The sequence below is a fragment of the Gracilinanus agilis genome, chromosome 2 (assembly GCF_016433145.1).
Source record: "Gracilinanus agilis isolate LMUSP501 chromosome 2, AgileGrace, whole genome shotgun sequence".
In the NCBI taxonomy this organism is placed as follows: domain Eukaryota; kingdom Metazoa; phylum Chordata; class Mammalia; order Didelphimorphia; family Didelphidae; genus Gracilinanus; species Gracilinanus agilis.
In genome coordinates this window covers 601,556,758-601,628,495 of record NC_058131.1, presented here as the reverse complement: position 1 = coordinate 601,628,495, position 71,738 = coordinate 601,556,758, and the positions used below count along the sequence as shown (strand labels likewise).

Below are 71,738 nucleotides of genomic sequence, written 5' to 3'. Positions count from 1 at the left end.
ATAATATATACTTGAATTTGTGTGAGTTCACATAAAACAAGTTCCTACTGTACTTCCATATCACCCAATCAATAGGCTTTTAGTTGTTTTTCATTTTTATTTTAAATTACAATTTTATTTATTTTTGATTAATTTAAAAACCCTTACCTTCCAGATAATTGGGGTTAAATGACTTTTCCAGGGTCACACTGCTGAGAAGTATCTGATTTAAACCCAGGTCCTCTTGGCTCTCTATCCACCATGCTTGAATCAGCTTTTTAAAATTTTTTGTTAACCTCACTTTAATTGGTTTCCTTTATAATTCTGTATATTTTATTATTTAAAAGAAAAAAACAACTTTATTCTTAGAAGAAATTCACAGGGAGCAGCCAGGTGGCTCGGGGGGTTAGAGATGGGAGGTCCTAGGTTCAAATATGACTGACCTCAGATACTTTCTAGCCGTGTGACCCTGAAACCCCAAATGTCTAGGAAGGAAGGATAAGTTCACAGGCTTCCTCACGGGGCCAGAGGATGGATCCCCAACTCAAGAAAGGTGCAGAGCCTCTCGTGCAGGGAATAAAAGGCGCGGGGAAGCTAGTCTGAATGGGAGCTTCAGAAAAATACTCAGCTGCCTCTCAGGAGCCGTGTGTTGTTATCCTCTCCAGATCCAGCCCCGTCGGCATCTGAAGAAGCTGCCACTGCAGGCCAATTTCTACCCCATGCCAACCATGGCCTACATCCAGGATGGCCAGAGCCGCCTCACCCTGCACACCGGCCAAGCGCTCGGTGTGTCCAGCTTGAGCAGCGGTGAGTAGACACGCTTCAGGATGCCCTGGAGGGCCCTGCGGCCGCTCTGGCAGAAGGAGCCTCCGGGAGCAGCGGCTCTCGCTAGTGTGTGACCTGGCCCAACTGAATAAGAAGCCTCCCCTCGTTTGCTTCTGAGCACGTCTTTGGCCCGTCGTGACTTTTTTGCTTAGAGGGTCGGGAGAAAAGAGCCTGGTATTTGTCTGGTGGTGTCATCCCCCATCCAGCTGTGTTGACCGGAAGCAGATCCGTGAGGGGTGGAAGAAGGAGGCTAGGATGCATTATTTTTTTTTTTTTATCTGCAAGTCAGGAGGTCTAGGCTCTATGCTTGTCTCTGCTAATAATGACTGTTGTGTGATTGCAGTTAATCACTTAACTTCTCTGGGTCTCATATTAAAAATTAGGGGCAGCGAGGTGACTCGGGGGATAGAGAGCCAGGACTAGAGATCAGAGGTCTTGCCTTTAAATCTGGCCTCAGACACTTCCTAGCTGTGTGACCCTGCACAAATCACTTAACCCCCATTGCCTAGCCCTTACAGCTCTTCTGCCTTGGAACCAATACACAGTATTAATTCTAAACCAGAAGGTAAGAATTTAACAACAACAACAAAAAAAAAATTAGCTCTTCTGCCTTGAAACCAATATACAATATTAATTCTAAGCCAGAAGGTAAACGTTTAAAAAAAAATTAAGAGTTGCCCTCGATGCCTTTGGAGGGTCCAGTTCTAAAATTGTGTTTTCTGAGATTTAAGTGAAGGGTTAGACATTCAGGTTGCAGATAGGAGATAACCCCAAACCTCAATATTAAGGGACTTTCGGGGCAGCAAGTGAGCTGTGCTGTTCATCTGCCCTTTATTGGCTTCTGTCCCTTTATGACTTTGTAAAGATATCTCAAGCCCGGTGAACAGCTACCCTTCTCCAAATTCACATCACTCTGCCTGCCTCGCATGGCTGTTTGGGAGCTTATTTTACTCTAACAAACTCAGCGGACTCATCATTTATAATGGGCGTGCTCCACTTCTCTGCTCCCTCTGGGATGCAACTATAAATGTTAATTAATTATCTTGAACTTTATATAGGAAAATCTATTTGTTGAATCTTCTTTTCTCCTTCAGTGATGTTAACAGGAGAAAAGAAAAAAAAAAGAATAAGGATTAGGTCCATAAAAGCTGGAACATGCATGTAGATGCTGAAATTAAGGGAGGAAAATTCAAGAGGATCCTGTGTGTAAAGGTTAGGGAGGCTGCATTAAGTTACTAAGATGGCTGTGAAGATTAGCAGAAAACTTGACTTCTTTTATTGAAGAGCTATGAGAAAATAGGGAGATATCGATTCTAGGCATATGTCTATCATGCAGACATAGGTTAGTTTTGCAAGGACATCTTTTATTAAAAAAGAAAAAAAAGAAAAACCCTTACCTTCCATTTTAGAATCAATACTTTGTATTGGTTTAAAGGCAAAAGAATGGTAAGGGCTAGGCAGCTGGGGCTAAGTGATTTGCCCAGGTTCACCCAGGGAAGTATCTGAGGCCAGATCTGAACCCAGGATCTCCCGTCTCTGAGTCTAGCTCTAACCACTGAGTCATCTAGCTGCCCCAGATATCTTTTGTTTCTATATCATCTCAGATTTCTTTGCATCAGTCTCTTTCTCCCCCTTTCAAAAAGCCATGACCTTTTTTTTTTAAAACTCTTACTCTCCGTTTTAGAATTCATACTATGTATTGGTTCTAAGGCAGAAGAGTGGGGAAGAGAAGACAATGGGGATGAAGTGACTTGCCCAGGGTCACACAGCTAGGAAGTGTCTGAGGCCATATTTGAACCCAGGACCTCCCATCTCTAGGCCTGGCTCTCCAGAGTTACTGAGCCACCCAGCTACCCCCAAAGCCATTATCTTATAACAAAGAATTAACCTAAAAAATAGGGAAGGAAAAAAATTCAACAACTCACAGTGGAAAAATTCTGATGTCATACGCAATGTTTAACATGATCTCGTAAAGGAGATCGGGGTGGTAGGAGAGATTCTTCTCTTACCTCTTCTTTGGAGCTAAGCTTGTTCTTTATAATTCTGTGACTTTCAGCTTACCTTTCCATTTCCATGATTATAGTCATTGTGCAGATTATTTTCCTGGCTCTGCTGACTTCCCTTTGTAGCCTCTTATATAAGACCATATTTCCCTGTCTTTGGTCTGTTTCTTAGCGCACCTTAATAATCTGTTCCTTTCCAGTACCATGATATATTTTAGCCTTTCTTCATTTGACAGGCATTTACTCTCCAGGTCTTTGCTCCCATCATTCTTTTTATAAATGACCTCCTAAGAGCATATGCCTAGTAGTTTAGCCTCAGGGTCAAAAGGTATGGATATTTTCATCCTTTAATTTACATCACACCCTCTCGCTTTCCAAAATATTTGTACTAGTTGTAGACCGGAGCTCCACCAACAATATTGTAGGCATTTTCACTAACAATGCAGTTATTAAGAATAAATAGGAAAGAATATATATTAATTAAGAACAAATAGGAAAGAATATATATTAAGAATAAACAGGAAAGAATATATATTACTTAAGAATAAATAGGAAAGAATATATATTAAGAATAAACAGGAAAGAATATATATTACTTAAGAATAAATAGGAAAGAATATATAAGAAGAAGAATAAATAGGAAAGAATACTGGATTGTGGGAGAGTAGCTCTGCGTTCTAATCCCATTGTCCTGGGCATCCCCTTGTGAAAAGGGAAGGAGGGAGGGAATGCCAATTGGAGAAAGAAGGAAAGGCTTTTTTGAAGATCTTTGGAGGCTGCTGTGAGCCTGGAGTTCTAAAAGGCAGAGGCATTTTAGGCATGAGGAACACTCTGTGCAAAAGAGACGGCAGGTCGGGGTGGAGGAACAGCCCGTAGTAAGCAGAGGGCATGAGAGACATCTCCGGGAAGGTAGGTGGAGCCAGATGGTGTGGGGCATCAAATACCAGGCTGAAGAGTTTGAATTCTATGATAATACTTGGATAATACAGATCAAATTATTTACTATCTCCAGAAGGTGGGAGGGAGGGAAACGATTTGGATCTGATAACTTCAGAAAAACTTGTGTGGGAAATTGTTATGATATGTAATTGGGGAGATAATTTTTTTTTTTAAAGAAAAGTTTGCCTTTTACCCTAGAGGTAGTATGATGCCACTGAAGATTTCTGAATAGGGAAGTGACGTTAAGATCACAAAAAAGACCTCAGGGACCATTTAGTCCAGCCTCTTCATGTTGCAACTGAAGAAACCGAAGCCCAGGGAGGTCGAAGTGGTGATTTCTGACCCAGGAGAACATGGAATATCATGGCTTTGAAGTGGTGATTACTATTCAGGTTGTAAACATCCGAGGGGGATTTGAACACAGGTCCTCAGGCTCCAGGACGGGGACTCTTTCAACTGTAATAATAACACTTTCTATGTGCTAAGTTTCTTACAATTAATTATCATCTCATTTTTTCTTCATAACCCTGGGAAACAGGTGCTATTATCCCCATTTTACAGATGAGGAGACGGAGGCAAACAAGTGACTTGCCCAAGGTTACCCATCTAGTACAGGTCTGAGGTCAGGATAGAATTCGGGTCTTCCTGACTTTAGGCTCCAGGTTCTATCCACCACACCATACTTGCTGTATTTTAGTAATGTTAATTTGGCAGTCATGTAGAAGATGGATCAGAGAGGCCAGAGACTGGATGAACACACAGCTAGGAAGTATCTGAGGGCAGATTTGAACCCAAGTCTTATTGATTCCAGGCCTGGCACTCTATCCACTCTGCTGCAGAGCTACCCTGGCAACTGCTTTCTAAAAGGAAGGGAGACGCAAAGGATGTTTCCCAGGTGGTGAAGAGAGATGGGATAATGGAGGCAAAGAGCAGGCTGAGTAGGTTTTAGGGGAAATAATGCTTTTGAACCTAGGATCAACATCTGCCTCTGACACACGCTAGCCACGCAACCCTGGGCAATCTTACAGAACAGCTACCACTGTGCATTGCTCACTAGGCTCTCCCTACGCTGCTGCAATCACAGGTTAGAAACAAAAGTGAAAGGCTTTGTAACTATTGAGCCCAAGACGACATTTGGACATCCTGGCAGAGATGTTCAGAGCCGAAATTCAAGAGAGATTGAAGGTTGGAAAAATATTGAGGGGTCAGCTGCAGAGAGATGAAAATAGAATGCTGGGGAGCAGAACAGAGCAGAGAGAAGGCTGAAGACTCCAATTTCAGAGTCATCAGAGTGAAAAAAAAGCAGCAAAGCCATGATATTCCATGTTCTCCTGGGTCAGAAATACATGATGAGCAAATTAGGCTAAAAAGGAAGTCATTGGAATGGGAACCGAGAAAAGAGCATCTAAAAGGAGGGTCACGGTCTCAGCAGCCCCAAAAGCTGCAAAGAAGACTGAGCGAAGGTCATTGGATTTAGCAGTTACAAGATCTTTGGCATTCTTCTAGAAACCAGAAGCAGCTCTAATCTTCAGCCAATAAAACAAGTGATTCTTGAAAGAGATCTACTGGGTTATTGGGAACTCAGAGAGGGTAGTTTACTTGCATGGAGCAAGAATTCCTGAGTGTCTGCTCAGTCCTCTGACTCTTCTATGGTCCCAAAACAAGCCATGGAAAAAGAAGCTTGTGACTTTGTAAATGCAAAAGTTCTCCCACTTTGCTTATTTTCAAAAATAGTTGTTTCCCCCACCCACCCCCCCAATCAAGAAACTTGGGACAAAAGTTCCCAAACAATAAGTATTAAATATTTATTAAATAAGCATAAATAACAATTATTAAATATAATACAATAAGTATAAACAAATAAAATATTATTATTAAATATAATATGCACTATTTATTAAATAAGTATAAATAAAATATTAAATCCAATAAAGTATTAAATATTTATTAAATAAGTATAAATAAAATATTGTTAAATCCAATAGAAGTATTTATTAAATAAGTATAAATAAAAATATTAAATCCAAAAGAAGTAGTAAATAAAATATAAATAAATTAAAATATTATTAAGTCCAATTCCATAAGTATTAAAACACTTTTCAGGCATGTCAACTTTAGTAATTCATGATAGAGTGGAAAGAAAGGACACTAGACTTAGCAGGAGTATGGAATCTTGGTTGTGCCATTGAATAACAGTTTCAATGGGCCTCAGTTTCCTCATCTGTAAGATGAGGTTATTAGNGAGAGAGAGAGAGAGAGAGAGAGAGAGAGAGAGACAGAGAGACAGAGAGAGAGAGACAGAGAGAGAGAGACAGAGAGACAGAGACAGAGAGAGACAGAGACAGAGAGAGACAGAGACAGAGAGAGAGAGACAGAGAGAGAGAAGATGCAGTGGAATTGCTTATCAACTCTGGGAGGGGAGGGAGACAATAAGAATCATGTAACCATGGTAAAAAGAAAGATGGAGGAAGAAGAGTATCCCAGTGTTAAGTCCCTCTTCTCTAACTCCCAAAATGTACTGATCTCAAAAAAGAAGCCCTTATAGGCCAGATAAATGGAACATAGACTCATTGTCCACAGCTACTTTTATATAAGATCTTTGACAAACTTAGCAAAACTGAAACAACAAAAACCTTGTGGCTTATTGGGTAGATAGAGAGAGGGATATATTCAGAAATAAAGGTAATATAAAAACAAAAGATATTCATAAAAAGATTTAAAAGATCCATAAACAAAAGAAAGTTTATATTTTATGATGTCTGTATGCTAAGATTTCTTTCATGGGTATATCTAGTACTGATCCTAAGAGCTATCACTGGAAAGGATCTTAGAAACCATCTAGTACAAGCTCTTCCTTTTCCAGAAGACAAAACTGAGGCCCAAAGATTAAGTAACTTGTGCCCAAGGTCTCAAAGTGGCGGAGCCAGGAGTTTTCTGGCTCCCAATTCAACATTCTGTCTGGTATCTGATGCTCTCATTCTGGTGCTTGGCTCATGCCTCCTCTTTCTACAGGTGGCCCTGGGGAGCCTTTTCCAAGGGTTGGACATGAGCTTCCTGCAGCCCACTTCACTGACATTACTTTATGCACTGGGCTCACCTTCTAACAGCATGGACATCCAGTTGGAGCCCATGGAGATTTCCACCTTTCGCCTCCGCCTGGGCTAGGACCCTTCACAGCCAAGTGAGGAAGTACATCCATACAGACCACCTTTCAAGATAAAGCTGGGATGGACAGCTGCACTGGGTGCCCCAACCTACTCCACCTTCCCCAACCGTGACAGACTGAGCTCTGCCCCGTTGTTCTCTATTTATTGTTGCTCCTGTGCTTGGGGGGCTGCCCAGAAGCCCAGGATTAGACAGACGGGGCAAAATACAGGTAGGCTCAGGAGAGGCGGTCCCTGTGTGCCGGTGCCAGTGATGCTGGGCAGTGCCAGGAGGTGCATGAGTGGCTGCCCACTTGGACATGAGGTTCTTGCCCTCAGTTCCTATCCTGTCTCCCTCCCATTAGCTTTGGGGATTTGGGAGACCAAGAGCAAGCATGGAGAAAACTGAGGGAGGCAACAAGGAACGAGATCTAGGCCGCTGCCCGGATGGAGGCAGGTATGCGAGGAGAAGGGAATCACAATCCCTCCGTCGGTCAGAGCTGGCTCTGAAATGAAGTACAGATATTTACTGTGATGATCTAAGAATGGAGTGTATAAGAAGGAATCTGCATTGAGAATGGTTTTAACTTGGGAGAAAAGGAAGCATAACGGGGATAAAGGGAAGATTTCTCTCTCCTGGGAAGCAGAATCCTAGGTGAGCTGCCAATAGCGAGGCCAGGCAGTGCTGCCCTGGCTAAGGGGATATGCATCAAGCGGGTGATTTTGTAGCGGTTGATAAGAACTCTTTGTATGGAACTAGAGACTGTGACTTTGCCAGAGTTCACAGGACACTTCAGGTAACAAAACTCATTTCAAACTAGTGACCTGGTCTGTGTGTTGCTTTGAGATCTTTGGGGGGGCGGGGGATGGCCTTCGGTCTGTCCTGCTTGCATTTCCGTGGCATTCCATATTGTTTGTTGTGTTTCTTAGCAGCTGGATGGGCCACAGCTTCTTCCTAGGGTCAGCAGCCAAACTGCTCCAATGCAAAGGGGCGGCAGAACCTTCTTCTAACAGAAAGGATCATGAGAAAGGCGACATCTTTTTCCAGGGAAGAAACTTGAAGCTATTACATCTCTTCCTCACCAAATCCCTAGAAATGCTTTTAGCTATTATTCCAGAACTTACCTGGTTGGGGGGGTGGAAATAGATCTGATCTGGAAGCAGTCAGGCTTTGGGGACAGACTGGGGATGGAAATAAAGCCCTGTGCGCCTTCACACCGGGTAGGACACCAGCAAAAAATTCTTACCCTTTTCCTCCCTAGTGATGGTTACATTTCACCCAGGCAAATCCTTTCATCTGATACACATTCCGTAGAACCAGTAATAACAGGAGATCCAGAAAATAATTCTAGCTTCTGTCATAAATCTTGTTGGGGGGCTTATTCCCTCTAAATTCTAGGTTGAAGCAGGTTTGAGCAGTAGAAAAGATACTTTTGAAGCCCTGGTCTATGTCCTGAATTAGGGTACTCTTTTTGGATATGGAAATCACCAGCAAACTCACTATTTGTATAGCTGTTCTCAGCCCAACAGGAATTCTTCAAAATATGGCAACACAATTTCTCCAGAATCCCTAGAATGGTTACTGACTCAGAACTACCTAACTCACATCAGATCTTTGTTGAATTAAACCTAAGGTATTTAATCATCCCCTTTTCCAAGTGTCACAATTCAATTAAATAATTATAAGCACCGGGGGCAGCTGGGTAGCTCAGTGGATTGAGAGCCAGGCCTAGAGACGGGAGGTCCTAGGTTCAAATCTGACCTCAGACACTTCCCGGCTGTGTGACCCTGGGCAAGTCACTTGACCCCTATTGCCTACCCTTACCACTCTTCCACCTATAAGTCAATTCACAGAAGTTAAGGGTTTAAAATTTAAAAAAAAAAAAAATTAAAAAAAAAATTAATTATAAGCACCTACTGTGTGCCAGGCACTGATAAAGGCAAATATATAATATAAAGGCAAAAAGAAAACAGTCTCTGCCCTGAAAAGTCTACATTCTATTGAGGGAAATGTTTACAGAAAAGTGGTGCAGTAGAGAAAGCATGAATTCCTCAGGATATGGCAACACAATTTCTCCAGAATGTCCAGAACAGTTACTGACTCAGAACTGCCCAACTTGCATCAAGTCTTTGTTGAATTAAATCTAAGGTATTTAATCTCCTTTTCCAACTGTCACAGTTCAATTTAATATTAAAATTACTATAAATTATTACATATTAAAAATTAAATAATTTATTATGAGCACCCTACTATGTGCCATATAAAGGGGGAAAAAAAAACCAGTCTGCTTTCAAGTTTATATTCTATTGGGGGAAATAACATGTAAACAGTAAAGCAACTAGGTGGTATAGTAGAGAGAGCAAAGAGCTTTGAGTCAGTGAAGACCTGAGTTTATGGTTGGCCTCAGACACTAAATGTGTGTCCCTGGGCAAGTCATTTAGCCTCAGTTTCCTCATCTATAGGATAGGGATAATAATAGCACTTACTGAGTTGTTGAGAAAAATCAAATGAGCAATGTGCTTTACAAACTTTAAAGCACTATATCAATGTTACTAAATACAATGTTATTTTAGGCAGCAAAGCATGAATAATTAGGGATGGAGTAGCCAAGGAAGGTCTTACAGAGGAGGTGGGACAAAGGTCAGGCTGAAAGAAATTAGGAATTCGAAGAGACAATGAAGAAGGCTCTGACAACGACAGCAAGAAACAGTAAGCTTTTGAGGTTTATTTAATGTGCTGAGGACAGCAACATCTGTTCAGGGCCTCAACCAAAAAAATTTCCCAAGTGAAGAACCTTGCCACAGAACACATACCTGTTTTGGAGAGCGCCTAATAGTCTAAGATGGTAAGGAACAAAACAGCGAGCTCCCCAACCCCAGAAACACACAAGAAGCCTATGTGGATCCAACTTCCCCATTCCACCTCACTGTGCTCCCATCTGCTCCGGGGCACATCCAACTCCATTGCAAAGGTAAGGATTCCACAGCTAATAGCTAGCATCTTTGATAACTCCCTAAAGTGGGCTGCTGGGGTCCACTTTGCCCACTGCTGCTATTACCAACAGGAGGCTCCCCTAGTTCCCTAACAGACTTTCTGAGCACAAATCCAAATTTAAAATATATATATATATATATATATATATATTTTTTTTTTTCCTTTTTAAAAAGTTTTTTTTTTTAATTAGCCTTACTTAACAAGGGCCTTTTTTAAAACTTCTCTTCCATCTTAGAATCAATACTAGTACTGGTTCTGAGGCACAAGAGAGATAACAGACAATTGGGGTTAAGTGAAGTGTCTAAGGTCATATTTGAACCCAGTACCTTCCATCTCCAAGTCTAGCTTCATCCACAGAGTCACCTGGCTGCCCCCAATAAGAGACTCTTTACATGAAGCCATTTCAGTACTTGCTATTTCTTAATTATTTATTTGTCCTTATTTTCGTCATTTATTTATTGCTATTTCTTAAGACTTGGCTTTTAAGAAAATTGTTCCTGGGTAAGACATTGGGGGGGGGGCCAAGAAAGAGCCCTGGCCCCAGTGTCTGAAGACCCAGGCGGGAGCTCTCCTGGGAGCTGTGCCCATCATCAAAGCTTTGTGACTGGTCAGGACAAGACACATCTCTCTCTCATGAGATGTCGGGTCCTCCAGAAGCAGAGTTCTATGACCATCAGGGAGGCATTTGTTGTTCAACATTTTGCAATTGCTTTAATTATGACAGGAAATACCAGTTAATATTAGAAAACAAAATAATCTATCCCCATCCCTATTTTACCTTCAAAAAGATGAACTGAAAATGGACAGCCCAATCCAGAACACCCACTGATTTATATGAAGGTCTGTCACCTTTTGCCTCCAATAAGCAAAATACCTCTGCCTTCCTAGTGTATATATAAAGGGCACAAATGGCTCATTACTAATATATCTCATTTCCAAAACCCACAATACCACACTATCTCCCAAGGAAGCAATTCTAATGGCCCTTAGGGCTAGTCCCTTCCTCTCTCCCCTTCAGCCTATTTTCCAATATATTATTTCTAGAATCTTCATTTTTCCAAAAACTATTCCCCACCATTTCCTTCCAGACTCATATCTCCAATTTGTTGGGCCCTTCCCCATCACTAGGTCAGGGAGAACTAAGTAGCACAATGGTTAGAACATGGGCTCTACAGCCAGGAAAGCCAGAAATTAAAATCTAGCCTCAAACACCGATTAGCTGTGACCCTGAACACAATCACTAACCTCTCTCTGTTTCTTTTGTAAAATGAGGGTACTGATAGCATCTATCTTCCAAGGTTGCTCTGAGGAGCAAATGAAAATTTTGGTGTTTTGTTTTTTTTTTAGTTTGTTGGTTTGTTTTTTTTCCCATGATTACATGGTTCTTTATTGTCTCCCTGCCCTCTACCCTCCCTGCTCCCAAAGCTGACAAGCAATTCCACAGGGTTATACAGATATCACTCGAAACCTCAAATGACGATTGTTGTAAAGGACTTTCTAAGCCTGAAAGCATTATATAAATGCCACCCTAGGAAGAGTCCCACTTCATCACCATCTGCCTCTCTACTGAAATCTTGCCCCTGGGCACTTTAGGAGCTCTGCTCTGTTAGAAACAAACATCTCTAGCCCCCAAACGTTTCCTTGATTGCTTCTTCCATCTCTTAGCGCACTAGGTAAAACCTGGCTCTCTGTCAAGGGCATCCTCTATTCCTGGCACCTACCAAATGAAAACTCATTTTTCCCACTGCTCTCGACTCCAGGGCTGAGGCAGAAGAATTGGCACACTCCTTACTTCCCTCTGCCATTTCCAGACCATTGTTTCATTCGGTCAACTCTCTCTCCTTTGCAGTTAATGCCATCACGTTCTAGTTTTCTTTGGCATCTTCCAAGATACTCTCCCTGCTAAATGATTTGAGCCCCGGGCTCTGGCTTCCTTTCTTTTTTATCCTGGGCATCATCTTCCGCAATATTAATAGCTGTATCAATGGCCTAAAGTCTTCAAATCCAATAATGGGGCACTGACTCCACGCAGAGGCAAGGGATAAGAAAAGAAAGGAATAAGTAGTGGAACATTTGAGTTCTCACGGACAGCAGACTCTGTTTATATTGGAGATTTGGTAGGAATCTGGGAATTGCCAACTAATTGTAGGTGAGCAATTAAAAAAAAAGTCACATTCTAAGAGATGTAAAAAAGCCCAAAATAGGTTACATCCTCCCTCAGGAGTCTCAAGTGATGGCATCGTCACTACAATGAACAGATAAGGTAAACTGGCACTGAGCCACCAGCGTGCCAGACAATCGAGGAGCTCTATTCTAGCAAATGTGAAGGGAAGAGGAATCTTACATTAATTTGAAGAGAGGGACCTATATGCGTATCTCTGCCCGTGGTAAGTGACAGCTGTATGTGCAAAGAATGTAATTTGGTATCCTTCTGGCTGGAGAATTCTAATTCTACTTCCTGGATGAAGAGGAAGAATGAAGAGAGTTGTTTTAAAAAGCTGCGAAAATAAATAAGAAAAAGCATGCGAAGAGGGCAAGGAAAATCTTAGCTTGTATCGGGAGGCTGGAAGAATGTAACAGGAGGAAAGGCTGAAGGAGGACTACTAAACCTTGAAACTATGTAATATCTACGAGGCTACATGAGGGGAGAAGCTGAACCCTCTGAAAAGAAATCCTCTTCCTGAGGACGGACGACCTTGTGAATGCACAAACGACATTAGGAGGGAGGTCCTCCAGGGACGGTCGGAGGAAGAAGAGACATGGCGGAGTGGTTGATGGCTCCACTGGGAGATACCAAGGTCGCCACGTTTGACTTGACAGGTCTGTTAGAGGATACCATCTTCCTAGATCATTTATCTGAGACATTAAAGACGGTCTCTCAAGACTGGTCAAACCCAGCAACCACAATGTTTCTGAAAGTGGCCTAGTGACAAATAATGCCACCAGATGAAATCTAGAAAACATTGATAAGGAGTACAAAGTCCTATGCATGTAAATGAAGACTTTAGGGACATTGGTGATATTTTTATCACTGCTTAAATTAAAAGGTAGGGGCTTCAGAAGACAAAAGGAAACTTGTGAAGTGAACATTTATTAAAAATGATCTCTAAAAACAAGGCTCTGACTTCCAATAATAAATTCTTGGCAGAGATGGGAGAGGTCCTGGGTTCAAATCTGACCTCAGACATTTCCTAGCTGTGTGACCCTTGGCAAGTCACTTAACTTCCATTGCCTAGTCCTTACCACTCTTCTGCCTTAGAACCAATATACAGTATTGACTCTAAGACAGAAGGTAAGGGGCAGGTTTTAAGTTCTTGGCTAGAGAAGAAATATATCTAATTAGGTTTTTTTTTTTAATTCAGAATCATAAAGCTAGAAAGCATCTTAGTGGCCATCTACTCCAACCCCCAAATTTTTCAGATGAGGAAACAGAGGCCCAAGGACTTAAGTGACTTGCCCAAGGTCACACAGAATGTGACAGTGACAGGATTTGAAGCCGCATCCTCTGACTTCAGAGACAGTGAGTGCTCTTTCCACTGTACCACAGTGCTTCAAGAGGACTTTAAATGACAAGATCAAGCCAGATACCAGAGTTGAAACAAGTATAACCAGGAAGAATATCGTCTCAAAAAAAAAAAAAAAGAAAAAGAATATCGTCTCTATTGCACTCCCTAGTCTTCTCCGCTTCTAAGAGACCTTTTCTTTATTCAAAGCTCAGCACAGGTGCTAGGTCTTTTATGTAGCCCCTACCCCAAACCCCACAAGTTTAAAGTGCCCTTTCCCAACCTTTCCTTTGATCTTTCCCATGCCCCTACCACTCCTCCTCAATTTTATGTTTATTTGTGTACAAGACACACCTCCCTCCCATCCCATAAGCTACTAGATGACAGACTGTCCTTTTCTCTCTTTGGATCCCCAATGCCCATCAAAGAACCTTGAACAGAAAAGACACTTAATACACTTTTATTAAAGGAACTGAAACCAAAGAATACAGACTGCACTTAACTGAGCAGGTTCTGCCACAGCTTCTGCAGCAAAAGGGTGGCAAACCAAGGCAGAACTATCACAATCTGAAAAATGGGTCTCCTACCTCCATCAGGTCTTAGCTTAGCCTCCTCTTCTCTTACTAAAAATGAAAACAAATCAGCAGGTCTTGGGAAAAATCTACCATCCAGCACCAGGGAACAGAGAAAGTGACTGAACTACATCTCTCAGCCATTCCCTGTTTTCACTTAGGAACATGAAATGCTTTATGCTTGTGGCCCACTGGAAAGATGCTAGAGCTCTCATAGTTGGGGAGGAGGAAAAGGGAGAAGTCGCAAAAATGAGATGCTAAAGCAGAAGTTCTCAAGGTTTTCTTTGTCACAGGCCCCCTTTAGTAAGCTGGTGATGTCTACTGAACCCCTCCAGAATGTTTTTAAATAGACAAAATACATTGTTCCAAAGAAAACTAATTCTAATGCAGTGAACAAATTTGTAGCTGGATTCAGGAAGATATGAGTTCAAATCCTTCCCAGTCATTTACTATCTGTGTGTCCCTGAGCAATTCACTTAACCTCTCATCCTCAGTTTCCTCATCTATAAAATGGGAATAATAATAGCACCTATATCACAGAGTTGTTGTAAGGGTCAAATGTGATCATGTATTTAAAGCATTTTGTAAACTTCAAAGTGCTATATATAATATGCTATTATGATTATTCTTATTAATTTTTTCAAAATATTTTCAACCTCAGGTTAAGGACTAAAGAAAAAGCAAACAAATTGTTATTAATCTATGAATTAAAAATCAACACTTCCCACCTTAAAGACATTTATTTACACTATATTCAAAGACAAATCCTACAGAAAAATACCAACATTTTCTCTTTCACCAATATGTTAACTAGTTTTATTTTATTTTTTTAAAAACTCATCATTTCAACAACAAATGCTTATAAGGCACTTTATAACTTTCTTCCACAGAGCCTTGGAAAGTAGACAGATGTAAGTTATTCCCATTGAACAAATAAAAGGCCTAAGGTGCAGAGGAGTTAAATAACTTCCCCCACGTCACAAAGCTGGTACGTGGCAAAGGTAGGATTTGAACGCAGGTCTTCACACTCTAAGTCCCAGGCTTTTTCTATCACAACACAATCAAAGTAAATAAAACATTACTCTTCGTGGCTCTACCCCTAGGATGAGAAGCCACAGACACTTTGTGGAATCCAATCACTGGTGTAAATGCTTTCTCGAGTGAGAACAAACCTGAACTATAGGGATGTCAAAAGCACCCCAGTGTAAACACAGGGAAACCCACAGCTTGGTAGATGAAGAAGGTTCTTTCAGGATTATAGATTGGTAGAGTTGAAAATTTCTGAATTGTCAACCGATCTGGAGGCCTCTGAAAATTCTTGCTGTTGGGAAAGAAATAAAGTTGGTTGAGCAAAGAGGGTAGAAAGCACATTCGTGGCTCAGGCAGGGATCTGGCTCCCCGCTCCTAGCACAGTACATGCTCTCAGGGGTCCCAGGCTTTGCAGCCTGTATGGGGTCCCCCAATGGGACGCAGGGCAAGTGCCGGGCACTCGCATGGGCAAGGGCTTATGTTAACTCGAGGGCAATTACTCTGTGCCTCCAGACAGGCAGGGGAAAGAGTCATAGGCGCACGGGCCTACTCCAACCACGATTCCGTAAAACAGAAAGGCTAGTTTCTAATGAAAAAATAATGCACTGGGGGCAGCTCGAGGGCTCGGTGGAAAGAACACCAGGGCTGGACTCAAATCTGGCCTCAGACACCGCCTCTCTGTGTGACCCTGAGCAAGTCTCTTCACTCTGCTTCCATCTCAGAGTTGTTTCAAAGGCAGAAAGTAAGGGTTAAGAAAATAATAATAATAATTAATAATAATAAGCGGGCGTCCAAGGAAGCAATAAACACAGGCCAGAGGCCATCTCTGGAGCTGAGAGCTGCTGCTGCTTTGATTTGATCTCGTGCTAAAGTACACAGAATGAAAGACTTAAATAGGTGGCGTTCCACAGAGCAGCTAAAGCTGGATGAGGCCCCCCAAGGGGGTGGCCGCAAGATCCCGTGGAATAATTCCCTGAAGATGCTGGGATTTAACTTGACCCTGAAGGAACAACACGAGACCTCGGCTAACTTCTGACCTATGGATCGGACAGCTGCCAGGTCCTGGATGGAGCTGGCCACAGTGCCAGGAAGACCTGGGTGCAAGTCCCACCTTTGACACAGGCTGACTTATGTTCTCAGGGTTCTAGGTAAGTCTCCAAAAGCTGCAGAGAAGGGGCTGGCCTGAACTAGTAGTAGGAGATTCCCGTATCAATGAAACCATACCAAATTAATGGGTAATGGCTTTATTTACAGAGGCTTTAACTAAGCTTGAGCCTCGCTTCCTAAAAGTCCAAACCAACCAGCTCAGACAAAGATGCCCTCCATGATGTCGTGGCTTTTAGATGCTTCTAGTTCAACTCAATTCAATACATATTGCTTATGTGTCCATTAAGTGGTCAACACAGGGAATTAAGGACGAAGCAAAGAAACTGTAGCACCAAGACTGGAATGGATACGAGGAAGATCCAGCCCCCAACTGGATATGGGGATGAGGGAAAAGGAAAGGTGTCTAGAGATATCTCGGATGTTTTAAACCTGGATGCCTATAAGGTTAAGTGACCTCCTCAACAGAAATAAACAGTTCTGGAAGAGGGGTCAATTTGGGGGTAAAGAAATTAGTTTTATTTTGGATGCGTTAAATTTGAGATGCCTACAGGACATCCCGGTGATTTCCGGCAGGTGATACAAGACCGGAGTTTAGGACAGAGAGTAGGGCTGGATATAGACTTCTTTTAAAAACCCTTTCTCTCTACCTTAGTAACAACTTAAGACAGAAGGGCTAGGCAAACAGGGTTAAGTGACTTGCCCAGAGTCACACAGCTAGGAAGTGACTCCAGTCCCGGTGCTCTATCCTCTGTGCCACCGAGCTGCCCCCTGGATAGACAAATGTTCAAAATCATTTGCATAGAGATGATAAGGAAACTCCTGATGAAAGAAGAAAAAGAAAGAAAAGCAGCATCAGAAGGGAATTTTAAGGGCTCTCCATGGTTAGGGATTTGGTCATGGATGATGATCTAACACAGGAAACTGAGGTCAGTAAAAGAGAGCTGGGAGAGAAGAATTAGCACAAAAGCGGAAGGAAGAGAACATAGCACTAAAGAACCAAGTTTCTCCTAAAACTTTACTCCAGCACTCACATAATGGGAGACCCAAAGATCAATAACATGGATTCACAGACCAACAGCATCAGGAACAAAAGGAAGAATGAAACAGTGAGGCAACAATTTAGCAGAAATGGTAGTAATACACTAGCCAGAAAAGCATCCTCAAGGATGGAAAAGAATGGCATTCAACATATATTATTTTTCTTTATCTTCTTAATTAGTTTTATAACCTATAGGGCTGGAACTTCCTAGTAAGCCAGACGAGAAAGTGATAATGACCAAATCACATCAAAGGGCAAAATTTCAGTGTAATGCAAAATATTCCAAGACTATAAGAAGACTGGGAATGTGGCAGCAGAGTCAGGGCTCCATCACAATATATAAAAAGAGTGATCCAGCAATCCCATTGCATTTCTTTAGTGTAATGGGTGCCCTTTGTCTTCACATAGGAGTCGATGCAGCCCTCCCTGCATCTCCAGATGGAATACTTCGTCATGGTAAAGCAAAATAACTAAGCAAAAACATCTGCTTCAATGACCCTGATTGGCAATATATACAATATTCTATCCTAGTGGTCTTCCACCTCTCTGCCCTGAGGAGGAAACTATATTTCATTAGTATATGATTATTATCCATAGTTACTTCTTTATGCCATTCTTTGGATGGAATTCAGTCAGAGCGAGCTTGGGGAGGCAACCTTTACAAGATAAAACTGACATTAAGATGCTTTGGCATGTCTAAGCAGGGCTGAAAAATCTACATAAAATTGGAACAACGTGTTCCTACAGAAAACCAGATTTTAAATGTTAAAACTAGAGTTTTTGTTGTTGGTTTTTCTAATCCTAGGAGGCTGTCCTTGTGAGTCAGAGGGGAATGGTTCTTATAAAGCTAAACTCAGATGATAATGAAATCAACAGATATTATTCCATCAGTCTGAAAGAAAGGACATTCAAGGGCTGCCATATAAGCCTGACATCTGATGAGAAGCTGGAGGGAAATTTAGTTCTTTCTACCAAAAAAAGGACTGAGATGGTGACCAAGAACAGCACTAAAAATACCAGGAACCACTGAAAAAGGTATATAGGTTCTCTTCCTACAGCCAGCCTATCTCAGAAAGATTCAATTCTGAAGTTGTTTTTTCTCTTTTAAATTTTTACTAATTTTATATTTTTGTTTTTAAATCATCTTCATTTCCAAATATATCTTTCATCCTTCCTCTACTAAAAGAACCATCCCTTAAAATAACTAATCATCTGAAGCTGACAAGAGATGGATTCCACATTCAAAGTCGTCCCATCTTTGCAAAAAGGCAGAGACGGATCTTTTCTCGTCTCTTCTTCAGAGTCAAGCATGGTCATTGCAATTACACAGCATTCATTTTCCATTTTCCCTCTCAGAAGTTAAACTGCCAACTTCGTTTCTGCACACAGCTTTTCAGTCCCAGAGATGGCATTATGCGTCATCAGGAGACTACCCATCCTGCCCTGTCTCTGTGTGTTCCCCAAAAGCAGGTAGACAATAGAAAAGGTGGATTACCGCAAATGCAGAATAGGTTCTGGCAATCGAATTAATCTGGAAGTTTCTCTGGAGTGAGGATAGCCGAGAACATCCATTATTCAGAATTGTCTCATCCAATTCAAAGGTTCTGTTGGGATCCTGTGGGCTGGCATTCAATGTCTTTTGCACCAGGGAACCAATATTCCAGGATGATTGGCCAAAGGAAGCAGAAGAATGAAAAACAGGTGAGCATGACTAAAACATTTTAAAAAGAGAGCTGCCAGGTACGGTGGCAGTAGACGGAGCACTGACAGGCAGGCCTGAGTCCTTCTAAGAAGGGCTACCATTAACTGGGCAGGTCCCTCATGAGACAAGGGTCACTTGACTTCCCTGTAGCTTCCTCGTCATAAAAGAGAGTTATCTGCCCTACCTCAGCTATACGGAACTTGTTGTGAGGCTCAAATGAATTAAAAGGTGAAAATATTAATAAACAATATTCATGTGTATTTAGGTATCCTGCTCCCCATTCTGTTGTTTAAAATGAAAATTACTGGAAGACTGAAATTTTACACATAAAAAAAGCATTATTTCATTTCTCCCATCATTCCTTCAGATGTTCTCCCTGCTACCAATACACTTCTATCTTTATTTGTCTTTTCCCATTTCATTGATCAGTTCCCTTATGGAGAAAGGGAAGCAAAATAGGAGTGGAATAGTTCTGCTCCTTCCTCGGTTGTCTATTAAAATTTTCCCATGAGAAAGGTGAAACTCTTTTTGAATTTTTTACTACCTTCAGCTCATTATTCCAGGCTTTACTGCCTAACAATCTAATAAGTCTGCACCATCCTCTTTTAATCATCTTTTTTAAGCTTAATATTAAACATTGATATAAATAATTAAATCTTGCTTAGTAATGATTTACATTTTAATGAATTTCAGCACAAAATATTAACACTTTTTTTAAACCCTTTTTCCCAAGTCTCTGTATCAGAATTCTTTATCCATTCAATCTTACCATTCTATCTGTGGCCTATCTATCTCCTCTCCTGCCTACTCAAGCAGACCAAGAAAATACAAAATGTTTTTAAAATCTCCCCTCCCCCTTTAAAAAATCTAAACATATTAAACTTTGCTTATTCCACCTTTTTATTCACTAATCACTGAGATCCAATGTTGAAAAATGGAAAATTTAATATTGAAAAATAAAATTGAAGCTTTCCCTCCCTCCAGAAAACTGACAAGTTTTGTATAAAATGTTAGTGTACTGAGATAAATTTACAATCTAAATTGGCTTTTTTCAGGAACAAAAATTATGTTCCACATACAGGTTCTATGATAAAATATTCACTATATATAATGTTGTCAGTAGACTTGCAAACGAACAAACAAATCTTGGCTAGCAGCTGGCATGTCTCATTGATACCCAAAGAACTTTTGAAGTTTGAAGCAATCTTTTCATTCAGAACAAATGTGCCATGCCATAGTGTGACAAATTATGTGACTCTGAGACACTGACAGGTAAGAGCTGCGTAGAAATTATAAAATCCACATGCAAAGTAATTCTGTACAAAATGCATTGCATGCAAAGGCCAATTGTGCACTGTTAGGAAGTTGTATAATAGAGTTGAGGAGACAGCATAATAAAGTGGGAAGAAAAGTATCAGAAACTAAGAGCTGAGGCTTAGTCTTAATTTTATCACTAACTAGCTGTGTGGTTTCAAGCAATTGCTTTCCCTTCTCTTGGCCTCAGTTTCCTCACCTAGAAAATTAGGAAACTGAATAAGATAAACTCCATGGTTGCCTCAAGTGAATTCAACAAATATTTATTTAATGCCTTAAATCATACAAGATAGATACCCTGCTAGATATAACATCCTGCCAGGGATAAAGATGCATGCAGCAGTACTTACCCAAAAGCAGCTTACGATAGCAAGGGAGGGAAAATATGAACACAAATAATTGTAATATAAATTGTAATGTGATGAGGGTATAGGAAAGGTAAAAAGTGCTGTTAAAGATCTCAGCAAAGACAGATCATTTCTAGATTTGTGATAAAGAGAGATAAAATCATGGAAACCTTCACAGATGAGGTGATGTGTGAATTAGACACTAGCAAATGGGAAAGATTTCATGAGGCAGACATTGATGTAGAGGACAGAGACCAGTAATGTAGAGAAAGCTGCCCAGTGTGGCAGAAAGAACACTGGGCTCGGAATCAGAATAAAGCCCTATTTCTCCAACATTTAGTTGTCGTGTGACCATGGACAGTCACTTGACTTTCCTGAGCTTCAGTGTCTTTGAAGTAGACTGAATAAATGAAATAGGTTAGAGAATAAAGTAGAAGTAGATTAATCCATTCCTGCATTATTTAGGAAACTGACCTAATCCCTTCAGGAGGCCAAGCAACCTAGGCAAATGGTGGGTCAGAGTCATAAATCCCCCCTTCAGATATCAAAAGGACACCAGTACAAACAAATGGGTCAGGATGGAATACAAGGGAAACACTCATAGTTAACTGGGGATGAGTGTTTAGGTACCTACAAATAGGTTAGGATAGAATGTAGGGCAAACATAGAGTCAACTAAGGTTGAGTGTTTAGGTATATGTGAAGAGTAAATATCCTAGTTTTAATATCCTAAAATAAAAATATTACTACCAAGGTTTTGTGATGAGTTGTGTCTAGACAAATAAGAACCTGGATGTGAAAGGGAATAGCCTTGTATCATGTAAACCTATATAAGCTGTATTGTAATGTTAGTCTACACAGTTTTCCACTAGGGGAGACTGTCCCCGCTGGTAATGATACTAATTTTTCTCTTTTCTCCTTCTTTAACCAATAAATAATGGTTCCAATTATTGAATTTCTGGGTGTCTGGACTCGTGTTATGAAGTATCCCACTTCATCTTCATGTGTAAAATCGGACGTGCTCAGATCAGTAGAGAGGAAAGGCCAGCCTTGGAGTCACGGAGACCTGGATCAGTCAGGCTTGTCGCTTAACCTCTGAGTGCTCCAGGCAACTGCCAAAGACTCTGGAGTTTGCTGAGGTGCCTCAGTGGGCAGGAGTTTCCACAAGATTCAATCATACATCTGGATCCCTCCCCTTCCCAAACAATAGCCTTTACCAGCATATCTCATAGGCTAAAAATATAAAATGAAATAATAACTATAAAGTGATTTATAAACCTTAAAGTATCACATAGATATCAGTTATTAGACAGTCTATAAGAGTCTAGACAAGAGGTGATGAAGGACCAACCTAAGGTGGTGGCAGTAGGAATGGCATTGTGAAGACATTGTAGAAGGAGCCTTAACAAGAACCAGAAACCACTGAGATGAGGAAAGAAGGCAAAAGGGAAGGACAAGTCCAAGGCAGGACGATGCTCAAACCAGAAATTGGGAGGCTAGTGAATATCATGGTTAATGCCTGCAGAGTGTTGCCAGAGGGGTACACCAGCAGGCTTTTAACAGTCCTGATTTATTCCATCATGTTTCTCCTCCATCAGGCTTCTTCTCTCTCTGGCAAAATGAGAAGCAAAATGTACACATCCCCTCTACCATGAGAACCGAGCAACTAATTGTCATTGTTTCCCTAAACCAGTGATGGGCAAACTACAGCCCGTGGCCAGATGCGGCCCCCTGAAATGTTCTACCCGGCTGTGCGACATTATTCCTAATCTGATGAATACAATGAGTAGGACAGAGTGAAAATTTGGCGAAAACAAGGAAGAAAAACCTGACCAAAATTTACCAAAGTCAATGAAGACCTAAATTAGGCTTTCAAAATTACTGGCTCACAGAATCACCAATTAAGGACCTAAGAGGTCATCTAGTCCAACGCCTTCGTTTTACAGAGGATGCAGCTGAGGCTCAGAGATGTTAAGTGACTTGACAATGATCACATAGTTAAAAGGTGTTAGGTAGAAATGGAACTCAGGTCTTTCCTGGGTCCAAATCCATAGTGTCGCCAGTTTTTTGGATTTGTTTGTTTTTAAGGGAAAGGAAGATAGAGGAGATAGGTCAGTTGGTGAATGTTATGTATGGGCATATGCATACACAGGCAAAGAAAGATGTAAGTGAAGAGATAGTGGAACACACCAAAAGAGTTGGAAGACAGTCACGTTCCTAGTGTCTTGGTCAGTTAGTAGAATCATGGAAAACAGTGGTCTAATCCTGTGATGGACAAACAAACTACAGCCCACAGGCCAGATGCGGCCCCCTGAAATGTTCTATCCGGCCACATGACATTATTCCTAATCTGACGAATACAATGCGTAGGATACAATACAATGAAATTTAGAAAGAATTGCCTTAGAAACCGACTGTCAGAGGAGCATTTCCTTTCCTTTGGCCCCCTCTTTAAAAAGTTTGCCCATCACTGCTCTAGTCGATTAATACAGCATGATGAGACAAAAGCCATTTCAAAACCCAGCTGGTAGAAGTTAACTGAGAATTTCAGGAAAAGCACTAAGAGTCTGCAAAGACTTTCATCTATTTCTAATCAAATTAAAGTACCGTTCATTAGCAATTATAAGGAGTACCAATAATATGCTCAAAGGAAAACAATTTCTTCTAACTAACATCACTCAGCTGTGTAGGCCTGGAAGGACCTCGATGGCAGCAGCTTTAGTAGGAGGTAAAAAAAATCTTGGCTGTTGCCACCATCTCCCCAGTGCGACTCATTAGTTCCTGAAATCAGCTGCCATCGCATTCATCACTGTTACAATTTATTTGTTTTCTATCCATTCCCCAGACTTCAAGATCCGGCACATCAGTGTGGGAGAACTATTTCATGACGAGAATGTTTAGATTAATTTAAGCTTCTTTTATGTAGCATCTCAACTGGAAGTTATCTGAATGGAAGCTACAAAGTGCCCACTCATCATTACCTTCAATCCAAAGCAACGCAAACCCTACACAGAAAAAAACAAGAATCTTTTCTTGACTAGAGTCCAAGAGCCAAGAACCCTACCCACCCCAAACCCTGTTTACCTTGATAATTCTGCCTGTCATTTTGGATCCCAGGCCTTCCCTCTTGCTAGGAATTTTAGATGCACAGCCATAGAACATTTCGACTTCTATCTGTTGATTCTTCTTTAAATGCTAAAGGAGAGCCAGAAGAAACAGAATATCACAAAAAAAGGTTAGAAATGATATAGGAGTGAGTGGAAGATGAATTGAAGGGCAGGCCTAGAAATAATATTGATAGAAAGATAAAGCATTTATCAGGTGCTTATAATGTGCCAGACATTGTGCTTATTTTTTTTTTTAACCTGATATCAAGGGGGCAAGCTGAGTGACTCAGTGGATTGAGAGCCAGGTCCAGAGACAGGAGGTCCTGGGTTCAAATCTGACCTCAGACACTTCCCAGCTGTGTCACCCTGGGCAAATCACTTAATCCCCATTGCCTAGCTGTTACTGCTGTTCTGCCTTGGAACCAAAACAGAGTATTGATTTTAAGATGGAAGGCAAGGGTTTAAAAAATCTGATATGAAAATATACAGTAACAAAGAACTAGAAACATCCCCTTTGGTGGGGGAACAGCTAAACAAATTGTGATGAATTCAATGGGTATTACAGTACTGTGAGAAATGATAAATATTGGAGCAGCTAAGTGGCTCAATGTATAGAGGCAGGCTTGGAGAAGGGAGATCCTGGATTTGAATTTAGCCTACTAAGACACTTCTTAGTTGTGTGACCCTGGGCAAGTCACTTAACCCTAACTGCCTAGCTCTTACTGCTCTTCTGCTTCAGAAATGATAGTTGGTACCCATTCTAAGACAGAATGTATGAGTAAAAAAAAAAGATAAAATGGAAGGAAAAATAAAGGAAAAATGTGAAAGATGTCTATAAACTGATGCAAAGTGAAGTAAGGGCAAGCAAAAAAACAATATACATGATAACTTCAGCAACATAAATGGAACAACAACAAAGCAAAGCTAAATGCTGCAACATTATGAACAAGGTTAACTTCAAAGAGGAGATAGGAAGGGAACCTTTCTCCACATCTTTGCAAAAGTGAGGTATGATGGTGTATTGCATTGTGGCTATCAGATTTTTTCAGTATGTGGTTTAGTTTTGCTGTACTGGGTTTTTTCCCTTTAATTTTTTCATTACTGAGAGTTTTGGAAAGGAGTTTGGGGAGTGATGAATATATAGGAATGAAAATGATTAAAAAAACAACTATCAATAAAAATTTATTTTTTTAAAAAATCTAAAATCAAATCTTTAAGACAAAAATAAAACAAAACAGGACAGAAACAAAAACAAACAAACAAACAAAACCAAAAAAACCCCCAGCAACTGAAAGCCTTGGTTGGCTTCTCTATCACCAGAGTTCCTAGCAGAAATATTATAATACAGTTCATTATTTGAAAAAACAAACAAAACTTACTATTTTTCCTCTTTCCCTGTTTTTATTCAGACTTACTCTTTCCTGCTTGGCTTTCTCTTTCTCCAAACGATGTATCTCCCACTGTTCAGTCACATACTCCATGAATTTCTGCCCATTCACCAAGAAAGTCTTTGAATGCTCTTGTTCCCACAGGTCAATCTGTTCTTTCAACTCCTCTTCCAACTGGGACCAAAATAAAGAGAGGTTACTGTCCCTAACTCTTTGACACAATGAAAATCCCAGATTTGTTTCCTCAAATGAAAACTTCTGTTCAGGAGCTTCCCTGAGGTTTCTCTAGCAGGAACATGTAACTCATAGCAAAGGACGTCCCTATCAGTGCCTGGACTGTTCAGATGCTAAACTTAAACGTCGGGTTCATCCATAACACATTGCAAAGGAATGAAAACCCACAACCGTTCACAATTTATAAAAAGTTCCCACTTTGATGGTCCATGGTGCTACAGTACTTATTTCTTAATCTCATGCAACTGAAATAAACTCTGAGGCTTAAAAAGTAGCTAGAGATGGAAATGCTAGTCCAAGGATCTTGGGAGCATCGATTTAAAAAAAAAAAAAGAGGGACTAGGAATCTTTGGAGCTAAAGATCCTATCTTAATATCTCCCTCTCAAAGATGTACACAACTATTTTTGTTATATACATAATTTCACAATTAGTATTTTGTAGAGGAAAATGTCACCATGTTCAAGATTTATTGGTTGAACTTCTGTACTCAAATCAAATCTCTCTCCATTAAAGTACATCTTCCACTCATCTAACAAAGTTTTCCTTAAATGTGATTCTATATCATTCTCCACAGTTCAAACGACTATTAACTACAAAATAAAATGTAAAATCCTGTTTGGCTTTCTAAGCCTTTCCTTACTTCCTTTTGAATCTTTTTATGTCTTATTCCCCTCCATGCATTTTATGATCCAGTGACACTTGTTGGTGTCACATAAAACATTCCAGCTTACAACTCTGCATATTCACTGGTCATGCTCGGTTTCCTGAAATACTCTTCTCTTCCCTGTCTCTACTTCATGGCTTTGCTGGCTTTCTTCAAGTTTCAGTTAAAATACCAGCTTTTGCAAAAAGCCTTTTTTTCTCTGGTCCTCCTTAATATGTTCATGCTCTGCCCTCTGAAATCACAGATCTCATCTGCATATGACTGTTTGCATATGGTCTCTTCCATTAGACTGTGAGTTCCTTGAGATAACGGCCCTTACGTCCAATTGACAACCAGAGGCCTGGATGGGAATTATTTATGTAAATTAGACAAAATAAGTAAACCCAAGGCTCTCACAAAGGTGAGAAGACTCATCCCTGAGCTAGGCAGAGAAAGTCTGCCCCATCTCCAAATGTTCATCAACATTAGGTTATTATAAGGGAGACATTAGTTATAGAGCAAAATCTTCCAAGAGTATGATTTTCTGGAATTAGGGACCAACCAGCCAAAGACATGACACTACCTTAAGGAAAGTTTTTTGAAGTTTGGCTCTTTGTTTTTCCTCCTTCAGGAGGTTTCCACCACGATTCATAAAACGACTTGGATCTGAAGCTTTCCTCTGCAAAGACAATTACACTTCAATTAGAGCCAGTATTCACAGCATAGCAAGAGTTTAGTTCCTTGGAAATTCCTTAATCTCAAAGAGCTATACTCAGAAGGAACTAGAAAGGAAGGAAGTCTGATGTTTCTTCCCCATTCTAATGTTCAGTTATGGCAAAATGAAATCCATTATTAAAAAGAATAAACAAAAAAATTGAAAAGATATTTTGAAGTCTGGCCATCTGGCAAACCAGAGAATTAACAGAGGTAATAATGATGATGATGATCTCCCTCTTCTGATTTCTTAGCTTACATTTTATCCATCCCAGATTTGCTGACTTGTCTCCTCAAGCCTAGAATGCTCTCCTTCATCACCTCTTAGAATCACTGGCTTTCATCAGGATTCAAAGGTCACCTTTCGAAGGTGGTCTTCTCTGGTCCCCTGGGTTGCAGATGACTTCCCTACTTCCCAGTTAGTCCATATAGAGATAAATATTTACATGTCTCTCTCATTGAAATGTCATCTCCCTGAGGGCAAAGATAGTTGTGATTTTTTTTGAGGGGAGAAATGAATTTTGGCTTTCTCTCTATCCCCAGTTTTTAGCACAGGGCTTTGCACATATCAAGTGCTTAAAATTTTCCTGTCTCTGGCTCTGATTCAAAACCCAAAAAGAGTTGTTACATGTTACTACAGGAACATGTAATTCATAGCAAAAGATATCCCTGTCAGTGGCCAGAAATGTTCAGATGCTAAACTTGAAAGTCCTGGTTCATTCACAACATGGTGCAAAGAAATGAAAACCCACAATCCTTCACTGTTTCTAAGAAGTTCCTGTTTTGGTGGGCCTGTGATGCTACAGTGCCTTTTATTTCTTAATTTTCATGTAACCAAAAAACACATTGGGACTTACATTTTTATTGCCTTTTAAAAAAAAATCTATGCTCCCAAGGTCCCTGGACTAGCATTTCTATCTTTAGCCACATTTTATTTGAGATTTCTCCCCACATTAAAGCTATACTACCTGAAAAAGAATCCAAATAGTCCCAAATTTAAACTGATACTCAGCCAGTTTTATGAGATGTCATTGGGAGAAAAAAAGCATTTTAGGAAAACTGGGAGTCTTAGGTGGCAAAGTGTCATAAGAAAACTTTTCTGGTTAATTATTACTGCCATTTGCTTCAAGACAGCCAGCTGTTCTTTGACATAGATTTTCCCCCCTCCCTTTCTACCTTCTATAAAATCCCATTGTGTTCATCCTGCCTATATAAGACTATAGAGAGATTATATATAACTGAGACCTATATAAAGTTGCCAAAACTGTTGCTCAGGACTTACTATCAGTGAATCCCGGGACAATAATTATAGCACAAGTTTCAGAGATTTTTGCCAAAGCTATGCAACTATGCCCGGGGTAGTTTGACATCCCTGGCACCTCAGAGGTGGGAAGATCTGGAATTCTGTCACATACTGGTTGGGTGATTGTGGACAATTACCTTAACCTCTCACTGCCCAACTCTCTAAGCCTATATGTGGCAGAGAAGTTGGCCTATTTTGTTGAAAGGAATTTCTTCACCTAGGAATCCCCGAGAAAGTCCAGGTCCATTCCCCATCTCTATTTCCTGGGCTGCATCCCCCCTCCCCCACCTTTCTCTCATCCTGCAAATACCAGGCGTATGGTATGGTACCTCAAACTCCAAGAAAAGTTTCCAGTTTTCTTCCCACTTCTGGATGCCTTCAAAGAGCTCCCTGTGCACCTCGTAGTAATGTTTCAACTGCACCACCTCGGTATCATGGAGCTGGAGCAGGGTCTCTGTGTAGTCTTCTGCATGATCGTGGTGGTCAGGATCCAACAGAAAGGGAGGGGGGTAGAAAGCCCAAACTTGCCTCCATTAACATTTCAATGCCTTTAAATAGTCATCACCCCCACTTTCCCAGTAATCTCCTCACCTTTCCAATGAGAAAGAATACCTTCTCAATTTTCATACATATTTACTTCTATATAAGATATATAGATAAGATATAAGACATATAGATTAGTTACTATATCTATATAGCATATATAGTATGCATACATAAATATATATGATATATAGACAAGCTACTCATTTTCCATATAAAATTTGTGTTTTTGTTCATTTTTTAAAGTGAAACCTTTTAACTATAGTTAAATTCACATGAATTGTTCATTTATTTTCTCATATTTGGCTTCTTGTGGGACAAAAAGACAGAGAAAAGCTTCTTGAGGGGCAAAAAGATAGAAAAACACAGAAAGGTACGAGAAAAAAAGCAGTAATGTATACAGGAGGCATACAGATTTTTATAAAGTAACATATAAAGCTTTAGCCCAGGGAGTAGACTACTGCCACTAAGGACTTTAAAGTCATGCTGTATTTCTGTAACTATGGACATTAATGAGGGTGTCATCCCTTGGCGCTTTTCTAGCAACCGCACAAAATTTTGCTGAACCCCAGATTTTGCACATTGGCTCAACGCATCTTTTGCATCTACCCCTTTCTCTCCACTCATACAGCTACCACCCTCGTTCAGGCTCCTCTCACCTCCTGAATGAATTACTTTGTTAGCTTCATCACTGGCATCCCTGCTTCCAGCCTCTTCCCTTTCCCAATCTATCTTTCAGACAGCTGCCAAAATAATCTTACTAATGCACAGGTTTGAGGCTACCAGTCCAATGCCTCCAAACCTCCACTAGTTCTCTGTTGAAGATAGAACACAAGCTCTTTAGCCTAGGATTTGAGGGCCTCTCCATTTTGGCTCCAACCTACTTTTTTAGCCTCATTACATATTATTTCCCTTAATGAATCTTACAGTCCAAATAAATTACCTGAACTCTCATGCCTCTGTACATTGGTATAGGTTGTTTCTCATCACTGAAATGAGTTTTCTTCCTCATTTCTACCTACTGAAATGTTTCTCTTTTGTGAAGGTTTAGAACAGTTGCCCTCTCTCTCGTGAAATCCTCCCCAATTCCCCAACTAACAGTGTTGTTCTGTCCTCTCCTTAAATATTCCTAGAGCCTTTCAGACTTCTCCTTTTACCCTATCATAATGTATAGAGCACTGGACTTGGACTCAGAAAGACCTGAATTTTTTTTTAAACCCTTACCTTCCATCTTAGAATCAATACTGTATGGCAGCTGGGTGGCTCAGTGGATGGAGAGCCAGGCCTAGAGGCAGAGATATCCTAAGTTCAAGTCTGGCCTCAGACACTTCCTAGCTGTGTGACTCTAGGCAAGTCACTTAACCCCCACTGCTTAGCCCTTATTGCTCTTCTGCCTTGGAACCAATACATAGTATTGATTCTAAGATGGAAGGTAAGGGTTTAAAAAAAAAAAAGAATAGCTACTGGGTCTTCTGAGCCATATAAGCAACAAGATGGCAGAGTAAACATTTTCTCTGATTTCCTATGATCTCTTAAAATCCAAAACAGAAATTATATACTAAAGATAAAGCAACTTTCACTGTTTTCATGATCTAAGATGCTCAGAATCCAAAAAAAAGTGGGTTTTTTGGTACTTTAATTAATTTATTTAAAATATTTGTCCATGGTTACATGATTCACATTCTTTCCCTTCCTTCTTCCTCCCCCCCACTTCCAGAGCTGATGAGCAATTCTGCTGGGTTATTCATGTATCATTATTCAAAACCTATTTCCATATTATTAATATTTGCAATAGAGTGATCAATTAAAGTCAAAATCCCCAATCATATACCCTTTGAACCACATGATCAATCATATGTTTCAAAAAAAAGTTTTTAAAAATTCCCCCCAAAACCCAGAACTGATGCTCTGAGCCCACTTAGCAGCCCTCTCTTACCTCCCATGCTACCAGTGATGAGGCTGCACTTGAAGACATGTCAAAATCCACCCCAGCACCCTGGTCCCCACTCCCTCATTACAGTGCTGTAGAAGTTTTCCTGAACTTAGACAATCAGCTTTCCTCTGCCCTTCAATAGTAAAAGCCTGCTGCAAAGCTCTGGGTTTCTGGTGCCAGGCCAGAGAACTTAGGAACAGAGAAAGTGGGACTGGTCATCAGGACCCATCACTGTATTAGTGGGGAGCTGGGCAGTAATCTGCAATAAGCCTGAGGTAAAGTTCAAAGTGTCCGGGGGGGTGGGGGCTACTTCTGACCATCCAAAAGTCACTTTGGCAGAGGATGGTGAGCTATCGAATGCTCTTTGTGGGAGAAGACCACCATGTTTTGAGATCCCATCCCTAAGGAAACCACAATTAGAAGGCAGTCAAGAGTGGGCAATAAGGAAAACAAGGGGAGAGAAAGAAAGGCTGATAGCATGAAAGGCTGATAGTACCAAAGATTTCAGGAAGTAGAAAACTCAAAAACCTCATACATAAATAGATAAATCAATAGGAATAACAATAACAATGGAAGGAAATAGGGAAATGAATAAAAATGAATCAATACTTAATGATTCAAGAAGATCATGTGGAATTTGAGGAGAACATGGAACTACAAGATGCTGTTCCTGAATGACTTAAAAAAGAAATGAAAATTATGAGAGCAGAATTTATGGCTTGCACAACAAAGATAACCTGAACCCACAATAGCAAGTCTTACCAAAGGAACAAAGGAGAGAACAATAGACTGGGAATTTAAATACACAGAACTGAAGGAGAACAAAAATAATCAAAAACAATAACATTTAAAGAAAATATGCTTATCATGCAAATAAAACATACTGAATATCTTTGAAGATGGGCTACACACAAAGACAACCTAAGCATTATAGGTCTCCCAGAAGAACACAATAGGACAAAAGACACCATAATGAAGGAAATAATAGAAGAGAACTACACAGAACTTCTGAACATAGAAAATGAAATCCAATTAAAAGAATTCAAAGATCACCTCCAGGAAAATAACCCAAACCTGCAAACTCCAAAACACTATGGTTAAATTTAATAATTGAATTCAGAAACAAGTTCTGCAAATCTTCAGAAGAAAGACCTCCAAATACAAAGGAAGGAACACTCAAATAATGTAAGACAATTATTCTGCATCCACTAGAAGGAGGAGGGAATGGAATGTGTTCCAAAGAGCAAAGGAGCTCAAGATGCAACCCAGGAAAACCTATTCTACAGATCCAAGTTTCATTATATAGGACAAAATTCTCTCCCTCTGCCTTTGTGTCTCTATTTCCATCTCCAACTACAATGTGCTTCAGAGCTTTGTCCTTGGCCCTATTACCATTCACAAAAGGTATGATTATAAAAAAATCTATAGATGGTACCAATATAAAAGGGTGACTAATGTTAACATATCTAATATGATAGATGACAGAATCAAGATTTAAAATACTCTCAAAGAAACAATGATTTTGGACTTAAACCAAGAAGGTAAAATTGTAAAGTGAGAAATGTGAAGGCTTATATTTCAGGTTCAAAAAAGACCAGCTAAAAATTACAGAATGGTAAAGCTTGGCTTTCAAGAAAGGGAGGAGAGTGGGGGCAGCTGAGTGGCTCAGTGGATTGAGAGCCAGGCCTAGAGACAGAAGGTCCTAGGTTCAAACCTGACCTCAGACACTTCCTAGTTGTGTGGCTCTGGGCAAGTCACTTAACCTTAACCCTCACTGCCTAGGCCTTACCCTTCTTCTGCCTTGGAACCAATACACACTACTGGTTCTAAGGTGGAAGGGTTTAAAAAAAAAAGGAAGAGTCTTGGGTGACCACAAGCTTAATATAAAATATTAATAAAAGTCTCTTGAGTCCAGGGACTATGTCTTTTACATTTTTCTCTCTCCTAAACCACCTTATACATGGCTCCTTGCACAAAGTATTAAATAAATATATTAGTTGAAAGAATTCAGCCACTATAAAATAGGCCAACTTAGGCTACAGTGATAGAAATAGAACACCCAAATTTTGACAAGTAGACCGTACTGGCCAGATCATCTTCTTTAGAGGATTGTTGGGGGAATCAAATGAAATAATGTGGACAAAGCACTTTGCCATCCTTCAAGTGCTAGGTAAAAATATCTTGTTATTGTTATTCCTGATGCTAGTTCTTTATGAGAACAGTGTGGTGCAGGGGAGAGAGGGCTGGCCTCCAGGCCAGGAACACCTCAGGTTCAAGTCCTGACACTGACACCCCAGCTATGCAACCCTGAGCAAATCATTGAACCTCTCAGCGTGCTCTCTAAGAGTACAAATTACAGAAAATATCCTGACCTGCATCAATAAAGGGAAGATGTTGTCACCCGGGAGGGAGTTCTACATACCGATGAAATCACAGGTCCAGTCCCTATTCCTGAAGTATTTTATTTATTATAGTCATTTAGTTCTAGATACCCAAAATTTAAAAGTTATGACAAAACAGAGTTCATGCAGAAGAGGAGGACCAGACCATGATGAGGAAGGGGAGATCCAGAAACTCTCTCATAAGGAGGAATGGCTCACAGAACTAGAGAGGCCATGTTTACAAAGAAGGATTCGCATTTATCCCTGGGACAGCAAATGACCTTAAATCCTGGTCTAACCTGGGGTAGGTGAGCCCAGGGAAGACAGAGGGGAAAGATATCAGGCCTCCCATCAAATAACTGGAATACTATTATACAAATGAAGGATCCAACTTGTTCAATTCTCCTTCAGAGGGCACGACTAGGACCAGCATGAGGAAGGAGAAAGATTTTAGCTCATGAGAACAAAGTATTTTCAACAGATATCTTCTAATACAACATATCACCTCATGGGGCAGGGAACTTTCTGTTACTGAACATATTTACATAACCCCACAGGTGGCAGGGCCCTCAGAAATCACCTACTGCTACCAATAATCCAATTAGAATTTCCTGACACCATCCTAGGCAAGTATTCATACTATCCCCACTTGAAGACCTTCAGCAAGGAGGAACACATTTCCCAGGGCAGTCTATTTTACTTCTGGACAAGTCTAATTATTAGGAAGTTTCCCCTAACATCACTGAGTCTCAATAATGTTCTCTGTAAACTTTAGGACCAAGCAGAGTGAGTCTAATCCTTTTCCCACAATCACAATCATCCAAAGAGTTGAAGACCCATCATGTTTTATGTGTTTCTCTTCCCACCAAATCCTCCTTTTTTCCAGGTTTCTAAATTCCTTTAAATAATTATTGCTGCAGCTTTGTTTCCAATCCCTTTACAATCCTAATTATCTTCCTCTTGGTGTTCCACTTTGTAAAATATGGCACCCAGAGCTAATCCCCATATCACATAGACTGATTTGAGAGGCAGGATGCTATTGGGTACCAGCTGAAGTCAGTAATTCCTAGATATGAATCCTGCCTCTGACACACACTGGCTATATGGACATGTACGAGGTCCCTTCCAATGCCAAGCCTGTGATCTCATGAACTAGAAAAGGGAGGTTACAGGGGGCGGCTGGGTGGCTCAGTGGATTGAAAGCCAAACCTAGAAATGGGAGATCCTAGGTTCAAATCTGTGTAACCCTGGGCAAGTCATTTAACCCCCATTGTCTAGCCCTTACCACTCTTCTGCCTTGGAACCAATACACAGTATTGATTCTAAGACAGAAGGTAAAGGTTATTTTAAAAAAAAAAGAGGGAAAGGGGAAAGGGGGAAGGGAGAAGAGAAGAGGCATGTTGCAGATGATGTCCTTTTATAAATGTGTAGACTTATTAGACAAATAAGATAAAACAGGATGAAGAGAAGAGAAGGCAGGCTGCAGATGATGCCCTTTTATAAATGTGCACTTATTACTAGACAAATAAGATAAAACAGGATAACACAAACACAGGTTTATCTAAAGGGCTGTGTTGACATCTCTCGTACCAACCATCATAGTAGGGGGTAAAAGCTTCTCTCTGCTCCTGGCTGTAAAAGCACTTTCTCCAATACCGAGCCAGCTCTTTTCTGATTAGTTCAATCACTTTTTTCAGGTTCTGAATCCGTAGCTCTTCCAACCGATTTACTTCTGATTGAAGCTGCCAAAAGGGGAAAGAAGCATCCAAAAGGGTTTGTTCTTCTCTGGAACATCTGAACATTCACCTGAGCTCTGCTACATTTCTTTTCTCCCTTTAATGGGCTAGACCAGTGATGGGCAAACTTTTTAAAGAGGAGCCCAAAGGAAAGGAGATGCTCATTTGTGAGTCTGTTTCTAAGGCAACTCTTTTGAAGTTTCACTGTATTGTATCCTACTCATTGTATTCGTCAGATTAGGAATAATGTCCAGCAGCTGGATAGAACATTTCAGGGGGCCCGAATCTGGCCTATGGGCAGTAGTTTGCCCATCACTGGGCTAGACAGAGCCCTTGTTTAAGGTACTAAGAAAAAATCTTTCCTATAGGATGCATTTGCTGGATATCGGTTTATTGACCAATGGGCAGGGTGCACAGTAATGGAACATTGGGTCTTATTTCTAAATGTTAACGACTTAAACCTCTTTCCACAATGGTTTTCAAAAGTAAAGCCATAGAAGAGGAACTCCCACCATCAAAAAATGTCTTGCAAACTGGAATTAAGGAACCAGGACTATTTAAAATAACTTTCAAAGGAAAGATGTTTAATAAAAACTAACTGCTATAGACTCCAATGGCTGGCCCAATCAATCAATCAATCAATATATAAACATTTATCAAGTACCTACTTGTGCCAGGTACTATACCAAAGACAAAAAAGAAACAGCCTCTGCCTTCAAGAAGCTTGTATTCTTATCAGGGGAAATAGCATGTATGTAATCATATACAAAATAACCACAATGTAATGAGAGTAGCATGAAATATCCTAGTAGCTAGGGGAAATCAGGGAAGATTTCAGGTGGAAGGTAGCACTCGAGTCAAATTTCAAAGGAAACTAGAGAGGAGAGGTGGGAGGGCATCCTAGGCATGGGGAGAAAGAAAGTTTGAAGGAGTGCCCCATGAGCCAAAAACCACTGACTTCCAATGCCTACTGTGTTTCCTTACTGCTTTTCTCCTTTTGGTCACTGATCCAGTCATGAGTGTAGCCAGGGCTTCTCTCTCCTCATAAGGAACTTGTAAAATGTCCCAGAGCTTTTGGATTTGAGAATATAGTTCTTCACAAACAATCTCCTTCTCAGCTTTCAGCGCCTCCAACTGCCATTAAAAAAAAAGAATAGAAAAATAATCAAGAAAAAAAGGCTATTTCACAGCAAGTCATTCTCCTTTCTCAAAGAAGATGCCCAAAACACAACTGCTTTTAAGGAGAGCAAAATGAATCTTTGCATTAAAACTAAGAGTTGTGTTTTTATTTATACTTCCTTCAGCCTATGAACTATAGAATATCCAGAAATCATCATTTTAGGAGAATGCCATAGTATAGAACCTCAGCATCATAGACCTGAAATTCTTACCACACTAGATTGATAAAAGAAATCAATCAATCAATAAACATTTATAAAGCACCTTATGATGTGTCAAGCACCGAAGATACAAAAGGAGGCAAAAGACAGTTCCTGCCTTCAAGAAGCTCCTGATCTAATGGAGGAGCTTATAAGTATCTATATACTCTAAGGAAGGAAATGCAAGTAATTATAATTACATATATGTATATGTATACACACACACACGTATATATATATATATATATATACTCCTAACCTGACTATCAAATAGCTGTTATCTACCTGCCATATTATTAGTTAAAAGTCGCTCATTCATTTAGACATCTGCTTTTTGTAAACCTGAATTCAAAACTTGAGATTTGCAGTACAATCTCCCATTTTTCCTTCCCAGTTCTTAGCATTCAGTATGTGCAAGTAACATTTCCTCTCCCCATTAAATACGGGTGATTAAAGGGAGCAGATGTGCTATTAGAGGATACTGAAGCACTCTCAAGGCTTTGGCCAGTATCCCAAATCAGAGAATAGGATCATCTCAAAGTTCCAATCCTAGCACTCCCTCAGGAACAGACTAGTCTTCCAGATAAGACCTGGGGTCAGGATCTCCATACCTGATGTAGCAGGTCATGCAAAGCTGCAAATTTTTCCAGTGACAAATCAGAGGTATCTTCATCTTCACATAATATATCTTTTTCAACACTGCTGTCTGGAGTATAATTTAACTCTTCTACAAGGAAAAGGATCTGTCTCTTTGCTCTGCCAAATTCCTCCTCTCTGAACTCCTAGAAAAGTAATGAATTATATGCATGTGTCCCCATCAGTGGTGAGCCAAATTCACTATTAGGAAGGGTGCTCCATGCATTAAGTTTCTACTCTAATCCCTCAACCTGACATGGAGATAACTCTGGGTCCCTGAAAGCTATGGCAGCAGGGAGCAAAAGCCCTGGCAGGACCTCGAAAGTTGAAAAGGTCTCAAAGTATGGTCCTGGCCACTTTGAAGATATCACCTGCTGAGAGGGGATTTATCCCCATGGCCACCAGGTGATGCACTTTTCAACCAAAGCAACTTTAAAAAAAATTCCCAATGACATGTAACAGCAATTTTCAATACATAGCAACTCTTTAAGAAAGACAGTGTGGTATGGTGGAAAGAGCACCGGACAGGGTCAAATCCTATCTCTGATGATTCCTGTGTGACCACGGGCAAGTTGCTTAATTCTCTGAGCCTCTATTTCTTTAGCTGCAAAATAGGGGTGATGAGAACAGCAGCACCCCATAACTGATGACTATGTCAGTTATTGTTGCCAATGACAACAACACATGAAGACAACAGCAACGATGATGAGGATTACTAACTACTAAAGGTGCACAGAGAGGCTGTGGTCTGGGTTGGGGAAGGCTCTCCTGCTGTCTCGAATACAGACCCGAAGTGCAGGCTGTTTCTGCTGCTTACCTCTGTTTCAGCCAGAGTTGCCAGGTAGCCTCGGAACTGGTCCAGCTCCTCGAGGCTGGGCACGGAGTCCCTCTCCATGCTATAGGGGGATGTGTGGAAGAGCTCACAGAACGCCTGGTCTTGCTCTTGAAGCCTTGTCAGCTCCTGCATCCTCGCCACCTTCTGCTTTGATCTGATTTCCAGCTGGATGCGCAGGTCCTTCTCTAGCTGCGCAATGGTGATGCCCTCCTCCTCCTGTGTGGAGGAAAACCTCATCAGTGCACCGCCCCGGTCCTCACGCAGACAGACACACAGACACACCGGTCCCCTCTTCCTCCTGCACACCTGTGTTGCTCAAACACTCTCTGTCTCTCTCTCTGTCTCTGTCTGTCTGTCTGTCTCTCTCTCTCTCTCTTGTCTCTCTCTTTCAATGTATTACAGGAAAAGGAGAGTCTGAGGACTGGGAAAATGATGCAATTAGTTCTGAACTTACTTGAAAACGTTGCACATTTAATTCAAAGCACAGACTGTCTAGTTGTTTCCGAAGCAATGCTATGCTTTCCAGAAGCCTCCTCTTATTATTCTCTTCCTCTGAAATGATGAGGTCCAAAAGGCTCTACAGCACGAGAAGGGAAAATCAGCAATAGGATGTAACTGCTTCGGAGGGTAGGAAACATGAAAATCCAGGGCTTTAAAGGGGGCTGCTCACATATCATTTGACATCCCACAGCTAATTTCAAGTAAGATTCTCTTGACCCCCATCCCCAATCCAAAGTCTGATACTAAATGCTAATTGCTGTGCTATAGTCTCCTCACACTCTCCTGAAATTACTTTGTATTTTTTTAAATAAACCCTTACTGTCTCTGTCTTAGAATTGATACGAAGTATCAGTTCCAAGGCAAAAGAGCTGCGAATAGGCAATTGGGTGAAGTGACTGGCCCAGGGTCACACAGTTAGGAACTATCTGGGGCTAAATTTGAACCCAGGACTTCCTGACTCCAGGCTTGGCACTCTATGCACTATGCTACCTAGCTGTCCCTCACATAGTAGGTTCTTAACACAAATGGGCTGAACTGAAATCCATGGCCGTCTAACATGCCTAACATACCTTTTGATACATTCTTTGTCTCAGCTAGTGTCTTCCTCAAAGAGCAGGAATTCTGGCCTGTTTTTGTGCCATGGATTCCTTTGGGCATTTGGTGATACCTATGGACCCCTTCTCATTATCATGTTTTTAAATGCATTCAAAAACATACAAGATTACAAAGGAAACCAATTTTACTGAAATACAATTATCAAAACATTCAAATAAAACAAATTTTATGAACTCAGAAGCTCCTGAACAACAACATCTGCAGGGCCAATGCTATACTCACTTTCACCACTTCCGTCTTCTCTAACCTCTGGTCTTCTGGAATTCCCACTGATTCGAAGAGATCCTGAAGGAAGTTCAGGGCTTTGTGGAGATAGGCCATTGATTCCAGAGCCAGCATCTTACTGAAGGAAATTAACAGGGATGAAAATAAATGAATAAGAACTGGATTGGGTGGCTAGGTGGGCTAGATGGACAGAAAGCCAAGCCTGGAGAAGGGAGGTCCTGGGTTCAAGTCTAACCTCAGACACTTCCTGCTGTGAATCCCTGAGCAAGTCACTTAATTCCTATACTGCCTAGCCCTGACTGTCTTCTACCTTGGAACTGACACCAAGAATCAACTCTAAGATAGAAGTTGAGACCTTAAAAAAAAAACAACTAGAAATGAAGTGGGTTCCCCATTAACTGAGAGAGGAAGGTGGAACAAATTGTGTTATGATGGAATATTACTGTCACGAGAAACAGTGTCAGAGATGCATGGGAAGATGTGTGTGAACAGATAAGAATGAAGTAGACATAACCTAGGGAACAATCTACAATCATTTAAATCAAAGGAACATTTTTAAAAAGAGGCCAAACTCATAGTAGCAGCAGTTTCCAATCTTAGTCCCAGAGAAAACATAATGAAATACATTTCTTTCTAATTGGCACAGATGTAAAAGACTACAAAATTGAAATGTTGCATATGCTTCAGATGAGGTTGTTTTTATTGGTTAGTTTGCTTAGCTATTTTTTTCTTAATAATGGAGAACTTAGAGCAGAAGGAAAAGTATTTTGAGAAGTGTAAAAAACAAAAAGCATTAAAAAAAGTTTTTTTAAATCTGTATATTTTATCCAGTTTTATATATTTCAAAGCCCTTTCATGTCCATTATCTAATTTGATACTTATAATAACTTTATAAGATAATTGTATTCATTTTACAGATGAGGAAGCAAATAGACACAGAAAAATTAAATTTTGTGCCCAAGATTATGTCTCTAGTTGGAAGGCAACACCATGTCTAGAATTCAAGTTTCCTAACTCCTAAATTCATCTGGCAAACCATCGGGTTTCCGTATGAGAGCTATAGATAGTGATCATACTGAAGGGTTCAGGAAAGCCTTGAATATGTGACTGTCACACACTTTGTCACTTTAATTAAATAGAAAACTTCCCTTATCAATCCTCATTTCATAGAATCATAGCAATGTCAGATCAGGAATGGACACCACAGAAATCAGAAAAAACTCTTGTTTTATAAATAAAGAAACTGAATCCTAGACTACTAATGATGAAAATATGGCTCCCTCTTCTTAATAGCAAGGAGGTTGGCTCTTGGTTCACAATGAGGCATACATTATCAGACATTGTGAATCTATCCATTTGTTTTGCTTACTGCATTTCTTTATTACAATAAAGGATACTGGAAATTACTAAAAAGTGGCAGAAAGTTTTTAAGTATCCATAAAACATAAAATAAAAGAAATTAAAATCTAGAAAGTGTAAGTGACTTGCCCAAAGCCATACCATCATTTAGAAGCAGAACCAGAACAAGAACCTACATCTACATCTGTTGTGTCCTGACTCAGTGTTCTTTCTACCATACCATGATGCCTCTGGTAGTTCCTTTCTTCTCTTACCAGAACAAAAACTTCCTATTTCACAAATTCCCTAACTTGGGCATCGTCGGAAAAGCAAAATACCAATTTAAATCATGAAAATGGTTACCAAAAGCATAAGAGTTTCTTCATCTATAATCCCACCTCTAGAGGGCATACAGTGAATAATGCAAGAAAACATCAGAAAAATCCAAAGATTTGTACAACAGTTTTTATTTTCTCCCATCGCCAACTTTCACGATATTCCTTGCCATTCAAGGATCAAAAAAATATTTATTCATCCCCTGTTATATTCAAATGTCTATAGACACCACAAAGAAGCATAAGACACAGCCCCTGCCCTAAAAGAACTTTGAATAAATTGGGGAGAAAAGATGAACCAAGTGAAAATTACAAAAACTTTTTAATAGTTTAAAAAACGCTGACAGTAAGGGATATCATAAGGTAGGTCATTATTAATTATCAGATGAATTATATAGATTGGTACTTCTCACAGTGTGTTCTGTAGAACCCTACTGGTTCCATATGATGTAAACAGGAATTCCATGAGAAAATAGCAATGTTACATTCCCCCCTCCTAAAATACTATGCCCCCTTTTCTCTTATGACACTGCCACCACACTGGTGCAGGCCATTATCATTTCATATCTGGACTATTGCAATAATTTTCTGGTTAGTCTCCCTATCTTAAGAACTCCCTAATCTAGTCTATCCTCCACTTACCTAATAAAGTTTTCTTCTTTAAGCCCACATCTAAAATGTCACCCTCTATTCAATCAATTCCAGTGGCTCCCTATAACCTCTAGAATCAAATATAAAATCCTCCACTTTAGAAAAAATTAAATTTTAAAAAGAATCTTTGGCTTTTAAAGGCAAGTTTCTTAATCCTATTTGCCTCAGTTTCATCTCTAAAATGAGCTGGAGAAGGAAATGGCAAAACCATTTCATTATCTTCACCAAGAAAACCCCAAACAAGGTCATGAAAAGTCTGACACAACTGAACAATAACCATACAATAAGTATGACCCCTTAATACCTTCTAGTCTTCTTATTCTCCTCTCTTCTGTGTACTCCACCATCCAATAACACCAGTCTCCTTGATAGGCAAGACACTTCATCTTCTGAGTATACTTTTTCATTGTTAAACCCCATGCCTAGAATTGTGTACCTCCTCATCTCTATCCCCTGGCTTCTTTAAGAAGCCTTAGGATTATATTTACAATATTCCTCACATCCACTAGTCTAGTAATCTTGTCCAAAAAAAAGATGATATTTATCTGGCATGATTTGTTCTGTTCCTCTAATTTGTTTATGTCACCTTTTATACCTATTTGGATAATAGCTTAGTAATATAGTATGAGAATCTGGTATGAGCTATTCTTAATAAAGCCAAACTTATTATCTGTGACCATTGCTTCCTTTTCTAGTTGTTTACTAACCATCGCTTTAATATGTTCTAGAATTTTGCCAAGAAACAAAGTCAAGCTCTTTGACCTATAGCATACTATTTCTCCCCTTTTTGGAAAATGAGGACAACAATTAGACTTCCCAGTCCTCTAGTAGTTCTCCAGTTCTCTATGATCTTTCAAAAATCACTGAGTAGCTCAACAATAACATGCACCAATTATTTCGGTACTCCATTAGAGAATTCATCTGCACTGAATGTCTTTGAACTCACCAAGGACAACCAGATGCTCTTTTACAACTTCCTTATTTTGAGTATTAAAAATCCCTATTAGTCATTTTCATTCTATCCTTTCCCGTTCTCATCAGAAAAAGTAGAAACAAGACAAGAGTTGAGAAGCTTGGCACCAGTTTTCAATACTCCTATCCTTCCAAAGCAACCAGCCTGTCCCATTATCAGATCAGTCTCTTTTCCTCCATATAGCTTTAAAAAAATCTCTTTTTTGTTAGCCTTAGGTTCTCATCAGTAGTCTTGGCTGATTCAAGAGTTTTAGTGCTTGTGACCCTATTCCTACAGCTATGGCCAAACGACAAAAGCCTCGATTTTGCATTCATCTTCCGTTACCAAACTCCCAACAAGGGCTCTAGTATTCCTGTCTAGAATTCAAATGACCTCATTTCCCAACCGTTTGGGTTGACCAGTTCAATAGCCACACCCCTGAGAAAGTTCATAGACTACTCATACAAGTTGAGCCAACAATTCTCCAAAGCCAGCAGCAGGAAATGAATGGTAAGAGAATCAAGGCAACTATGGTGAATCAAACTACTAGAATCCAAAACTTTCTTGAGGAAAAGGGAGGCAGAGGGGAGCAGGGTTGGAGAAATCAGAGAATGAAGTCAGATGCATATGGAGTCTCCTTTTTGTTATTCCTAATAGAACTGGGTCCTCCTCCTGGATTCTACTCAATTCAACTAATATTTATTCCAGAAAATAAAGGCTTTGTTCAATTTTTTTAGGAAAATATATGCGAGTCACATTTCTAGTTCTGTTCAGCATCAAGAATCAGAATCACATAACTGTTTAGGACTGAAGTATAACTTTACCCAAAGAGCCTTGGCTAAATTATCTAACTCTGAAAAGTAGCACCCTAACAAGGAAAAGGAAGGGGAAAATAATAAAGCAGATGTCATTTTCAGTGTGTAAGCATCTAAGAGAGATTTTTTAAATTTTTAATTCTTTTCAATTAACAAAAATTCTCTGTCATATGCCCACCTCTTATTTAAACTAAAACAAAAAACAAAAAACTTGTAACAAATAAGCATGGTCAAGAAAAACAAATTCCTGCTTGAGTAGGAACAAGGGAAGAAGTCATAACCTGGAGATCCCCAAACTCAGGATTTGTGAAGTTCAATGAGAAAAAAATATATATCTCTATTTCTACTAACCTCTAATTGAAATTTACCATTTCCCTCAATTATTTAAAAAACATGATTCTAAGAAAGGGTCTGTCTATAGGCTTCAACAGACTGTCAGTGGGGTCCATGACGAACAAAAAGTGAAGAACACTGGATCTGGGGCTAGTGGTCAACATATTCCATATGCATATCCACCATCCACATCCTGCAAAGCTCCTGAAGTTTGGTTTGTTTCCTTTCTACCTCTCTCCTAGTTGTTAGATTAACAACTATCAGCAGTATTGAGGAGCCAAACTCTATCCACCCAAATCAAATTTGCTGCTTCATTATTTGGGCAGAGAAATCTAATGACTTGAAAACATGGCTCGTTAGAATTTGTGTTTAAAATTTTTTTAAGTCATTCTAAGTGGGACAGCTAATCAAATTGTGATACATGAATTCAATGGTTATTATAGTGCTGTAAGAAATGATAAATATTGGAGCAGCTAGATGGCTCAGTGGATAGAGATCCAGGCCTAGTGAAAGGAGGAACTGGGTTCAAATGTGACTTCAGACACTTCCTCACTCTGTGATCCTGGGCAAGTCATTTAAACCCAATTGCCTAGCCATTACGCTGTTCTGCCTTTGATTCTAAGAAAGAGAGTATGGATTTTTTAAAAAAAGTCATTCCAAATGATGAAATGAGGGGTTAGTCTATTAGTAAAAGGAACTTAATTGTATGGGATTCCATTTCTTGGCCATTCAGAGGTTTTGGGAAAGGCTTTCTTTGTAGACCAGGGCTTCTTAACCATTTTTATGTCCTGGCCTGCTTTGGTAGTATGGTCAAACCGATGGAACCCCTTCTCTGAATAATGTTTTGCAACATGTAAAACAGAATACATAAAATTACAATAGAAAATAACTATATTGAAATAATTACCAAAAAAAATTTTAAACAACTTTACAGAGGAGGTTAAAAGACCTCGTTCTAAGCTATATTGTGCATAGTGTTCAGGTCTCTAGGTGACTTCATTTCTAGATAAAGAAGTCTCTGGGATTTTTACATTAAGGAACCGGTATTTAATATTGCCTTCTCTTACAAACAAAAACAACTATGGTATGTTTCCAGCTCTTCTTTCCATTTTCATTGTATTTTTAAATGTCCTAGTTGGGGGTGTGGAGGGGTAACACCTTTAAGCATACTCTCATTTTTTTTTTAATGCTCAAAGTAATAGCTTAAATTGCAGGCTCCCTTCTTCTTAGCTAGATAAATAGTAACAATGTTCCTCAATCCAATCACTGTTCTCCAAAACTTTAGGAACACAGTGAGGTCAACAGATTAGCTAAAAATGCAAACTAGCCTAATTCTTTCTAAGCTTTTCATGGCATCTGCACTGAGTGTCCCCAGATACCCATCTTGGTCTGGACCAACAGAAATATCTGATATTAAAAGAGTTCTTTGAGCTGCCTACTCCACTTTTGCTAAACTTTCCTTATGCTAAAGATCTGTGGCTGCCTGCCCCATTTTGTGTGGCTTCTAAACTAAAGATAAAGGTAACCGATTTTCTAGCTTTTGCTCTACAAATACTATCTCAATTAACCTGATGGTGTGCAGTAAACAAGGGTAAGCTTCATTTCTCCAAAGGGGGCTCTTTCAGATATAAATCTATGATCCTTTGAAGGAAACTGAGGCTCAGGGCAGGTGACTACTTGATTAGTCAGGCAGGGAATTGGGTAGGATTTCAATCACTGAATAAATGTTCATTAAGCACTCCCTATGTGCCTAGCACCGAGCTAATCTCTGGAACCCAAGTCCCCCTCAACTCCAAGGACAGTGTGTCCCATACCACAGCAATTTATAAGCATTGCAGAGACCCAGTAGAACATAAGCCTTTGGTGGGCTGAGCCTATTCCATCTTTTATTCTCTGAAGCTGACATATAATGGGCATGAAAGTTAAACTACTTAGATTCCTCCACTACCAACCCACCAACCACCTGCACTTCAGCCTCCATCTCCAGTATGTGATTCTTGGCTTTTGATTGGTGAATCTTCACCATTTCTAATCTGATCTAGGTATATACCACCCTTACTCTCCAATACACACGTTATTCCCCAGCTATCTTCCTACCATGCCACCCTAAGCTTTTACCCTCATACTCTAGAAAAAATAACCAAATTAACCCACCACTCCAAAACCAAACCCCTACTTTCTGCCTCGGGCTCAAAGAAGAATAATCCAATTAATTTCCCATTCTAGGAAAGGTCTGTCAAAATAATGGCTCTGGGCTGCCACTTTTGGTCCTCCTGGTTTCCCTCAGACTTCTCCCTTGGCTAAGAGACGTCCTCCCTCCTTACTTGAATGTAAGCTCCTTGAAGGTAAAGGTTGTATCTTGCATTTGTATCCCCCACTGCTAAGCACGGTAGGCGTTAAGCGGTTAATAAATGTTTCTTCATGCATTTGTTGAAGATTCAAAGCTTCAGTCTGCCGCCCATGCACCAACCTCAGCTCGGGAGCGACGGTGTCAACATTTTAAAAAGTGCTAACAGCTGCAAAACGTTTTACATGCATTATCTCTCTCCCTTGAGAATCACGACTCCGTATTAGATAATACAGATATTATCCCCATTTTATAAATAAGGAAACTGAGCCTCAGAAAAGTTATGTGACGCAGATAACCAAACGCGGCATTCGAAGCCCTGTATTCCAGGTTCCAAGTGAACCATTCTTTCCACTCTGCCTCTAGAGTCTGCATTTACCTGGGAGCCTAGCACAGTGTTCTGCAGAGGGCGATGGTTTAATAAAGGTCCACCAAACACTCGCTTAAAATTAACTTCAGTTACGGCGGGGGCGGGGGAGGGGGGAGTAGTCGAGGTCACAATGCAGCAGGTGCAACTGCCTAGGGAAGGGGCGCACAACCCACCCTGCCGAGGAAGCCGCCCTCCCAACCTCACGGCGGGCCAGCACAAGGCCCCGGCGCCCAGACAGCTCTGGCCCTTCCTCCCGTCCGCAACCCGCACCTCATGGCTTTGGAGCTTCTCCCTTTCCCAGCTAAGGCTCCGTCCGGGTCGAGCCAGTGGTTGCAGCAGTTGTTGACAGCAATCCCGGCCCTCACCTGCTCTAACTCCAGGGGAAAAGTCTCCGAAAACTCCTCCGGCGTAAATTTCAATCAGAACCGCTGGGAGGATCCGCGCGGCAATTGGTCAGCTCTGGTGATGCTCCGCCCGACAGGCGCAGCGTCTTCCCTACTTGAGCTAGAGAAAGGTGGCTGGGATGAGTGCTTCGGCTGAGTTGAGGCGGGTCGCGGCAAGACCAAAGAATGGAGACAGTTGCCAGGGTGGAGTGGCGGGGTGATGCCACAGACACTAGGTGCCACGGACAAGGAGCATTAGGGACTAAATCTCATCAGGGACCGCGCATATGAGAGTTTACTCCTGCCCCTTTCCAGACGACTAACCCCGGAGGTGTTCGCCCTTTTTAACACCTCAAAAAATATAACCCTTTAGAAAAGGAAAGATCTGCGTCCACTTGCAGACGCTACTCCTCCACATTTGTATACACTCAGACCTTTTACCGAGAACTACAGCATGCCTTACTACCAGGTCTTTCCAAATGTATTCTATTCCACCTCCAATCTAGCCTTCATACTGCTGAAGCAATCCTCTCTGCACCTATCTGAACATGTCAGTCTTCTGCTCTAAAAACTTACGTGTCTCCCCGAGAGTCAGCCAAATAAAATTCTAAATCTTTTGCCTAGATTCAAGGCCTTCCACTCTGCCTTTCTCACAAAATTTTATACTATACGCCACTATGCTCCTTATATTAGAGCCAAATTGGATTAATTCATTTCCTACATACATCCAGCGTTTCCACAAGACGGTGCCTTTGCTCAAACTGCCTCCTCTTTAGTTGTGGAATTCCTACCCAACTCATGTATCTCTTATTGAATGAAGTGAGGTAAACTCATTGTCCAGAAAACCTGTTTTTCCTGGGGAAAAGTAAAACACAGAAATGAGCTTTTCTGTGAAGGTCAGTCAGCTCAGGATTCATGAGAAAGAAACTCCCTATACCTGTCCAGGATAAGATATATGGTGGAAAGGCCCAGACTCCACCAAAGTAGCTTCCAAACAACAAGGTTTGCCTGCTGCTTCCTCAAGGTTATGTCTCATTTATAAACATTTTCTTTGTATCTCGAACCCTATAAAAACTGCATTGTAATTTCAGTTCGGGGCAGCTCTCATTAGGAAAATTGCCCTGGCCAGCTAGGTACATTTGTTAATCAATAGATTAATGAATAAATATTGGTTCCACTAATTTGAACTTCTGGGTGTCTGGACTCATTTTCTGAGGTAATCCACTTCATTATGAAACTTTTCCTCAACCCATGTGGGCGATTATCATTCTCTTCTCTTCCACACTTCAAATAACACTTTGTTTTGCACCACTAAAGTGCTTTACTTATACTTTATTGTAAGATCTGTAAAGGAAAGGACCTTGTCTTATTTATACCGGTATCTTACTCCTCAGTACAGCTTCCTCTGCATGCAGCAGCTACTTAATCAATGGTTGTTGAATTTGTGGAATTGAAGTCAACATTCATGTTTCCTAATAAATATTGTTTATTCTTTCCTTATCTTCTCTCTATCTCAGTTTCTTCATCTGTAAAATTAGGAGTTTGGACTCAGACTTCCAAGTTTGCTTCCAGCTCCAAATCTTATGATCCTACAAACATCTCCAGGGGACTGTCTGAAGGAGCTGATCTCCTTTCAAAACTATCTGAGATACCAATATTGTTTTTCTCAACCATTTCATTTTTAGGTAAAATTTATAGACTATGCTTTAAATGAAGGTTTTTCAGTGTCTTCATAGTCTTCAACTTCTTCCTCTTCAGTTTTGGGAAATTCTTGATTTTATCTAATCTAGAGTCAGGGATAAAGTTATTTCTTACTATTTCCCTGACTGGTCAGTCATATCATGTGACTTATAACTAAGAATACTAATGTCAGAAGACAGTAGGAATTCTTAGTCTAAGAACTGCTAAAATATATCCAATTTTATTATATAGTACTGATTGATGTTTAATGAAAGCATTCATGTCTTTGTTCATTTCATATCTTCTAGTTTTCCCATTTTGATGGTCAATACTAATTGCGCCAAATCATTCTATTAAGTGGGTGATTGCATTTCTCTCTGCTACTTTATCTTGCTTCCTGTGGTGTTAAGGAAGTCATCACAACTAGGTGCTACTTGCTTTCCAATCCTCTGGGTCAAGTTGATTGTCACAGTGATTTTCAGTAGGGGGTGAGGGGGCCTACAACAGGAGTCTACTCTATTTCTTTGACCCTCAGGAGCAGTTGCTTCATACTGACCATTAAACTATCCTAATCAGTGGTACCACCAGAACCAATTAGCCATATTTCAGGGTTATCATTATATTATTATTGTCATTATATTATCAATTTCATTATTACTATAATCATAACAGAAAAATATGGATGTAAATATTAGCCTATTAACATCTATACTCTATATAGCTAATGACTTCTTTTTTGCTCCAAACAGCATTTTGCCATTATATTCGAACTTCATTTAAATATAGCAACCAATGTTTTTTTCTTCATTTTTTCTTTTGAACTTAATCATCAAAAAGGAGCGATTCCAAATATATACACAGAAGCACACAAAAGAGGATTGTATATAAAACTCTGATTCTCCATGAATACTTGGGTGGAGGGGGAGCTGCAGGCATTAAATATCACACATTACTTTCAAAACTGTCCTTTGTTTGTGCTTCCTTCTGAACTTCCTTCTCTTTCTTTTTATGCATTTAAAAATATTTAAATTGCATTTTGATAGGGTTTTGGGGATTTTTGGGGGGAGGGTTGGGCATCACTATTCCTCCTTCAATTAAAAGGAAAAAAACCCTCATAAGTATGATCAAACAAAAGGACTCCATGGTGGCCACATCCAAAAAAAAAAAAAAGTCTATTTGTACACCCTGAGTGTATCACCTCTATATCAGGAAGTAACAAGCTTCACCCATGGGTCCTCTCCAAGGGAGACTGCAATTTCTTCCTTGAGAATAGTAGAAGAATAATGAGGCTAAGCACTCTCCAGTCCCTGAAATGAGTATCAGATTGGAATTATATATGTCTCCCTAAAATTGCTGGTCTAAGGGCCAGATGTTTAGGTTCAAAACAAAAGGCTATTTCCCTAGTTGTTATTTCTTAAAGGAGGAGAATTATTCCAAGTTTTACTTGCCGACTTGGCCCTTTCCCACAAAATGAATGTTACACAAAAGATTTTTTTTAATGGCAAATAACAAGGATAACTGAGGGACTTATGAGAAAGAATGCTATCCACATCTAAAGGAAGAACTATGGAAGTATAAATCCAGAAGAAAAACACATGATTTATCACTTGTTTATATGGGTATGTGATTTGCAATTTTGATTTTAAAAGATTACTCTATTATAAAAATTAATAATATGGAAAGGATTTGAATGATAATATATGTATAACCCAGTGAAATTGTTTGTCAGCTTCAAGAGGGAAGAGGGGAGGTAGACAACAAGAATCATGTAACCATATGGAAAATTTTTAAAATAAAAAAATTTTAAATGGCAAATAAGTAAACCTATCAAATCAAACATAAATTAGAGATATTATGCAAATTAGAATATATCAGAAAATATACAAGAGTGAATGAGCCCTCCTACTGGGAAAGAGATCTCCTACTGGGAATAAGATACATTACCTTAAACCAATAAAGAGTTTGGATCTTATCCAACTAAAACTTCTCTCCAGTTCCTCAGGAGGCAAAAAAAATTTGTTAAGAAGAAGCATCTTCCCCCAATCTGCAGCTTCCAAAATTCCTTTCTCTGTCTTTCTCATCAATCTCAAAAATTGTCTGCCAAATGAAGAATATGGAAATATGTATTTCGTGACAGTAGTGGTATAACCTATATCAGAATATTTACCACCTGGGGAATGAGGGAGTGTATAGAAGGGAGAGAAAAAGAGAATCTGATCACAAATGTCAGATAACAATTTTAAAAATTGTTTCTACATAGAACTGAAAAATAAATAGCTTGCCAAATCGCTTATCCTTTTTTTAAATGTCTCTCCTCTCCAGAAGCTCCAAGATCAACTCTACCTCTTACCTCCATACAGGTCTGTTCCCTAGCATCAGCATTCTCTTTCCCGATTAGAACTATTTTACACAAAATGCCCCAGCCTTGCTTGGATTATTTACACAATAACAGCGTTAAAACAAATAGCTTTGAAAGATTTATTGAGTAATCATTGCAAAGACCAAACATAATTCTACAGGACAAAAGCTTAAGCATTCTATATGATGGAGTTGCAGAATGAGACATTTTCAGATAAAATGTGGGAATGTTTTTATTATGAATATTTGTTAGAAATATTTTCTTTTTTCTCAGTTTGGAAGAGGAGGGGAAAGTGAGAAAGTGAGAGGTTAGCTTGAGGTAGAAAGAAGGAAGGAAGAAAATAATTGAATCATGTTTTTAAAAATTGAAAAAATTGATGAATCACAAACAGGACATCTTGAAAAGCAACATGCCTTGAATACACATATAAAACCTATATTGGACTACTTATCTCCTTGGGGAGGGAGGTGAAGGATTGGGAGGGAAAGGAGAGAAAGAGGGTCAGAAAGAAAAGAATTTGGGAATCAAAACTTTTTTAATTACTTAAAAATTGTTTTTACATTTAATAGGGAAAATGTATTTTTTAAAATAATGTGTCTAATTTATTACATATATTTTTAAAAAGTAAGTTATATTTAATATTTATAGTTTCATGTCCAGTCTACCATCTATATATAGAAGTGCTCCTTTTATTTGGAATTTGTTAAGTTTAGCATGAAAAAATAACAAGAAAAATAAACTCATGTAATAAACTTCCATTCGAGTATTATTACTATAAAATAGATTACTTTTCCTATAATACAGGCAGTGAATCAAGTATAAATCAAGAATTGCTTTGCCAATCTCTAAATGCACATTTGTAACAAGAAAAACCATATATTTTTATGTAGCTATTAAGACAGTGACAATAATTGCTATAGTCCTTAATTATTTGTAGACTAAACATCTGACTTTGATATTATTTCCAGACTCAACACAGGTCTGAGATGGGAAGGTAGGCAGAAGGCTGAAGTTTAAAACTTCTAATTTACCTTGGAAGCAAAGCAGGATGGAGCCAATGGAAAGCAATTATCCCTCTCCTAGGAAAGGACAGACTCAGCTGGGTGGGTGTTTTCCAAGTCCCGGATGTACGAAATGCTGTGCTAGGTCATACATAGCTTTCTTGTTATCTCATGAGGATTTGACTAGGGGTACTTCCTTTCCCCAAGGAAAGAGATTCTCAGTCTACCAAGTTCCAGAAATCTCCTGAGGTGCTTTTAAACACTTCTCCCAAAAGGTTTAAACCTGATTGCTATGGTGACCAAATCCTTACCCTTAGACCCAAAAGAACTCATTAATATTAAAACTGCAGAGGGTCTAAGCACCAATAATGGACTAATACAGGGAATCCTAATGATTATTTTTTATTTTATTTGGGGGAACAGTGATATTTCTGCAGAAACTTCTTTTTCTTCTGAAGTCTGTTGCTTGGATCAGACTTCTGGGATGTTGATTTAAACTCCTACTTGCTTTCTTCCGTCACATGGGCTATCTACCCAAACCCAACACACCTGTCCTATGCCCTTGGGGCTAATCAGAGTCGTCTGCCGCTACCCTGAGAGCCAATGTCAGGCAGTATGTGTACTGGAATAAGACTTAAGACGCTAGTGGCCAGCCATAAGTCTTCAAAATACAGCAGCCTTCAACCTGGACCTCAAGCCTATGACTCAGAGGTAAGATAAATCTAGAGACCTCTGATCAACTTTCACTTGGGTTTGAATTTGTGGTAAACTATATAATCCAGCAGTTTCTGGATTATAGAAGGTAAGATTTCTATAGTTTTATGAAAGAGATAATGAAAGAATATTTAAGTTGCAATATTTTAGTTCTAGGGTGTCTAGGTGGTATAAGTAGATAGAGCACTGGGCCTGGAGTCAGAAAGACCTGAGTTCAAATTTGACCTCATTAGCAGTATGACCCTGGGCAAGTCCCTTAACCCTATTTGCCTCACTTGGCTCATCTATAAAATAAACTGGAGAAGGAAACAGAAAATCACTCTAGTCTCTTTGCCAAGAAAATCCCAAATGGAGTCACAAAGAGTTGAAAATGACTGAATGACAACATTTTAGTACTAAAGTCTAGGAAATCAATAATTCTAAAGCCCTTTACTGCAACTGAGGAAAAATACTCAAAGTGCTGTAATGTGATGTTCCTCTGAGTCTACAGATATCTGGGAATTTTAGTGTAATGGTCAGAGCTCTCTGGAATTCTTCCTTTAGTCAAAGGGCCAAGGAGTTGCTAGGGAAAGGTGGGGAGGGTATATATACACACATATGATGTATATGCACATACATACTTTTTAAACTTTTTTCTAACTTACAATAATTTATTCTTTTTTCTCTCTCCCACCTTTCCTTACTCCCAATTTTAAAATAAACAAACCCTTATAACAAATATGCATAGTTGAGCAAAACAAATTCTGAGGGAATTTATCAGAATCTGTGATTTCACTGGAAGAGATACTCTATCCACCAAAGCAAATTAAAACATCTATTTTTTTATTTTTATTATGAATATTTTCCCCTAGTTAAATGTTTCATGTTCTTTCCCTCTCCCCCAAATCCCACTAACCCCCCTTAGCTGATGCACAATTCCGCTGGGTTTTACATGTATCACTGATCAAGACCTAATTCTATATTATTGATAGTTGCACTAGGGTGATTGTTTAGCGTCTACATCCCCAATAATATCCCCATCAGCCCATGTTTTCAAGCAGTTGTTTTTCTTCTGTGTAAAACATCTATTTTTAAAAGATTCTTAGGAACTCCTATGAAGATTCAGAACCTGCTAACCAAGTGACTGGTAATGAGTCTCTTTGAGTTTAGATTTTCTATTTCTCCAGTAGATAAGTCTATTGCTGAGTCCCTCCCTATTTAGTCTTTCCAGTATGGTGGGACCTGCCAGAATTTGTACTCCTTTGGCATAGCCTCCCAAAAATTCAGGATCACTTCTAAAGTATGATGAAGCACTGGAGTAGATCAGAATAGGATACGATAGTCTATATTAAATGTTGGCCAGCCACCCATTGCTCTCTCACCTTCCATTTTGTTCTACTTTCTCTTTCCCAAATATTAGTCCTTTTAGGCTAGAAAACCCTGGCAATTTGAACCACTGTCACAAAATCTTCCAACAGCAAGTTATTAGGCAGCAATGAGGAAAGCTCAGTCCTCAATCCTTACAGGTGAGATCTAAGAATCTATAGTGTTTTAGGTCTTTTTTTTTGTTTTTAGACTTCCTGCTTGTGAAATTGGCTAAAGGATCATGCATAACAGCTCTGAGACATGAGGCTGACTTCTTCACTTCTGTCCATTGGGCTGCTGCTATACAGCTTCTGGGTGGGTCTATCCTACCAGACCTCTTCCTCAGGTATAGTTTTCTTCTTAACATCTTCCCCCTTTATTAATCATCACTACACTACAGTTTTAAACAAAAGCAGGGCACCTTTGTTTCCTTTCCTTCTGAGAGTATACTTCTATACAGGGTTACTTACTGGGGGAGGTTCCTTGAATATGTGTTGAAACTATCCAACACTTCTTCCACTCTCCACAGTTCTGATCCATTATCCACACTTGTGCCAGGCTTTCCGGGATGAGAGTGGGCATTATTATCCAGGTTTCTTCTGTCCTCGACTCTCTGATGCCCCAGAAGAAGGCTACTGCTGCCACTTCCAAGACTCAGGAAGTTCCTGTTGTACCCAGATAGAGTTTGAAGAACTGAATCAGGTCAACTTGTCAGCCCTGCCACCTCCACCCATCCTAAGGTGAGCCACCTAGAGTAAGACCAGGGAGCCAGCTTGCTTGGGGTATTATATGTAGTCACACAGCCCTAGCATTGAATCAGTTTTCTTAGGAACTCTCTTCCTAAGTTTGGAGTCCATCTTCTACACTGATTGGAAAGGAACTCAAAAGGCCATCTAGTCCAACCTCTATCTGAACAAACACCTCTCTATGACATTACCACAAGTAGTGATCTAGTCTTTGAAAAACTATAGTGGTGGCAGGTAGGTGGCTTAATGATTTAAGAGTTAGGCCTAGAAATGGGAAGTTCTGGGTTCAAATTTGATCTGACACTTCCTAGCTGTATGACTCTGGGCAAGTCACTTAATTCCCATTGCCTCACCCTTACTGTTCTGTTCTTCTGCCTTTGAACCAATGGACTTAATATAGATTCTAAGAAAGAAGGAAAACCTATAGTGAAGTAGGTACACAAACTTCTAAGGATGTCCATTCCTCTTTTGTATAACTAAATGTTGAGAAATTTGTCTTTACATAGAACCTAAATATGTCTCTCAGCAGCTTATACACATTATTGTTAGTTTCTGCCCTTTGGGAAGTATGCAAAAAAGAATGGATGAAAAAGCATTTACTAAAAGTGCTTATTATTTATCACTCATTGTGCCAAATGCAGGGGATATAACAAGGAAAAAAAAAAGACAATCTTTGTTCTCAAGGAGCCCCTACTCTAATTGTAGGAGATAACACAAAACCAAGTTGAACAGTAGAATAGATAGGAAAGCCTAGAAGTCAGAAGGATTCAGCACAGATAGGATGGGAAAAATCAATAGGTCACATGACAGTACTATAGGTCTGGAAGGCATAAAGGCCTAAAAGTCATTAAGATGCATCAGGATGAGAAAAGGGTAAGGTTTACTGGTCCTCCATCTCACTGAAAGGAATAGAGTTAACTCCCATTCAAAATAAGTAGTGGGCAGTCAGGAAACCTTAGCCATTGGTGGAGGAAGTAAGGATTTCTTTACTTCCAAAACTGGACTTGCCCACCTTCACAAAAATAGAGACAGAGCTGGGTCCAATACCCTCATTCCCAGACTTTCCAGCCCATTGTCCCATTCACATTTATTAGTTCTAGAACCTTTGCACCTAATGTCATTTTTCTTGAGGTGAAGTTTATTTGGGTCAAGCCCTTTAAACTGACCCCTATTTCTGGGCTGCATTCGGTGGTGGTGGTGGTGGGGGGAATGGGTGCTGTATTTATTCATATTAATAGGTTAGATCTGACATTTCAAACATAGGACCATATGTGTGGTTCTTCAGCAACTCCGAGTTTCAGAGGAGAAAAACCGAGCCTAATATGGCAATGAAAGTCTTGCCAACAATATTAGTAATAGGAATTGGAGAGGAGAAACATTCCTCCCAACAGGAATGAGTCAGCCAAGCCCTCCTTGAAATCTCACAGGCTTCAGACATCTTAGATATTTAGCCCCGTTCCTCTCATTTTAAGGATGAGGAAACAAAATGTACTGGTCTTAACCCATTAAGACTCGGGTTGGAGCCCCAGTTTTGCCAGATGCATGCCCCTTGGAGGGCCACTTCATTTCCGTCACTCATCCGTAAAATGGGGATAACGCTGCCCCTGACTAACTCACAGACAAGGTGACAAGTCAAGTCCTAGGTAAGCTGAGTCATGCTATAGCTACGGTGGCCCTTAGAGCCCAAGTTTAAGCGCAGGAAAGAGTGCGGGCTCGGGACTACGCTTTTCCTCGGCCATTTCCCACAGGGGCCCAGGCCCGCTGGTGGCGTTGGGCCTGTACAGTCTGCTTCTCGTGGCGCTCATGGCCACGGACCTACTGCACTTCTGCCGAGACCGAAGCCGCCAGGTGCACGCCCCTCGCCGCGCCAGTTGGCACAGACGACCGAGAGGAGCTTCGGGAGGGAAAAGGTGAAAGAGCAGGAAACCCGCCCCTACCCCCACCCCGGAGCTTCGCACCCAGCTAAACCAAGCCGGGTAGGGCCGACGCCGGCGACGTGCGCGCTCCACGTCTCAGGGTAAAGAAGAAAGAGAGGAGAAATAGGGGGTCCAGCTCCCGTACGCCGGGCCGGGCGGTGCCCAGAGGATTTATACGAGAGCGCCGCTGTGTGCGGACGGAGGAGGGACAAGGCGAGGAATCCTGACTGGCTGAGTTGCCAGCGCCTGCGCGCTGTGTGGATCGAGCGGCGCGGGTCCAAGAAGCCATACGTGCTCGCACTCCGCACGCCTTACAAACGTGTGCACGCCCCCTACGTGCCTAGAGAGGAGAGGCGGGGCGAAGTGAGGATTCCTGACAGGTCCGGGCAGATGGAAGGCGGTGAGCTGAGTGAAGAAATCACCTCCAATTCTCCCGAGCAATTTCCCCCCTCTAAATCGGCCAACCTGGCCATGCTTGCTCAGCCTTCCCTCCCTTCTCCGTGCCCTCCGCCCATGCCTGCGACCCCGGCTGCCCAGCCGCCTCCTCTTCCCCAGATGAGCCCAGCGCAGCTGCGGGAGGAAGGCAATGAACTCTTCAAGGGTGGGGACTACACGGGAGCCCTGTCCTCCTACACCACGGCCCTCAGCCTGGAAGCCACCCCCCAGGAGCAGGCCATCCTGTACCGGAACCGGGCCGCCTGCCACCTCAAGATGGTGAGTGACTGACTGACCCAGGCCGGAACCCTTCCACCTCTGGATGATCTGGGTCAAGGGTCTCCTGTTAGGGGCTTCCCTGCGGGAGGGGGGTGGGGTGGGACCAGAGCTCAAGTCTAACCAAGATAGCTACTGTATTCCAGGCGCTGTGTGCTAAGAAAGCGCTCTGGGGGCCACAAAGAAAAACAAAACAGCCCTAGCTCACGAGGAGCTCACTTTCTAGTGGGGGAAGTAATGTGTAAACAACTCTGTACCAACAAGAGACATATAGGTTAAACTGGAAAAAATCTCAAAGGTAAGGCCCTAAGGTTAAGGAGAACCAGAAAAGCTTCTTGCAGCATAGACTTGAAAGAAGCTCCTTGATTCCTTTGGACTTAGTTGGGCTAGATGAACTTTAAAGTCCCTTTTAGCTTTAAATTCTGTGATCTTAGGTAGTTTGGCAGTTGTTAAGAGAGAGGAATGTCACCTCTAAATCTCCCGGAAATAAAAATGAATCCGTGAATGGAACTAGTACAATCCTAAAGCTAGCCTTGGAGAGTGGGCAGTTCAATCCTTTCACTTTAAAGATAAGGAAACTAAGGCCTAGAGAAGTTAAAAAAAAAAAAATCTGACCCAAGATCCGGGAGCTGATTAGTGAGTGACAGAGCTGGAACTAAAACTCAGCTGCCCTTGGCTGCTAGTCAGTCTTATTTTCACTACCCTAACCAACTTCTGGCTTTGGAGGTCTTGCCCTCAGATTTTGAGTGATTGCTTTGAGAGAACTCCCTGGATGATTATCATAAATAATATTATGATTTCTCATCTCCAGGTCCACTCAATTCCATTCTCCATTTGTACTTTACAGAAACTGAGGCTTAGAAATATGTTTATCATAGATAGGATTGTAATAGTTGTCTAGTCAAAGAGAAGACAGAAAGTTATCTCAGCTTGCCCCTTCCACTATGTCTTCAACACCCAGACTTTGACCCTTTTTTTTTCCTAATAAGAAATTGAGATTAGTAATCTTGTTATTTCTCTCTTATATAGGAAGATTATTCTAAAGCTGAAGCTGATGCATCCAAAGGTAGGGGAAATTGGTCATCATTATCAAGTTGTCGGAATTTTCTTAGGCAAGAAATTCATAGTATTTGATGCTGGGGTATGGCACTGGTCACAAGGTTTTCTCCTCTCCTAGGACCACGCCTCTCTTCTCTCTTTCCCACTTCCTGGGGCATTTCCTTTTCTGCAGCTACCTCACCTTTTCTGATGCTGAAGTACCGAGCCTTGCATCAGTCCCCTTCTCCTTCTGGCCCTTGAGATCTTTCCTTGATGCTCTTCTCTGGAGATGGTGGCCTCATGGGTGCTGACACAACTCCTATTTGTGCTCAGCCATTGCAACGGATGGTGGGGATGTGAAAGCACTTTTTCGACGGAGTCAAGCACTAGAAAAACTGGGCCGCCTTGATCAGGCCATCCTTGACCTGCAGAGGTGTGTAAGCCTGGAACCCAAGAACAAAGTCTTCCAGGAGGCCCTACGAACTCTAGGGGGGCATATTCAAGAGAAGGTATGTGAATAAATATGAGATGGGAAAATAACTAGAAATAAAGCATGACAGGAAAGGATTGGGGTGGGGGAGTGGGCATAGTGAACCAGAAACTGAACATGAGTCACCAAGGTAGTTCTGAATTTTTTAAGTATAAAAAGAAGTGGTATAATATGCTTATAGCATCATAGTTTTTTGTATATTCATCTTATATCCTCTCCTAGGTCGCAAACTGCAAGAGTGCAAACACTGCCTCTTATACATATTTGTAGATTTTGCAATGCTAAGTGCAATGTCTCTTCATATATTTGACACTCCATAATTGTTCCGTGAATTCTTGACTATTTAAATGACAAAATTATAGAATTTTAGAGTGGGAAGGAACCTGAGCATCCATTTAGTCCAGCCATACCTGAAAAGAATTCCATCTATATGTAACAAACAAAAGATGAAATGACATTTGACAAGCTGGTATTTAGCCTATGCTTGAAGACCTTCAAAGAGGAAGATCTCACCACCTCTTGAGGCAGGCCATTCCACCTTTAGACAGGTCTGATTTTTAGAAAATTTTTCCTGACAAGAAGTGTAAGTTTGCCTCTTTTTATAACTTTCATCCATTGCTATTCATTCTGCCATCAAACAGAAGAAATCCAATCCCTTTTCCACACAACAGTCCTTTAGATAGTCAAAGACAGTTATCATGGACTGATACTCTCTACCTTATCAAAACCTATTTTAAACTGTAGAACCCATAGCTGATCATAATACTCCACATATTATGGTTTGACCAATTCAGAGTACAGAGAGACTCTCACTTTCTTAGTCTCAGAAATGATACCTCACTTAATGTTATCCAAGTTCACATTAAATATTGGGGCTGCCATAACACACTGCTGACTCCTTTTGAGTTTCCATTACATCAGATCCTATATGTGTGTATAACCACACATATTTTTTTAAACCCTTACTTCCTGTACTAGTAACAACTCTTAAGACAGATAGACAAGGGCTAGGCAAATGGGGTCAAGTGACTTGCCCAGGGTCACACAGCTAAAAAATGTCTGAGGCCAGATTTGGACCCAGGTCCTCCCGCCTCTAGGCCTGGCTCTCTTATTCACTTAGCAGTCAGCCAGCTCCCTATATTTTTTTATACCAACTACTGTCAAACCATGCCTCCTCATCCTGTATTTGTGATGTTGACTCAATTGTAGGAATTTACATTTATCTTCATCAAATTATATCTTATTGGATCAGTCCAATGCTTTAGGCTTTCACTAGCAACTTGGATCCTAAATTTGTCATCCATTGTATTAATATCTTGGCCATCTTTGTGTCATATGTAAATTTAATGAGCATGTCATCTATACCTTTAGTCAAAATGCGATAAAAATATTAACTAGAACAGGGTCATACATAGAATTTCTGAGACTCTCCACTGGAAAACTTCCTGTCAAGTTGACATCAAAACATTTGACATAACTTTTAGTTCTGGAGAGGGTAGGGATAGAGACTTTACCTGTGATTTCATGGATAAAGGAGACTTTCTTCAAATGCAGGTCAGCACCTTCTCTGCAACTTACAGTCTTTGAAAATTGCCTAGAGCATTGAGGTTGTGACTTGCCCACAGTCATAGAGACAGTATGTGTCAGAAGCAGTTCTTGAACTTGGACCTTCCTGCTTTTGAGACTAGATCTTTATCCACTATGCCATACTGCTTTTCTAGCACTTCTGGGTCTGTCTAATTGTATTACCATCTAAGTCACAGTTTTCCATTTTTCCAGAAGAATAGTATAAGGATACTTATATGCTTCCTAAAATCTAGGTCAATTATATCCATAGCATTTCTTTGATCTGCCAGTTTAGTAACCCTGTTAAAAGGAAATAAAACTGGTCCAGTATGACCTGTCCTTGATGAAGCTATACTTGTTGCTTTGTAATCATTACTTTCTGTGCAAGACATTCAACTATCTTGTTAATGATCTGTTCTAAAATTTCTCCAGCATTAGAAATTAAGCTCACTAGCTTATGGTTTGCCCACCCTTTTTATCTTTCCTTCTCTATCCTATGGTATTTCTCCCATTTTCCATGATCTTGTCAAATATTACTAACAATGTCTTAGTAATCACATTTTTCACTACTTCAGTGGGTAGCTTACCCAGGTTAGATGACTTGAATTCATCAAGGGCAATTGTATTCTCTTTTACTATCTCCTGCCTTAATCTTGATTATCAACTGGCTGTTACATTTTTTTTGTTCTTTCATTTCCAGAACAAAGATCATTTTCCAAGGCAGAAGGAAGGCTATAGGGCTATAGGAATAGGATACTATCATAGAAGTGAATTAAAAACAAGACAAAAGAAATTATCAAAGTTAAAAGGGGTATTTGTTAGTAAAATACATATACTCTTCATAGGTTGTGGTACTTGTTTTGATACATAGGTAATAATGATTCTATTCTTTTTTTTTTTAATTTTTTTTTTAATTTTAAATCCTTAACTTTTGTGTATTGACTTATAGGTGGAAGATTGGTAAGGGTAGACAATGGGGGTCAAGTGACTTGCCCAGGGTCACACAGCTGGGAAGTGTCTGAGGCCAGATTTGAACCCAGGACCTCCTGTCTCTAGGCCTGGCTCTCAATCCACTGAGCTACCCAGCTGCCCCCTCTATTCTTTTTTAAACTTTGTCACACATAGTTGTGGTTGCCTGAGAACTAAATGATAATCTTCCTATTACTTAATAATACCCTAATTCAGTATCAGTACAAGTTGTGGCTGCTTTAGCAGGATGTGTGGTCCCAGGAGGAAAATGAGCCCCCATTATGTCTGAGAGGGTCTGTTAGGCAAATATTTTTTTGTCTAAAGAACCAGTTTAACTTGGCTGTCATCCCTAGGGACGGAGATGCTTAATTAAGTAGGCAATCTGTATCTGCTGCTTAAAGGCAGAGATTAAGGGATTCTAGATTGAGGGAAGGAAGAGAGGAAGTATCTGTTACCTTTGTCCAAAAACTCTGGAACAGTGATTTATTATGTACCTTTTTGATCTTCCCAGGTTCGGTACATGTCCTCAACAGATGCTAAAGTGGATCAGATGTTCCAGATATTACTGGATCCAAAAGAGAAAGGCACTGAAAAAAAACAAAAGGTACTGACATAGTGTAATCAGTATTGGGGTCAAACATTCCCAGTGCTCTTTTCATACTAGAGTTTGCACTTGGGGGTTTTGACTTATGGATGTTGCTTCTTAAAACATTTGGATTATTGGTAGTCTTAGCTCTAGCAGAAGTATTACTTATTGGGGTCTGTCTTTCTCTAGTATATGGTTCTAGGTAAATTGGTTCACTACTGTCTTTATGACCTGGTTTATCACACAGAGATTATTATTGGACTCTTGGTTTGAGGGTCCTTTGGATCCTTCAAAAAGGAGAAAGGGGGTTCCTTTTGGAATCCAAAATAGTAAATTAAAATTATTTATCTCTCCACTTACTTTCACCCACATTCACCTGATGCTAAAGGGGACATACAACAGGTAATTGTCAGGTATAGGTAGAAATAAGAGATACATAAAGAACAAGAGCTATATTGGAAAGGCTAGAGATCTCAAGAAGTAGTTTTTGGAGGCTACCAGGAAGGCATGTTGTTGTTAACACCCTTAGTTCAAAGCTTAGTTCATGACCTTCTGGTTGGTCTGTAGAGTTTGGTGTCAAGAAAGACTACAACCTTGGTCTCCCAACTCCTAGTCCAGTACTTTGTACTACACAATATTGCTTCTTACCTGTGGTTATTTACAGGCTAGTTAAATCCCTTGGCTAAATTTTGAACACTTTTTTCTTTTCTGAAGGCTTCTCAGAATCTTGTTGTACTAGCACGAGAAGATGCTGGGGCTGAGAGAATCTTCCAGAGTAATGGGGTCCAGCTCTTACAACGTCTCTTAGAAACAGGAGAGACAGACCTGATGTTGGCAGCTCTTCGCACATTGGTTGGAATATGCTCTGAACACCAGTCACGGGTAAGTATGGAGAGTAATCTCTTGAAAACTGAAGGACTACACTAACTACTTCACTTAAACAGCTCTCCTGAATGTTCACATGGCACAGAGAAGGAAGACAGGTTGATGTTTCCCTTAGGACAAGTCATCAAGACAAGCTTGAGTTCTCTTTCCTTATCCCTTAATTTCAAGTCCATCCTAGACTAGGAGTTATAAGAACTTGCCCAGCTCCCACTTCAGCTTCTGTAGAGCATCTTAGAGGAAACTGATTTAGGCACTCATCCAGACAAAGGTGGACCTCTTGAGACTAGGGAGGTCTTTCTTGATCTAAATCCAGATCTTTAGGATTATTTTGGAATCTCGGTTGAAGTAAGAAGTGAGCTAGGTAGTCTTTGACTTGACATTCATCTGAATAGTTTTTACCATGTTATTGAATAGCATTCCCTGGGAAAAGTAAACTGAAACAGATATTTGGGGACCCAGGATGTCTACATGGAATAGAGAAGCAATGAACCACTATGGAAACTTCCCTGAAATATTTTCTGAAGAAGCTATAGCTTCAGGATACTCTTGATATCCTTTTGGTAGAATTACACTCAGAACAATTCTCCCACTTTGTTTTTCATCTTGACCTGACCTTTTTCAGAGTTTCTTGACCTGTCATAACCTCTCATGGTAAGGACTGTTAATTGGGTTGGTTCTTAGGCTGAAGTACTTGTTTCTTTTACTATAGACAGTAGCAACCTTAAGTGTGCTGGGCACTCGTCGAATAGTAGCCATGCTTGGGGTCAAGAACCAGTCAGTGTCCCTTGCTACCTGCCACCTACTACAGGTCATTTTTGATGCTCTCAAAGAAGGAGTAAAGAAGGGTTTCCGAGGGAAAGAAGGTGCTATCATTGTGGGTAAGTTAACCAATTTTGGGGGGAGCTTCCTTCCCACAGCACTTCACTATTATGGATCATATGAAGAACTGCTTGATGGATGTCCTAACTATAACACAATGCTTTGGAGTCCTAAACAACAAGGGAACCCAAGTATAAAATAAGAGTACTTTGGGGGCAACTAGGTGGTTTGGTGGATAGAGAACCAGGCCTAGAGATGGTAGGTCTTGAGTTCAAATCTGAATTCATGAACTTCCTAGATATGTGACCATAGGAAAGTCACTTAACCCTAATTGCTTAGCCTTTACCACTCTTCTACCTTGGAACCAATACTTGTATCAATTCTAAGACAGAAGGTAAGGGTTTTGTTTTTTTTTTAAAAAAGGGACACTCTGGGAAGGACAAAGCCCCTTAACGAGGTTGATGTCTGTCCAGATCCAAGCAACAAATGTTCTACCTTATTAATTCCCCTTCTCTACCCTCTAACCTCTTCTCTTTAACCCTCTATTAGTTTGTTTGGACAGCCTAGCACATATATTGGCTGGTAGACCACCATGGAACATTTTTTGTCTTTGCAGATCCTTCTAGAGAACTGAAGTTATTAATCAGTAACCTTTTGGAGTTGCTCACTGAGGCAGGTGTTTCAGCCCAAGGTCGAGATAATGCCCTAACTCTTCTGATTAAAGTGGTACCTCGAAAGTCACTTCGAGACCCCAACAATAGCCTCACTCTTTGGGTCATTGACCAAGGTAAGAGCTTCAGATTCTTCAAGGGTCTGTCCTTCTACTTAAGTACTGCTATGGATAATTTATTTAGTCATTTTATTTAAATTACTTTAGTTAGGCAATGAGCATTTATCATGTTCCAGGCACTGTGCTAAGAGCTGGAAATATAAAGAAAAGCAAAAAACAATCTCTGTTGTCAAGGAACTTAATTCTCAAGGGGAGGACAACATTAAAAAAAAACTAGATACCCAAAAGTTATATACAGAATAGATGGAAAGTCATCTGAATAGTTGGGGGTCGTTGGGAAAGGCCTCCTACAGAAGGTGGAATTTAAGCTGAGTCTTGAAGGAAGCCAGAGAAACTAAGAGGCAGAGGTGAGGAGGGAGAGCATTCCAGGCAGAGGGAACAGCCAGTGCCAAGGCAGAGATGGGGCATGGAGTATTGTATTCAAGGAGGATAGCATTGTTCAACTGTAGAGTATGTGGAGGGAAGTAAATTATAAGAAGACTAGGAAGGTAGGAGGCTTATGAGGAACTTTGTGTTATGTTCGTCTATATTAGAAATCCTAAAAAAAAAAAAAAAATCCCATTACTGACTTTTCACTGTTTCTGGCTTTGCCAGAATTTCTCAGTCTCCAATTCCTACCAATCTATATGGACCCAGACCTATGCAGTGTTCCTTCTGAAAGGATGTCTCTGTCTCTCCAGCTTCCTACATGGAAGTCTGTTCCCCTTAACCCTTATTGGGTGAGCAATTGTGGCTAAATAAAAGTGTCTTTTCAGGTTTAAAAAAGATTTTAGAAGTTGGAGGTTCAGTTCAGGAACCTCCAGAGGACATTGCTGTGACAGAGAATAGCCGAATGAGTGCCTCCGTTCTCCTTAATAAGCTCTTTGATGATCTGAAGTGTGATGCAGAGAGGGAAAATTTCCACCGACTCTGTGAAAGTTACATCAAGTAAGAGAATATTCACAAACTTTGATTTCCAAAGCCATGCAAAAAAAAAAGAAAAACCAAATCAAAAACCTAGGCCCCAGAGGTTTTCCCTGAAAACCTGGGAAAGGGTTTTCAGCAAGGAGAGCAGCTTTGGAAAAGAATAGCAAGGTCTAGAAAATAACTCCCTATACCAATGAAATATCTGACTTCAAGAAGTAATGTTTATCTCTTTTATGTCTGTTTTATGTGTGGAAATGGATAGTCTTGCTGACTTAGATTCTTAGATGACTAAGCCACAGCAATTAGTGCCAAAATGATATGGTCATTTCCCATTTCCATTTTCTCTTACTGTTCAAGTGTCCTGTTTTCTGGGGATCCTCATAATGAAGGAGTAACCTGGAAGATTAACCAGGAAGGGAGCGACAGTACAAGCATGACCATTTAATCTGTTTTTCCAGGAGCTGGTTTGAGGGGCGAGGGCTAGCTGGAAAGTTACGGGCTATTCAAACAGTCTCCTGCCTCCTGCAGGGCCCTTGCGAAGCTGGCAACAGGGCCCTGGAACTGAGTGGTGTCATGGAGAGTGTGATTGCCCTTTGTGCTTCAGAGAATGAGGCAGAGCAGCTGGTAGCTGTGGAGGCATTGATCTACGCAGCTGGAAAAGCCAAGCGTGCCTCATTTATTACTGCCAATGGTGTTTCCCTCCTTAAGGATCTCTATAAGCGCAGTGAAAAGGACAGCATCCGCATTCGGGCCCTGGTGGTAAGGCTGGACCCTGGGCCTAGGATGGGAGGGACAATCTTGATGAATCCTGTTTTCACTTTCATCAAATATGTATTAACCACATATCAGTCACTAGGGATACAATGAAGTGTGGGATGTGGTTTTTGCCTTTAAGGGACTGACATTGTAGCTTGGGAAACATACCCATAAAGAAGATAGCATTACAAAGTATGTGGGGCAAGTGCTGAATTAGGTCAAATGTCATTTAAAGGATTTTTACAAATGTGGAAATAAGTCTTGATCGATGACACATGATAAAACCAGTGGAAATGCATATTTGCTATTGGGGGGGGGGGTGAAGGGGAAAGTAAAAACATAAATCATGTAACCATGGAAAATTTTTCTAAAAAATAAAAATAAATACTTCACTGATTAAACAGATTTCATTAAAGAAAAGTTTTAAATGTTAAAAAAAAAATAAAGAATTTTTACATTTTACATATAAGGATATAGTTTCAGAAAGGTGAAGTGACCAGGTTTTCTGATTCCAACTCCAACTCCATTTCTACTGCCCCATGCTGCCTTTGTGGCAGAGCTGAAGTGCTACAGCAGTAAAAAGGAAGAAGGTGATGAGCGAAGGTTAGGGTTAGTCAGGAAAGTTTCATAATAAAGGTGATACTTGAACTGGGCTTTAGAAAAATCAAGTCTTCACCAGGAGCAGGTTTTGTGAGGAAAGTTATTCTCTCTAGCACTTGTGTCTGGGTACTTTTACTACATCCAGGCAGCATTAGTTTTGAGCAGGAATTTTTAAAGGTTTAATGATGTGCTTCTTTGCAGCCTGATTCAGCTTATGGACCCTTCTCAGAATAATATTTTTAATACATAAAATAAAGTGGAAAAATACAAAGGAAACCAATTATATCGAAAATAATAAAAAAAATTTTTCCCATCCAAGTTCATGAACCCCTGAAATCTCTCCACAGTATCCTTGAGAGTCCATATATCTCAAGTTACTAATCATTAGTGTAATGAAAGAGTTCTGGACTAAGAGTCACAAAATCTGTATTCAGATTCCTCCCATTAGTGTGACTTGCAGATTATTTCGCCTCACAATGAGCTTCAGTTTCATTTGTAAAATGGAGAAAATAACACCTGCCTGGCTTCTCTCAGAATTATTGTGAGGATCAAGTGAGATTATGTACATGAAAATGATTTGTAACTGGAGCTATCTATAAATGTAAAGAAGTTTTATAGAACTAATCCTGTTTCCTGGGAGCATTTGGTTCCTGGAGGGTTCTGTCTTCACAAATTTCTCAGAGCCCAAAGCTGGCAGTTTGTGGGAAAGAGGTTGAGTTCAATTTAGGCTTTGGGTTCAGGATCTACAATGACTGACAAGATGTTCATCTCCATTAGATACTAGCTCAGACACAATAGAGCATATTGTAGACACTTGAATGAATAGCCTACACTAATACCCAAAATAAATGACACAAAGTGCTAATGATTTCTTGTGATAGCTGAATACTTGGTTTTGTAAAATCTCCTGAGCTCTTTGATAGTCATGGAGAGGGAGCAGGAATGAGTTTAGTTCTAGAGAAACATCCTAATAAGCACCTCAAAAGATTCATGCAGCTGGATTACAATAAGGGAAAAGCAATCCATTACTATATTTCACAGAGCCCATCTAAACTTGTACTTTCCTTTTTCTTCCAGGGGCTCTGTAAACTAGGATCAGCTGGAGGGACTGATTTTAGCATGAAGCAGTTCGCAGAAGGCTCCACCCTCAAATTGGCCAAGCAGTGTCGAAAGTGAGTTTGATGTGATTATGGATTAAGGAATGTGTCTTTGCCCACCCAGTCCAGTTAACTAAATAGATTTCAGGGGAAGAAACACTAGGGATATGGGGTAGGAGCCTTCTCTAACTATTCTTTGTTGAAGAACATGACTTGAATGTAGAAGGGACAATCTTCTTTCAAAAAAATTTTTTTTTAAATTCTAACCTTTTTTTCCATCACTTTCCAATTCTGTGTATTTATTCTCTGCTACAAGTCAGTCCCCAACTAGAATTTCCTTTTATCTTACTGTCTTTTATCTTCCCCAGCCCTAAGTTCACTGATGGTGTTTCCCCATTCTACCTCCAGGTGGTTGTGTAATGATGGAATTGATTCAAGCACCCGACGTTGGGCAGTAGAGGGTCTTGCCTACTTGACTTTCGATGCAGATGTAAAAGAAGAATTTGTGGAAGATGAGGCAGCTCTGAAGGCTATGTTCCAGCTCAGTAAGGTAACCTTGGGTTTCCAGCCTGGCAGCTTTGAGGAGCTTCCATATCAGAATTTGCTCATTCTTTTCCTGGAGTTGGAGGTAGTTAACTTGCTGCCCCTTTACCCCTCATCTTTCCCATTGCAAAATGTCTTTTTTAGTAAGTCTAAAACTTAGTAGCTTTGGCTACTATTTTTCAAATCTACCAAATAGCAGCCATTCTCCCTAGGCACGTGGTAACTCTATCCTATTTGTTAAATAAGGTGCACTTTTGATTCCATTATATCAGACTCAAGAAATTGAAGAACTTGAACTACTATTGATGAGGATGATAATCTACTATATACCTCTATAAAACCTGAGGCCATTTTTACCCTTTGACAACAATAAATTAATGCTGTATTTGGGCACAAAACCACTAGAAAAGAGTGGTCCAATTTTTCCTAGTAATTATTTTAGATTAAGTAATATATGTAGAGAAGAGTTGAACCACTCAGATTACTAAGGGTAGAATGTTATACCCACGCGTTTTGTGACTTTTCAAGTGTTGTCTGAGAAATGTCTTCCCTAAAACAGTATGACCATCTCTACGGATTTTCTCCAAAGGCAGGGCCAATTGAATCTCTTGCCTATTCTTTGCAGTTGGAGGACAGGTCAGTACTCTTTGCTGTGGCCTCAACACTGGTGAACTGTACCAATAGTTATGATCACGAGGAGCCTGACCCCCAGATGCTGGAGCTGGCCAAGTATGCCAAACAACATGTACCTGAGCAGCACCCTAAGGTGAGCAGGAGTAAGTGAGAGGCACAGATGGACATCTATTTAAATCACAGGAGAATTGGGATAGAATGAACATGGCTTCCTTGAATCCAGACAGTATTAGACCCAAGACATAGATTATTAAAGTTGAAAAAAACCTGGAAATAATATCTATCTGGTCCAAAGTTATCATCTTGCAGATAGTGTAGCCTCAAAAAGTTAAGCCTTCCTAAACAAATGAGTATTTGCTGTTTTTAAAGATTAACTCAGAAGGATTTTTCTATTTCAATAATTCAGTGTTTAGCAATTCATTCTCACCAAGTTCTTTCTTTTTAAGAGTCTTCAGGGGGCAGCTGGGTAGCTAAGTGGATTGAGAGCCAGGTCTAGAGACGGGAGGTCCTGGGTTCAAATCTGGTCTCAGACACTTCTCAGTTGTGTGACGCTGGGCAAGTCCCTTGACCCCCATTGCCTACCCTTACCACTCTTCTGCCTTGGAGCCAATACGCCAGTATTGATTCCAAGACAGAAGGTAAGGGTTTAAAAAAAAAAAAGTCTTCAGTTCCACTGACTGCATGTGCTTTCTGTTAGTTAAGGTCTTTTGTCAAACTGTAATTTTTCCCCAGGATAAACCAGGCTTTGTTCGATCACGAGTGAAGAAGTTGCTTTCAGCTGGAGTGGTATCAGCTCTCACATGCATGGTGAAGAATGAGAACCCAGTGCTCACCAATTCCTGCCGGGAACTACTCTCCAGGTAGACCCTAGGGGGGAATCTGTGGCAAGGGTCAGATGACCCAATCAGAGCTCACAGATGATTAGGCTTTAGCTAGCAACTGCATAGAATTGTTTAGACTTCACTTTGGGGCTACTTGATCAGATGAGTTCTTCACAAGGGAAAGTCTTACTTGGGGCAAACCCTATAGAAACTAGTCATTTGGCTTTATTTGCCTCACACTGAAGCAAGTGTCTGGGCTGAAAAAGAACTGTGTTCCCTTGTATTCCAAGCCATTACTAATTAGGCTTCTACCCACAGAGTCTTCCTAGCATTGGTAGAGGAAGCAGAAGACCGTGGGAGTGTTGTTGCTCAGGGAGGAGGCAAGGTAAGCTACCATTGGCGGTTACTTTCTCCTCTAACTAAGATCATTAACTATAAAAGTGACATTGTGTGCCAGAGGCAAAGGCTCTTTAGAGCCAGAATTTTAGCAGTGAAATGGAACTTACTTATACATAATCATGTCTTATCCTCAAAGTTTACAAATAAAGAAACTGAGGCATATATATATACATTTTTTTTTGCTCAAGACCTAATAACTCTCTTACAACATTTTGCAATGTTATTTTTTCATGTTCTGAAACTCATTTCACCTCTGTTCTATATTAAATTATATGGCATAGTTTGAAAATCACAATGTACTTACTCCTTTTTCTGGGATTTTTGCTTTGGCCTTAGGTCCAAAACAAGAAAATCCTAACTGAAGAGCATATATTTCAGTCCATATCCAACAGTGAGCTTTCATTCATTTGTATGTATACATATATATAGATCATATATTATTTATTAATTTTATTCTGAACATCAACATCAAATAAAATGAGCATTTCCATATATATTGTAGAACAGGAGAGGATACAGGAAGAAGTGAACCTTTAATATATTTTTGCTAGATTAGCATCTTTAAAAAAATCATTGTGATGATAAAAGTGAACAAATTAATACAAATTAATGCAAATCCATCACCACTGTTGGGAAGACTATTTCAAGTTTATCCTTTTGCTGAAAATAAGTCATCTATGTCCTCTAGCTTATTACTGCATGTAATAAGTATATTATTACATAAAGTTTACTTCTTCTGTAGAGGAAAGTGCCATAATGGTCTTGGAGTTACAATTAGGTTCAGGTCCTGGCTCTACCTCTTAGTGTGAATTGGGCAAAGGACTTTATCAGTTTTCCCACAAAATGGAGACACACCATGTGATAAACACCTTAATGTAAACTCTTGTTATTTTGCAACATATTTACATTAATGCTTCATAAGAATATAACTGGTATTTTCCTAATTTTCTGGATTTTAATTCCTGATTTAATGATGAAACTCTTCGGTGTTTTGTTTGTTTTTTGTTTGTTTTTTGGCCATTTTGCTTCCCAGGCTCTACTGCCACTTGCACTGGAAGGCACAGATATTGGGCAGACTAAAGCAGCACAGGCTCTTGCTAAGATCACCATCACTTCTAACCCTGAAATGACTTTTCCTGGAGAACGGGTATGTTTTATCCTCTGCCCTACTTACAATGATTTCCTCTTTATTGGTATTTTTCCTTAAAATGGGACCAAAACAAATAACCAAAATATTGTATGATTATCCAACTGTAAAGAACAAAACTATTATCAGCAAAACAAGATTCTAAGAAAACCCCAAGGGACTCATGATAAAAAAAAATAAAATGCTATCCACAGCCAAATAAGGAACTGTTGGAATCTGATTGCAGATCAAAGCATGCCAACCTTCACTTTATTTAGTTTGAGTTTTTTTATTGTATGTGTGATATGTGTCTTCTGTCATGGCATTGGAAATTATGGAACCATGTATTATAGGGAAACAATGTATAACCTATATCAAACTAGTTACCACCTCTGGGTGAGTAGGGAAGGAGAGAATCTGAATCACAGAATGTTAGAAAACAATTATCAAAAATTGTTTCTACATAAAAAAAAGTTATTAAAAAGAAAGAAGGAAGGAAAAATGGGACCCAAATGGTGGCTTTGAACCGCTGTAGAGAAGGAACAGCCTGGAGGACAAAGTTAGAATGAGTGTAATTCACATAATAGTGTGATCTTACTCTGTTGCCTCTCAGGAGGGATGTTCTCTGAATTTGAGAGGTAAGGGAAAAGATGAGTAGAAACAGTCCTGATGTGCCAATGTTTGTGTTTCAGGTCTATGAAGTTGTCCGCCCCCTTGTCTCCCTCCTGCATCTCAACTGCTCAGGGCTTCAGAACTTTGAAGCACTAATGGCATTAACCAATCTGGCAGGGATCAGTGAGAGGCTGAGGTAAGATGCAAATCCCTATGTTCCTGGAATTCATAGCCAATAAAGTGGGCTCCCTCTTTCAAGCAGGGGCTATTATTGTCTTATCCTTAATTTCTAGTCTAATTAAATCCTGTTTAATGAGCCAGAGCCCATAGGAATTTGTACAGCTACTCTTTGGATTTTAGTGGATGATAGTGACCCTCAGTATAAAAATAAGAGTTATGGACATTTTCACTATCACCAAGAAAAATCTCTGGCATAG

At 40.1% G+C, this 71,738-nt stretch overlaps 3 protein-coding genes across 3 annotated transcripts in view; 2 read left to right on the top strand and 1 right to left on the bottom strand.

Annotated features, from left to right (window-relative positions):
• Positions 1-7,709, top strand: part of MAN2A2 (mannosidase alpha class 2A member 2) — a 23,216-nt gene extending 15,507 nt beyond the window's left edge. The window contains exons 19-21 of the mRNA XM_044660147.1: positions 645-790; positions 4,925-4,996; positions 6,485-7,709. Of these exons, the coding sequence (XP_044516082.1) occupies positions 645-790; positions 4,925-4,996; positions 6,485-6,911 (645 nt within the window). The 3' untranslated portion in view covers positions 6,912-7,709. The remainder of the gene's footprint in view (positions 1-644; positions 791-4,924; positions 4,997-6,484) is intronic.
• Positions 7,710-15,214: 7,505 nt separating this feature from the next.
• Positions 15,215-53,316, bottom strand: LOC123234214 (protein regulator of cytokinesis 1-like). Its single transcript, XM_044660146.1, has 15 exons — positions 53,310-53,316; positions 46,082-46,239; positions 45,565-45,569; positions 38,668-38,788; positions 37,784-37,906; positions 37,312-37,545; positions 36,470-36,640; positions 35,464-35,613; positions 34,338-34,485; positions 28,216-28,352; positions 26,453-26,548; positions 25,019-25,165; positions 23,581-23,691; positions 18,630-18,770; positions 15,215-15,280 (listed from the first exon to the last, which is right to left on the bottom strand). The coding sequence occupies exons 1-15, from the start codon at positions 53,314-53,316 to the stop codon at positions 15,215-15,217; spliced, it is 1,815 nt and encodes a 604-aa protein (XP_044516081.1).
• A 4,720-nt stretch (positions 53,317-58,036) lies between these two features.
• UNC45A (unc-45 myosin chaperone A) overlaps positions 58,037-71,738 on the top strand; it is a 16,213-nt gene continuing 2,511 nt past the window's right edge. Inside the window, exons 1-14 of the mRNA XM_044665464.1 lie at positions 58,037-58,212; positions 61,240-61,332; positions 62,029-62,196; positions 62,909-63,077; positions 63,635-63,805; positions 64,564-64,735; positions 65,173-65,473; positions 67,148-67,242; positions 67,576-67,717; positions 68,336-68,476; positions 69,076-69,203; positions 69,483-69,549; positions 70,597-70,710; positions 71,382-71,497. Coding sequence (XP_044521399.1) covers positions 61,249-61,332; positions 62,029-62,196; positions 62,909-63,077; positions 63,635-63,805; positions 64,564-64,735; positions 65,173-65,473; positions 67,148-67,242; positions 67,576-67,717; positions 68,336-68,476; positions 69,076-69,203; positions 69,483-69,549; positions 70,597-70,710; positions 71,382-71,497 — 1,868 coding nt within the window. The 5' untranslated portion in view covers positions 58,037-58,212; positions 61,240-61,248. The remainder of the gene's footprint in view (positions 58,213-61,239; positions 61,333-62,028; positions 62,197-62,908; positions 63,078-63,634; positions 63,806-64,563; positions 64,736-65,172; positions 65,474-67,147; positions 67,243-67,575; positions 67,718-68,335; positions 68,477-69,075; positions 69,204-69,482; positions 69,550-70,596; positions 70,711-71,381; positions 71,498-71,738) is intronic.

Bases quoted from the DNA above. Each gene is read 5' to 3' on its own strand.
- LOC123234214 (XM_044660146.1), bottom strand. The intron at 36,641-37,311 runs GTAAGCAGCAGA...TTACTTTTCTAG, and splicing joins CAACTCTGGCTGAAACAGAG to GAGTTCAGAGAGGAGGAATT. The intron at 25,166-26,452 runs GTAGTGTCATGT...TTTTGGTCCCAG, and splicing joins TTCAAAAAACTTTCCTTAAG to TTGGAAGAGGAGTTGAAAGA.